Here is a 72,089-nt window from a genome sequence, read left to right on the forward strand (position 1 = left end):
CATCAGACGAAGATAGAAGGTTCGACCATCTCTCTTGGCCAACCAGAAGCTGAAAATAATCCCCTAGCTATGGTAGCGAGAAACGGTTTTGATAAGTGCCTAAGAGTTAATTGTAGTAACTCTCTATGGTTGAAAATATGGTGCACGCACTTTTTCGATTATGGTTATGCAAGTAGATGTAGGAAACTAATGTTCCGCTTGATTTCTGTATTGCTCAAATGGAGTCTGACCGCTTCGACGCCTGGTGTACGGATTACGTCAATCGTTCAGCTGGTTGCGCACGGTTTTTTATATTTTCTATATCTTCCACCGTGATTTTGCCTGACCACGATCAAAACATCAGTGCACCCCAGTCACCGAGAGTTACTCGGACAAGCTCATTAATTTGTTTCTCACAACCACTGCCAGGATATTATACGCGGCTGCTAGTTGGCCACATACGAATTTGTGAAAATGATCTGGAACACGCCCAGCCCACCTTAAGCGAAAGGCGCCTCCTCATTTGCCTTCTATACAACCAAATGAATGGTTAAACTATCTCTATATACGTCTCTGAAGCAGAGGACACATGAGCGGCAAAAACGGGCGCCGCGCGGCAGTTTCCATATCAATTTGCAAGGATGCTGTGATGTGGCGGCATGGCTTTATATGGCAGTGTTCACGCAAGTTGCTATAAAAACTGCACCACAATGCCCGTTTCCATTACTCGTGGGTCCCTGCTTAACAGTCCCTAATAGACAACTTTTTGTCTGGTTGAACAAACTTAATTTGTTTTGAGGTGTCATGTGCTGTCTAAACAGTCCCTGATAAACAACATTTTTGAGGGTCGAATAAACTTGTCATAAATGTTACCAATGTTTCATGAATGGCATACCAGCTTATGATTAATGGGCCTGTGCAGAGGAAATCACGAAATATCTGTTTTGTATGTGTAGCCATCCATATAGAAAATCATAATTTATCTTGCAACATATTTAGATGAACTTTGGATAATTTGAGCTTTTGATAATTCATGCAAAATTCGTGGCTTCCTGGAGTTTCAATTAATTAGTCTATTGTATGTCACATTCAAATTAATGGTCTAGCTTCTTGGGCTTAATTGTATCTGAACCTTTTCCTTTGGCAGTGCATTAAATGTAAAATAGTACAGCAATGTATAGGCTCTAGTTTGTGCACTGGCACAGGCTTGTGCAACTAAGTCAAACTAGCATTAAAGGTAGCTTGAAGCACTTTATAAAAAATCTGAGTTAGAAGCAGACTTACATAGCATTTTGGCTCGTTAATTCAGTAATTGCACTAAACTTGGGCAAAAGTCGACGTAAACTGCATTTATTTTGAATATGTGCAGCAATTATAGCAAGGCATGCACTGAGCCTTTCTTCCACATGTAACCTGTCCAAAGCTTCGTGACATCATCGTTGGCATCCCCAAGTCAGCCTATTGGCAAGCAAGGGTTGTCGGACCCTGCTAATGACGTCACTTTTGGTAGTCTTTATCTCCGTTCTTTCGCTCTGCTTTGCTCGGTTTGTCGCAATGAGCGGGGCAACCCCGACAATTTAATTAACGACTATGACGCTGCTACTAGCAAGATTAACAGAAAACTTACACGCGGATCCATATTTCATGAGCCCACACGCGCCACCTTTATCGACGAACGATGTCCGCCCGGGGTATTAATCGTGACCTGACAGATCGAGTGCTCCCGGTTCGCTATCATCGCTTTGATTTCTTTTTGGATATGCCTGGGGTTTCCGGGCGGCACACTGTAAGGCCGCAACGAATCGATTTAGTTATTCGGACTTGACTCGGGATCTCTTTGGCAGGGTCTTTGGTGGCTCATGGACTGGGAAGCGCAGTTTATCAATAAGCGTCCCAGCGTGTCCTTACTTGGCAACATGTGCCGCTTAGCATATCCAGTTCAATTCTAGCAGCCAAACACTGTATCCTGGTAACAGCAGTTAGACCAAGGCGTAATTCAAAGGTAGTCTAGATTGTGTTTACCGTTTATAAATGTCCAGGCACGCCTGTCAATTAGCCCATCCAGAGGCTTTCGGAGATGGTCACGAGAGCCAGCAGGTTGTCTTGGGCAGCTCACTGTCAGCCACTCTGTCCCTCTATGCACAGTGCCACCTTCATGAGCTCCCACTGAAGAAAAGAAACAATCTGAAAATTGTAATGACTGCAATGAGAACCAATCAGAACATCCCAGCAGCAGATGCCTCTGCGTTCTAGCATTCTATACCACTCATTAAAGGTGGTCTCTAAGCGACAGCATTAAATGACGCCACAGTAGCCGGCATGTCCTGCTGTCGGATGAGACAACCCTGGCGGTTGGTTGTACAACTTCTGGCTAAAAATATGAGCTAAAGGCAAACGTCATTGCTCTCGCTGCATCCAAAATCCTGGCTGCTAAAGCTTCTGTGGACTATCAAGCTGAGGGATATTCTCTTCCCCGCAGCAGAAACTACCTCAATAGCCATGATGTTCACAGCCTGTAAAAAAATCCCATGGAAAGTCCATTCAGGAGCAAATGGGTAGCTCTAGAGACAACCTGTCGCACTGTGAAACACTTCCAAAAATCTGCCATAAGCAGCACTGCCATAAGCAGCAGCACTTCATTTACAGTACAGAAGTTTGTGTTTTTCATACATTTCGAGATGAAATTGTATCTCTGGATTCTCCCACGACTATAGTTTCCAAGCAGAGATTTACATTGGCAAGCTGGCTGAGTTCCTGAGTAGGAAGGTTCATGTGTCACACCACACGTGTCTTTTGCTGACATTCAGACAAGGGAAGGCTGAACATCCCTGATCGATGGTGATTAGGGTGGAAATCTTCAGGCTTTTGCAATCGCCAACTTCCTCAACATTACCATTTTTCCAGTTCATAGACACCCTGCACGAGGTTGAGTTGGGCACCAATGGTCATTAAAAACTGCATGAGTGATCTGCACATATATGTGGTAACTACTGGGTGTATCAAGGAGTGGCCAGGCTCTTTAAATTGACCAGAAAATTCGGTTTCTTAACCTATCGCGCTATGACTTATGCAGCGTTGCCCACAGATGGTGCACTTTTTTTGTAAAATTTGCAAAGAGCAAACTTACCTGAGGAAAAAGTAAAGAAAGAAAAAGGCTTAGCTCCTATGGAAATGCGGCGAAGGCAAAGGTTTTCAAACAATACGGCACCATTTCGCACGGGAGACAAGAGATGGCACAAGCGGCCACAATGCCAACTGCGCCAACGAACGAGCATACAGCACCGAAAGCTGGCGTCTTTAGCAGACAATCTTTTCAACTCAAGAGTAGAGTGCATTCCGCAGGCGGCGACAGTCGCAGAAACAAAAACAGGCCCGGTAACAACAAGGAACTGCAAAGCAGATGACATCGGTACTCCGAAAAAAAAACAGTCAAAATATCCCAACAAACCACGTTTGTAATCGATTATGTGCCCCTTCAAAATGTTTTATCAGTAAGGATAATAAAATAATGCATTGGCAACTGATATCAGAAAAGCTCGTGCCACTTTTTAGTCGAAAAGATTGTCTGCTAAAGACGCCAGCTTTCGGTGCACCGTATGCTCGTACGTTGGCGTCGTGACCCCTTGCGCCATCTTTTGTCTCTCTAGTGAAACGGCGCCATATTGTTTGAAGACCTTTGGCTTCGCATCATTTCCATAGGAGCTAAGCCTTTTTCTTTCTTTACTTTTTCCTCAGGTAAGATCGCTCTTTGCAAATTTTACAAAAAAATGCACCATCTGTAGGCAACGCTGCACAAAGTCGTAGTGCGAAAGGTTAAGAAACCGAATTTTGCAGTCGATTTAAAGATCCTGGCCGCTCCTTGATACACCCAATATACAACAGCCCAATTCATCCTACTGGTCAAAGTGTTGGCTTACGTCCAAAAACATGGAACGTTGGCAGGTACCAATAGTCGGTGACAGGTCAAGAATGAAGTGAAAGCTCCTCCCACCTCTTTCCCCTTTAGCAGAGCAAACGCTGGAAAGGAGGGCACCTCCTCTCCAGGGTTCAGTCTGCTATAGTGGAAAAAGGTGGGAGCAGCTTCCACTTCCTTATTGACCTGTCACCGACTATAGAATGTGAGCAAGCAATGTGGCTTTTACCTTATTCTGGGCTCGCTTTTGTTGATTATTGATTATTAGGTGTTTAATGGCGCAAAAAGCAACATAGGCCATGCTGCGCCAAAGAGATAATTAAAAGACTCTATAGTAGAAGGAAGGAATTACTATGCAGAGGATCTATAACTGGTACAGGTAGCCAGTTTTTTTAAGAAAATCTAAAATGTGACCAAAAGGAACTAAGGGTTCATCTCCCAGTAAGAAGGCTGGATGAAATGGAAGATATCCAGAAAGTGAAGGAAAACTCGTCCGACGTTCCTGATCAAAGAATTTGCAGTGCCATAGAATATGCAGTATAGTTAGCGATTCACCGCAATGCTCACAGACTGGGGTGTCCTCACCACAAAGAAGATGCCGATGGGTGATACGTGAATGTCCAATTCTCAAGCGACACATTAAGACTTCATGGCGACGGTCTCTATGGTGCGAACTCTCCCATAACTCCAAACGTGGTTTGATAACATGTAGCTTATTATTTATTTCTTTGTCCCAGTCTTGCTGCCAGGCATAATAAACTGCTTTTTTGAAAACCGGTTTAAAATCTTCTTGAGGCAGCTGAACAGGTGTTTCCAGAGCATCCTTAACAGAGGCTGCTAGCCTATCCGCCTTTTCATTACCTGAAATTCCCACATGGCTTGGTACCCAGCATAGCTTGATATTGTATCCCATTTGGGAAGCCAGGTTTAACTCTACCTGTACTTGTTGCACGAGCCGATTCTTAGCATCATGGAGGGAACAGAGAGAGAGGATAGCACTCTGGGAGTCCACAAACAAAATAGCTTTCCTGATGTTGTTGCCTAATATATATTCAATAACCATGAGCACACCATAAAGTTCTGCAGTTAAAATGCTGGCAACAGAGTGAAGCCGTCGAGCTTTTACAAAGTGTTCTGAATATACAGCCGAACCGACAAAGTGTGGAGTTTTTGCACCATCAGTGAAGAATTGTGCATAGTCCTTATACTTAGCTTGCAAGGTCATAAACTCTTCCTGAAGGACTAGTGGTGCAACAGTTCGCTTATTGTATTTCGCTAGTGACCAGTCACAGGTATAGTGAACCGCCTTCCAAGGAGCAATGCTTCGAACTTTTGTCATCAAGCTACGCTCAGGAAGTGCAAGCTGCAGGGATGCAGACATGCATTGAATGCGGAGGCTTAAAGGCCGTACTATACTTGGATTATTCTCAAAAAGACGAAAAAAAGGAGATACCTGCAAACAATGGAAGGATGGGTGTTTATGGTCAGATTTGACTTTATAACTATAGCATAGGCTGAGGAACTGTCTTCGCTTTTCTAGCGGCATTTGGTACGGCTTTGCATACAAACTCGGGACAGGCGACGTTCGGAAGGCCCCCGTGGCAAGTCGAAGTCCAAGGTGATGCACAGGATCTAGCATTTTTAAAGATGACGGTCGTGCCGAGCCATATACAACCGCACCATAGTCGAGGCGGGAACGAACCAGCGAGTTGTAGAGTCGCAGGAGGCATCTCCTGTCAGAACCCCAGGACATGTGTGCAAGCACCTTGAGAACATTGGCAGATTTAAGACACTTTCGCTTCAGTTCTTTTAGATGGGTCTGAAAAGTGAGCTTCTTATCAAAAATAACACCCAAGAATTTGTGCTCATGTCTAACGGTTACGTCAATGCCATTCATCTGCAAGCTGGATCTGGCGACAACCCTCGACGTAATGAAAAAGGCACGCACACTGTTTTTTCTGGTGCAAATCGGAAGCCATTTTCATCGGCCCACTTACTCATCCTATTTATTGCTATCTGCAATTGGCGCTCACAAATTGACAAGTTGCATGAGGAAAAAGCGATCTGGACATCGTCTACGTACAATGAATAAAATACTGATGGTGGTATAACTGCAGCGAGGCTGTTGATCTTAATTGCAAACAAGGTAACACTCAAGACACCTCCTTGTGGGACGCCGTTTTCCTGTGTAAAAAACATCTGAGAGCGTGGATCCCAGGCGGACTTGAAAGAAACGGTCTGTCAAGAAGTCCTTTAAGCAACGCAGCATGCGACCACGAACGCCACACCTATACAGGTCCTGAAGTATTCCGTACCGCCATGCCGTATCGTAAGCTCTCTGTAAATCAAAAAAGACAGAAACGCAATGCTGCCGGTTCACAAAAGCCTCACGCACGAAAGTCTCCAACCGGACAAGGTGATCTAAGGTTGAGCGACCTCTTCTAAAACCACACTGGTTTTTATCAAAAATTTTCTTTTGTTCTAGAATGTATACTAGCCTTCTGTTAATAAGCCGTTCATAAGTTTTTCCTAGACAACTAGTCAGTGCTATAGGCCGATAACTTGCTGGTAGGGAAGGGTCTTTGCCAGGCTTCAAGATGGGAATGATGTGTGCTCGCTTCCAGCACTGTGGAAAACCAGAAGCTTCCCATAAATAGTTAAAGAAAGACAACAAATTCACCAAGGATTCAGCCGACAAGTGCCTCAGCAGTTCATAATGAATCATATCTGGACCAGGTGCTGACTGCTTCCTTACTGCAAGGGCAAATTCAAGCTCAGACATTGTGAACGGCCGGTTGTAACCAGTATCACTTCCAGAGAAATCAATATGCTGTTTTTCTGCCAAGGACCTGAACTTTTTAAATTTGGAAGAGTAATTTGAAGAACTGGAGACTGCTCGAAAATGTTCAGCAAGACAGTCAGCCTGATCTTTTAGTGATGGGGATGAAGGAAAAAGGGGAATGCTGAATGAGTGGTAAGTACCTCGAATTTTCTTAACACGATCCCATACCTCTTTTGCAGGAACAAAACTGTTTAGGGAGGATACATATTTCACCCATGAGGTCTTCTTGGCTTGTTTTCGTGTCCAACGAGCTTTTGCTTTACACTGTTTGAATTTGATCTTGTTCTGAACAGTCGGGTACCGCCGAAACCTTCCCCAAGCCTTATCCTGAGCTTTTATGGTGGTTGTACAATCCTTGTTCCACCAAGGCTTGCATTTCTTGGGAATATTTCCAGAAGTTCGGGGAACTGACAGAGAAGCAGCATTTATAATTTTTTCGGTAAGATAAAGAGTCGCTTCCTCAGGAGACATAGCTAAAAAAACAGCGGGATCAACCACTGCCTCCAGAGAACATAAAGCCCAGTCGGCTTTATCTAACTTCCACTTGGGAGCACAAGCTCGAAGAGAAGGAAGGGATACTGAACTTTCTAAAATTACAGGAAAATGGTCACTACCGAAAGGATTTTCTAAAACTTTCCAAAAAAAACAAGGAAGTAAAGTAGGTGATGATATGGAAAGATCGATGGAAGTAAAAGTATTATGAGGTGCACTAAAAAAAGTTGGTTGTCTCTTGTTTAAAAGGCAAAGGCCAGATGACAGTAAAAAAACGTTCTATGACACCGCCACGAGAGTCTTGACGAGCACTGCCCCACATGGGGTGGTGTGCATTAAAATCTCCTAAGATTAAAAAAGTCTGTGGCAGTTGGCCCACAAGCCCTTGCAGGTCATGTAAATGCACTGGAAAGTTTGGTGGAAGGTAAAGCGAAACAATAGTAATTAGGCGGTCAAGCAGAACACGAACTGCTACTGCCTCTAAGGGGGTTGCGAGAGGGACAGGTGCACAGGCAATACCACTCTGCACAACCACAGCTACTCCACCAGAAGAGGTGTTACAAGAAACACGGTCTTTTCTAAAAACCTGATGTCGCCGTAGTACCTGTGTATGTGTTTCATTAAGATGAGTCTCCTGTAAACAGATGGCAACAGGCTGGAGCTCATCGAGAAAAAAGTTGACATCATCAATATTACGAAAAAGACCGCGGCAGTTCCACTGCATTATACCTGTATTTTTAACCATTTCAAACAAAACAAGTATACCATACAAATTATATTAAAAAGCGATATTCCTTACGGTTTAAAATCTATTTTTACACGCGGTGCACTTTGTTTTTTAGGGGGTTATTCTGCCTCCGATTAGAGTCACCGGAGGCAGAGGGGGTGGACTCTGATCTTGAGAGGAGAGCCTCCTCATCAGATCTCGACCCACCCTCGTCCATGGGCTCGTCTGGAGTTGCTGGCAGCTGGCCCTTGGAGGTCGACTGCTTTGGCACCTCCCCAGGCTTCCTCTGAGGAGCAGAGGTGTGGGGAGGTAGGCCCCGACCCCGAGAGGTCGAAGCAGCCGGTTGAGCAGGAGACGACATCTCCCGTTCTGGGGCGGATGCTGGCAAAGCAGCATTCACCTTGCGGTTCGGAGGCGGTGCCACTGGCGCCGCTCTCGGGGGTTTAGAGGGGGACCGTGACGGGAGATGCAGGTCGTCCGGAGACGTCTGCGTTCCCATCGAAACTACTGGCCGCGCTGGTCCCCTGCGCACGGCCTCGGCATAAGACCCTTTCGATACAAAAGCAAAACGCTTCTTTGCCTCAGTGTAGGTAATGTTTTCGGTAACTTTTAATGTAAGAACTTCTTTCTCGTCTTTCCACACAGGGCAAGATCGAGAGTATGCCGGGTGGTTGCCACTACAGTTCGCACAATGAGGCTCATTATCGCACACATCTGCAACGTGTTCCTTGCTGGAGCACTTTGCACAGGTGTCCCTTCCCCGACAGTTCCGTGACCCATGGCCGAACCTCTGGCACTTAAAGCACCGTTGAGGGTTCGGCACATAAGGTCGGACCCGGCATTGAAGGTAACCTGCCCTTACAGTCTGCGGCAGAGTGGTTGAATCGAAAGTCAAAATTATATGTTTTGTCTTCCGTTCCGCACCATCACGGCGGATAGTGATTCGTCGTGCATCTATAACTCCTTGACTAGAGAGGCCCTCAACTATCTCTGGCTCAGGTGAGTCAAGCAAGTCATCCTCAGAAATGACCCCTTGAACACTGTTCAGTTTGCGGTGAGGACTGACGCTTACTTTGTAGTCAGAGACAAGGTTCAGTTTAAGGAGGGCATCACTTTGCTGCTTTGTGTTGACCTCGACAAGGACATCATCAGATCCCATCTTCTTTGCATTGTAATTGGCGCAAATAACACCCTCAAGAACTTTGGAGACTAGAAAGGGAGAAAGTTTGTCAAGTGGCTTGTCACCTTCCGAGTGCATAACAAGGAATTTCGGGAATTTTTCCAGTACAAAAGATTGTTTCGTGTTCAGTGCTTCGGTGCGGCCCCTTTTGGGGGGCCGATCAAAAGGTTAAGCTTGGAACCCATATGAAGGGGGAGGTTTTTCGGAAACTGTGGTGCACCGCCCACCACCGAGCCCAACAAGGGAATAGGTAACGCTCCATAACAAGAATGGCTTGGCTGAAGACGTTACGCTATTAGTGCTGCCCAGTCTCTATAACCAAGAGTGGTTTTGGACAAGGTGTCTGTCGCCACCCAAGGTTAGCCCTTGCCGCCAAAGGAGTTGAAAAGGAAAGAAGAGAAATGAGAAGAGTGAAAAGAAGGAGAAGACAAGGGTGAAAGTAGAGAGGGGATAGTAGAAGTGGCGACTAGACTGAATCATCCTGGCCGGGCCTTACCAGGACTCCCGTCTACGAGAAGCAGGGGCCGAAGTGGTGTATTGCCTCACCCGGGGGGCCCCGAAGGGTCCAAACCTACCCCGGGCTCGGCTCAACCACCAGGATGCCCTTTTCCCCGGACACGGGAAAGCCACGCACAGCCATACGTGGGCGGGCGAACCCGCATGGCTCGGGGTCCGTGGAGACGCCACTCTCCAAACACCTGCTTTCACAGGTGCCCCCTGCGGGGGGCTCGCTTTTGTTTTTGAATGTGTTTACCTGTGTGCCTGCATTTCTTGTTTTTTTTGGTACATATGCACGAGCGTATTTCTACCTTCATGAATGACTACATACCTCCCCTCTCCTCACCCCCCCTGCAATAATGCCTTCGGGCAGTGCAGGGTAACCCGAAAGTAAAGATATGTGAATGTGCCTGCCATGCTCGGCAATCCCAATTCAACTCCCTGAACTCCAATCCTCGTACAAAAGAGATGCACTCTAGCAACTGCGTGGTTGACCTGCCAAAACCCAAACTCAAACCGAGACCAAAAGAAGTTTCGAACTACGTGGTGCGCTAACACAAAGCCATTTGCACCTGCCTGCCCCCCCCCCCCCCTTAGCTTTCTTTTTATTGCCACAGAAAGTGGTGTACAAGAAAAGATGGGTTGCTCTTTTGTTCTAACTCAGAAGAGTAAATTGAAGGCTTTAGTAACAGTCAATGCTAATCAAACACTTTTCAGAATGCTTCTTTGCAAAAAAAAAAAAAAAAAAGAAGTCACGGTTTGTTTTTTTGTGTTTGCATAATTAACAAGCTCCGCAATGCAGCTATTCGTAATTCCGTGCACAGACCAAGCAAGGGACCATGAACACTTACCCACTATCGTACCTACCAAGTGCTCAACCCCCAGCTCTCTATGATTATCTCCAATTTAGAGTGGGCCTTTGTTCGGTATTTTACAGTTTGTAATGTTGTTTGTTTCGAAAATCAAAATGTGAGATAAATCCAGCAGGGCGCTGTGGAAACAGTGCAAGGGCCCTGTTTCACCTTTTTACAAAGCATCCTGTCTCCAATGGCAGTAGAGGAACGGGAGGAGAGCTGATGCGCCTGCAGGCCCTTGCCGTGTTGACAGCTGCCATCCGGACTGGCAGCTCATCGGCAGCTTCTCGTCACCTGCAGTTTTTTCGTCATCATACAGACTTCCTGCAACATCATGAATAAGACTCAGACTGACATTCTGGAACAAAAAAGAAATGAGAACTTGCTTCACGGATCAACAAAAGAACAAGTGCAACATGACGCTTCTCTTGTCGTCGACAGTGCAAAGACCATGACAGCACCACCATTAAACTCAACCAAATAAGAAAAATTAACTTCTGCATGAAGTAATTGTATTAAGAACAGTGTGCATGTGGAGCTTAGACACCTACCGGCGCCTTAAAAGATCCCGGGAACTTCAGAACAAATTAAACACCACCTAGAAATAGCACAGCTCGCTTGATAGGCGCATGCACAGCAATCAACAAGCCTTTTGACGTGTTCTGCAGTGCTGGGATAGAAATCAAGAATCAACACCGGAGATGTGGTCAAAATACTTTGGGGTAGTACAATGCGCAAGTTTATCCTGAAGCTACTGTTGATTATATTCACCTAAGGTGTTAAAGCTGGTTCACACTGTTGCAACCGACTATGACCAAGTTGAACAAAACAGGGTGTTAAGTTGCTTACGAATAACATTGCTGCTGCGCAGCACGATCATAAGCTGTCACAAGAGGCTTGAAGACTGGTTTTATCAGATTCAGTCCTAGCAGGTAGCAACAGTGTGGACCAGCCTTTTAGACTAAAATTGTGGCCAGCAATGGGTTTTGGACATGGTTCCAAAAATGCTTTAAGAGACTCCCTTCAACTTTAACAGAACCTCGAGTATTTAAAAGTTGAAGTAGGAAGCCTTCACATTCAAAGCTGGATCTACTTGATTTGAATGTGTCTCCACTGTACAAGCGAGAGCGCCTGGCAGGTATGGGAGTTTGCTTGTGGTTGTCCCTATTCGCACACCGAGTGTGGATAGTGGTGGATTCTAATCCGCACTCCGAGTGTGAATAATTTTTGATTCTTATCCGCACTCCGAGTGCGGATTGTGTTAGATTCTTATCCGCACTCAAAGTGTGTGAGTAGACTCTAGTGTGAGTGCGGATTGCGTGCGGAGGCACGGACGCTGTACGGGGGTACTAGGAGATTAGGGTACGAAGGCGTTGGCACGAAGCCGTGGAGTGTGTTGGATTTTATTTATCTGCACTTCGCGTGTGGTGCGATTTTGTCACGCTGTGAACAGAGTGGTTTAGAAGTTCTCAACTTTGTGTTGTGAATGACACTGGCCTTGAGCCTCGACGAGTTTATAAAAATATTGGTGGTTCTGGTTTCAGAATTATAATAATTTCAAGCAAATGTTTTTGCTTCTATTAAAACAAAATTAATTAGCATTGGGTGGTGCACTTCAGATTAAACGGTACTCACGCCACGGGGATCGGACACAGGCGATCAATGTATGTGTATGTGTTTGTTGCAGGGGGAGGGAGGGGTTAGGGGAAAGGGGTGGTTATCTTGTACCCACTCCAAAACTTAGAAAATCCCAAACACATCACCCCCCCCCCAAAAAAAAAAATAAGGAAAGAAAAGAAAAAAGTTCTGGCGATAATTTTTTTTGTAGGGTTCAATATTTTTATCGACGAAAGAAAAAAAAGAAACTAGAGCAGCGTGCAATTTCTTACGTGTATTGTCTTGTGCTTAGGTGATGGGGGCAGTGGCATACGAAAAGAGGGGGGGGGGGGGGGGGCTGCAGGAAAATCAGTCATTTCCAGTAAACAGTATTATTAAAAAAAAGAACCCCCCTTTCCTATGCCACTGCCCCCATGACCTCAGCACAAGACTATACACGTTTTCTGAACATTTTCAATACTACTAGATGAGGGAATGCTTGAAAAGTCCCTGGCATGGGCGTACCAACCGGGGGGGGGGGGGGGGGGCAAGGAATATGTTTTGCAGCCCCCCCCCCCCCCTTAAACAGCCGCCACTGGGCAGGGCAAACACTGGACGGCGGCGCCGAAGGGATACCAAGGGCACCGCCCCCCAGGCTCGGGGGGGGGGGGGGGGGGTGTCGTTTGCCCCCTCACTCAGAAACAAGTTGGTACGCCACTGGTCCCCGGCCATTTGTTACTGTCATTTTTTTTTAATAGAATGATGTGCACATTTGTAAGTAGACGATAGATGTCATGACTGTTTGGGTGCGGCAGCAGCGGCAGTTTTGAACATCTGTGTGTGTGTGCGTGGGGGGGGGGGCGGAAGGAATTGCATCTTTACAATTGTTTGCTTGCCGCCCTCCTCCCCCTTCCTACATTACTGCCCCCACCAGCTAAGCACCACAGAATGTTAATGTGCTGACCATGGCAAAGCTTCCGTTTTCGGAGTGTGAAAAGGGACAGCCGTGCGAGTTTTCATTGCGAGCTTTCCACTATACAAGCGAGAGCACCTGCCAGGTGTGCGATTTTTACACTGCAACTTTCTTGAGCATTTTAATCAAATCGTATAACCTATATCTTGTAAACACTGATATCGGGAACGCTAAAAAAACGAACAAACATCTCAGGGTTTACAAGATGTCGATTAATTACCAGCTCGCCTGCACTCTATCACTGCTTACATATAACCTCTTTCCTCAGCCATGTAAAGTATGTGTGCACCCCCGGGTTCTAGAAGTCACGAATATGACCGGGGTAAACTAAAACGCCGTTAAGGCAAACAATAATAATCTTTATTAGCTACAGTAGTAGTACTCTGGGTGGCTCGCAAGGCTAGACATATATGCAGGGCCCGTAAGGGGGAAAGCAACGGAAGTGAGGAGCTTAACAGGGTCCTGTCAACACTTTTAAGCAACCCTAGGCCCGCGCGCCTAAACACCGACGACACGCAGAGCAGGCCGGCGCGGGGCACACGCCGTACGCGAGCGCTACGACGACGCCCAGCTTAAAGCGTGTTCTAGCAACCCGCTGAAACCCGCTAAACGCCAGCACCCCAACCGCGCCATCCCGCTCGACGCAGCTCAAAAAGCCAGCGCGCGCTGACCGAGATACGTTGTCGCAAGCGTGAGAAAGGACGAGACGACACGTCAAAGTAAAAACCATCCAATTCTTCACGCGTGTCGCCGTCGTGAACACATTCAAGGCGTTCGTTCTAAGATCCGTATCCAAGCGTTTGACAGCACAGCTCAGTTTAGCGCGCCTGGCATTTGCAGCGTGTCCGAAGGGCTCGCCGATAGCAACGCGAACTTTCGAAACAATCTGATCAGCGTCTCTGCAGTGCTCCGGTATCGCAGAACATTCACGGGATTCTCAAGATACCGGCTAGCATTTACGCAAGGCTTGAATGAACGGCCTCCATAAGCGATAGCGATCGTTTCCCGAAGGCAGCCAGCATCCCGATAGAAAGAAGTGCGACTCGACACAAAATCGCGCAGACCGCTCAAGTGTCGAAAAAGATAAATATCATCCGAATTACGGTGGCAACGTAAGCTACGGTGCTCGGAAGATCATCCAGCACATGTAGATGATACTCTTCCGGCATGCATTATGAATATGAAATCGAGAAAACTTACCTAAACAATCATTTGACCCACGCACGTTGAAGGTTCAAACAGGCCTTTGTCTGCACGGACGGGACGGAATAGAATCCCGACTTCAGAAAATGCTTGTGACTTTGGATTAGACTTTGGATTGGCTGTGACTTTGGATCGGACAAGTATACGACTGCGGCATATAGTTTCGGTTTCGACCCAACTCTACTGCCAGTGTCGCTACCGTGGCCAGCCATTACTGGAGTTATCTTGTTCTCTACGCAGTTTGATGTCAATTTTTTTGGGCGAGCAGACATAATGTCCCAGCTTCTTCTCCTGTTATACGTTCCATGATAACCATTGTTTGCTGACTGAAATCTACGACAACTTATATGCAAAAAGAAAAAAAAGGAACAGGGTGTTCGACATCTTAATTTAACTTGATTTTTTTAATATGAGGATATGCAATATCTTAATTAATTATTGGATATTTGTTTTGAGTTTTTATGTTTTGCTTAAAAATTATTTGTATTTCTATTTTTTATTTTTTTTTGTCTGAAGCTTTGGTCGAGTTGCGGGGCTCAGTAACAGCGGGTTATTTTGCGATTTTCATACACCAGTGACGTAGGTAGAGGAGAGGCGGGGGAGCTGTCAGGGGAGAGCCCTCTTCCTCCTGCCTCTTTTTCATCCTTGTCCCTCCTCCTCCTCCCTCCTCCCTCTTGTCCTCCTCCTCCCTCTCGCTTGGTGCATTGTGGGAGACGTCCCATAATGCAACACGCGCGGCACCGCGGTGCATTATGGCACGGTTCCCATAATGCACCGCGCGGTTACGCCGACGGCGACGCGTCACGCCGACGCGTTACGGCTACCTTTACGGTCGCCGTCGGCGTAACGCTTTTTCGTTACGCGACGCAAAGGCGTGACGAAAAAGCGTTACGCGACGCTGACGTGTCACGAAAAGCGCTACGCCGACGCATCACGAAAAAGCGTTATGCCGACGCGTTACACGACGCCGAGGTGTCACAAACAAGCGTTACGCCGACGCGTCACGAAAAAGCGTTATGCGGACGCCTTACGCGACGCCAAGGTGTTACGAAAAAGCGTTACGCGCTTTTTCGGGACGCCTCGGCGTCCCAAAAAAACGTTATGACGATGCGTTCCACGACGCCTCGGCGTCAGCGCAACGCTTTTTTGTGACGCCTCGGCGTCGCGTAACGCGTAGGCGTAACGCTTTTTCGTGACGCCTCGGCGTCGCGTAACGCGGATGCGTAACGCTTTTTCGTGACACCTCGGCGTCGCGTAACGTTTCCACGTAACGCTTTTTCGTGACGCGTTGGCGTCGCGTAACACTTTTTCGTGACGCGTCGCGTAACGCGTCGGCGTCGCCTAACACTTTTTCGTGACGCGTCGCGTAACGCGTCGGCGTCGCGTAACACTTTTTCGTGACGCGTCGCGTAACACGTCGGCGTAACGCTTTTTTGTGGCGCGTCACGAAAATGTGTTACGCCGACGCTTTACTGTTACGCCGACGGCAACGCCGCTCAAGCCAGAAACGGACGCCTAAGAGCAGCGCTCGAAGATGAAAGAAACATCAATCAATTCAGGTTTTAAATTCCGATGGTTAAGGTTTTATAGGCAAAAATGTTTATGTGTCTAAATATTCCTAGTACATATGGAAGAATCCCGGCGATGTTGCCGCGACTTGGCCGGTGCAGTGCCGTCATTCGGTGGTTGCCCGATATAGAACTTCATATATTTTCAGCAATATATTTTGAAAGCTGGCAGAAACGGCAAATGTTGCCGTCATGTGGCCGTCATGTAGCCGGAATGCAGCAATATATTTTGGAAGCTGGCAGAAACGGCCAATGTTGCCGTCATGTAGCCAGGATGCAGCAATATCTTTTGGAAGCTGGCAGAAACAGCCAAAGTTCCCGTCATGTGGCCGACATGTAGCCGGGATGCAGCAATATCTTTTGTAAGGTGGCAGAAACGGCCAATGTTGCCGTCATGTAGCCGGGATGCCGCAATATTGGTTGGACGCTGGCAGAAACGGCCAATGTTGCCGTCATGTAGCCAGTTTAGTGCCGGCATCATGAATGCTGGCTCTAGACTGGTCAAGCTGGGCCCATATGGGGCCACCTTAACCATGCTGAGACCAATGTCGGCACAATATCTTGTGCTGCCTGGGAGAGCGCACGTCGTGGCAAAGGCAAACGGGAACTTCGGGGTGGAATCGGCGCCGGGGACAGGAGTTGTCGTCGGTATTTCTCCATGTCACGATGGCGTTCGCCGTACCTTGGGCGAGGTCCGTTCGGCGCAAACCTTTGAAGGCTCATTTGAAGGTATGGGCACCTCCGGTAAACTTGGCCGGCCTCACCGCAGTGGTAGCAGAGAGCTAACCTGTCGGCAGTCCGCCACACGTCGGTATCTTTGGCGAGGGTTGTTCCGGACGTACGTACTGGACCTGACCTTCCTGACGCCGAGGATACTGCGGCATCGGAGGGTTTCATTGGGGTGGTGCTGTGGCCTGGCGGTTAGCTTGCGGAGGTCGTTGGGCCATGGCAGCGTAGTTCAACGCTGGTTCCTCTCGCTTCGACGTATTGATGGAAACTTCAGGCAGGACGGCTCGGTGAACCTCCTCTCGGACAACCTCCGCGAGCGATAGTGAGGAAGGGCTATTTGCAGCGGGGAGCATCTTGCGGAGCTCTTCCTGGACCACTTCCCGGTTGATGTTGCGAATGCCGTGGATGCTATGGTTGATGTCGCAGCCCAGTGCAGAAGAAGCAGCGATGCTCGAGTTCCGATGGTAGCGTTTGGCTCTTACAAAGAGAGCTTGTTTCATGCTTGTGAGTTTCTTGATGACATCTTCGACGGTGGTGGGGGGGTTGCGGACAAGACTACCGAAGATGCCATCCTTTATGACTTGAATGGGGATCCGCAGCCTGTTTTCGTCAATGGCTTGAGGGTCGGCGTTCGCGAGCAGGCCTAGGACATCCTCGACAAAACTGGTAAACACCTCGTTTGCGCACTGGGTCCTCAATCAGAGAAGATGCTCGGCCCTCTCCCGTCAATATTGGTTGGTGAAAGTCTGTCTCAGCGTATCCTTGCAGGCGGTCCACGAGTTCAGGGAAGTTTCGCGATTCTCGAACCAATGCTCAGCCTTTCCTTCGAGCACGAAGTCAATAATCTTAAGGCGCTGTTCTTCCGTTCATCAGTTGTGCTGGGACACTCGCTCGTACTGCTGTAGCCAGAGCCCGACGTCTTTATAGGGTTCATTATGGAAGGACACGGGGGTACGGGCAGCGACGGGTAGGACAACGACGGGTGGAGTGGATATCATCGCTGTCTTCTTCGGTTTCTGCGACAGGGGTTCGAATTCCGGGGATCGACATTTGGTACGGCGGCTAGCTCTGGCGTCGCCGTCTTTTGCGAATGGTAGCCTACCGGGGCTGAGCGTTTCACTTGGCCGGGATGTCTTCCATGGGGTACGATACACGGGCATAGAAAGCTCTACTCCGCTCCTCCATCAAAATGTTACAAATGACCATTGACGTGGCGATGATAACTGAAATAACTAGACGCTTAAGGGGGCGAACGTGTGCCCAGAACAAAAAGAAAACATAATATAACTGTAGGGCAGCGCGGGCGTCGATGGCCGCGTAACAGCACGACAGTACGCTGGGGCGAGACTGACTGCGGCTTGCAACGTGTAGCCCCTTATGTACCCTCATGGGTTTCTGCAACATTTGGAGTGGAACTTTCGGCACGTAGAGCATTTGTAACTTCATCAGACGAGAATGTTCATGAACTTAGAAAACGCCAAGTAGAAAAAAAAATAAAAGGACATTCCGATGGCTGAAATCGATTCTAGACCTTCCACGTGACAGTCAAGCGCGCTAACCATTCTTTCAAACACTCGTTCGCTCGGCGACGCGCGTGGCAATACCGAGAAATCTATGCACATTTTTTTAACAGGCAACCGCATGGCTTTCAGTTCGAAGTCTTCATTCAAAGGTAGCTCACGGCGCAACAAAAACGGCAGAGAAAGCGTTTTCTCTAGGAAAAACCTAAAACCTTTTCCGTCTGCCAAGCTACCAAGTTTCTTTAGAGTTAACTGAAGCTGGCGTTCAAAGGTAAAACTGTTGCAAGAGGATCACGAGATTTTAAAGGTAAACTTCGCTTTATTCTCGGTTGTTAGCAAGCACTGCGACTCTCTTTAGTATCATCTAGAGAGACCGAATGTCAAATATTATAACGTAAAACCACCTAAAAGATAACTAAACCGGCCGACAAAAACTGAGACGCGCGAAGTCACCAAAATCCGCTAATTTAGTGGGCGAGGAGGAGGAGGACAAAACATATTTATTAATCGTTTTACGCTGTGGGGTGGATCCTCAATTCAGGTACCCATGTGCCGTCCTGGCTCGATCGGCCCTCTCCACCAGCAAGAGCTGATCTTGAGGGAGGGAGCTGGACAGCAGTGTCTCCCACTGCTCGGGGGTAGGGGAAGGAAAAGGGGGTGACATGTCTGGGTTATTGTCACACTCCCATATGATGTGTCTCAGGGTGCCGGGTTGGTTGCAGAATTGACATTGGGCATCGAATTGTGTGGGGAATAGCAGGTGCATCCTAATTGGATGGGGAAATGTGTTAGTCTGTAGTAATCTGAGTGTGGTTTCCTGACTTCTCGTGAGGGAAGGGTGTGGTGCGGGTAATGTTCTTCTGTTGAGCCTGTAATGTTGTGTAATTTCTTGATAGGTCGTGAGGGGTGTGGGTTCCAGTGTCTTCTCCGTGGCTTGGTGAGCGAGGTCTCGGGCCGTGAGATGGGCGTGTTCGTTTCCTCTCATGGAGGAGTGGGCTGGGGTCCACACAATGTCGACCTGCCTGTCCGGTGCCTTGTTTTCTAGGATACGTAGCGTGACAGGTGCCACCCAGCCCGACTGGAAGCTACGGCATGCCTCTTGCGAATCCGTGATTATTGTGAAGGTTTTCGTTTGTGTGAGGGCGAGGGCGATAGCAAGCTCTTCTGTTTCTTTAGCCGTTCCCCGTGGGACGGAGGCACTGGTCAGGTACTTCTGCCCGTCTGTCACCACGGCCACCATGGCTCGTTTGCCGTTGTAGTTGGCTGCGTCGGTATACGTCGTCGTGGGTATTCTGGAGTATGTCTCATTTAGTGCTCTTGCTCTTGCTGCTCTGCGGCCCTGATGGTGGTTCGGGTGCATATTTCGAGGGATTGGGTAAACAAAGATGTGTTGGCGCCACGATTCCGGGAGTGCCAGCGGCAGGGTATGGTCCCGTGGAACCTGCTTGAGTTTAATCAGCAAGGTGCGGCCGGTTTGAGTGTGAGCGAGTCGTGTCCTTTGACTTGACAAGTGGCCCTCAATGAGTTCCCCCACGGTGTTATGAAGCCCCATACGAAGTAGCTTGTCCGTAGATGCGTTCACGGGTAATCCGATTGCCTGTTTCAGCGTCTTGCGTATGAGCACGTCGAGCTTGTCTTGTTCCGCTTTACTTAGGGTGACGTAGGGAGCAGCGTAAGTTATGCGCGAGAGGACGAAGGCTTGAACTAACCTGACCGTATCGCTCTCTCTCATGCCTCTGTGTCGGTTCGTGACTCTACGTATCATATGCATGACTTGCTCAGAGGTTTTACTGAGCTGTTGCACCATTGCGTCGTTGTTTCCGTCCGCTTGAATTAGCAAGCCCAAGATCCTGAGGGACTTGCTTGGCTTGATGTCGTGCCCTTCGAGAGTGACGTGGATGTTGTCGTCGTCCTTCCTGGTTCGCCGTCTCCTCACCACGAGAAGCTCGGATTTCTGCGTGCGGCGCAGCCAACGCTGTATTTCAGTTGTGGCTGACGTCTGTTGCATACGCAGTTTTTTTTCTTGGTATTTTCTTTTCCAGGAGAGCTTACAGGGCGGCGCTACGGACGCGCTCCCCGTTTGAGCAAGCAAAAAGGCAAAACAGAGAAATAAAAAAAAAAGAACGAGAACAAGAGAAACAGAAAGAGGAAGAGAGAGTTGTAGGCGATGAGTTTCCAACCGGTGCCAACAGACTAGCCGTCTGGGTTGCCGCCTACGTAGCCTGCTTCGTCGCTGCTTGCGTTGTCTGTTCGCCGCCGCGTCTAGGCCCGCTCTCCCTCCTCCCACCTCGCCCTTCCCCTCGCATCCGCGTCTTTCTTGGGTTACCGCTGGTAGATCACGTGACCCCTTGTATTCCACGTGGGTGCGTATGCAACTGACGTCGAGGGTACAATGTTGCCTGGCTGTTCCGAAGTTTCAGTTTCGGTTTGCAATTATGGTAAATAACAAGATCGCACGAAAAATATTTTTGCTTTTAATGAGACAAACGGTCTAGGGTAGTTTTGAAGTACTTTTCACGTTTAAATCACCCACTATCTCAAAATCTCTGAAATCGAGCGGAGTTGCCCTTTAAGATCGTCCACGCAACGGGAGTATGAGATTGAAAACGGGATATTTCTGGCAACGGAATTTATCTTGACTGGAAACAAGGTGACACGAAGGATGCCCCTGAGGAACTCCTTCTCCTTGAACAAAGGGATCTGACAAAGTAGAGCCCAGTTAAACCTGGAATGTCCAATTCGTTAAAAAGTTTTCTATACACTTCGGCATTGGTCCCCGAACTCCATAGCTGTAATAGTGTTTAAGTATTCCGAACCTTAATGTGGTATCGTTTGTTTTTATAGGTTGAAGAAAACACAGACGCAGTGTTGTTTATGCACGAAGGCTTCACGGATCATTCTTTCCAGGCGGACTAAGTGATCCACTGTGGATCGTCCGTGACGAAAGCCACAGTGCTTATTTGCAAAGCGTTTCTCTTTGCCTAAACAGTACATTAAATGTCTGTTAATCAGTCTCTTATATGTTTTTCCCAGGCAGTTAGCGAGTGCAAGGGGTCGGTAATTGGAAGAGAGCGTAGCGTCTTTGCCATGTTTCAGAAGCGATGTGACGTGAGCCCGTTTTCATGCCTCGAGAAAGCATGCCTTCTATCACAGATTTGAAAAAAAGGAGTGTTCTGACAGGGTCACGTGACAAGTTTCGAAGCCCAGCGTAGTGCACTGTGTTTGGCTTCGGTGCAGACATCTGGTAGTCACCTTTGAATTCACGCACATAATCTAAAACCTTTTTTGCTGTTACGAAACTACTGACACAGGAGAGATATTTTGGCCGCTTTCTTTTCCAGCGGGCATGTGCTTTTCATCTCTTAAATTCGATCTTGTTCCCCGCCGTGGGGTACCTGTGGAAGACATCCGAGGCTCTATTTTGCATTGTAAGTGTGGTTGAACAATCTTTGTTTCACCATGGCTTGCACGCTTTTGCTAAATTACAGCAGGTTCGTTGAATCAAGTGCTCAGCAGCTTTAATTATATGCTCAGTAACGTATCTTGTACCCTCGTCAGGATACCAAGCAGCGAATAGTGAAGCATCAAGTGTAGCAGCTAGGCTGAAACGTTCCCAGTCCAACTTGTCAAGTTTTCATTTAAACATACGCTTTTGAAGCGTGGGGAAATCGACCACGCTTCCTAAAAGAACTAGAAAGTGCTTGCTGCCTAATACAGTCTCTAAAAACTTCCGAGAAAAGCTAGGAAGCAATGATGGCGATAAAAATGAAAATCAATCCAGGCAAAAACTTTGTGCTCCTCACTATAAAAGGTTCAAACGTTGTTGTTTAGAATACATAGATTTGAACACAGTAAAAACCGTTCAAAAACTCCTACGCGGGAATCATTTCGCACACTGCTTCATATGGTGGGGAGAGCATTAAAATAACCTAAGATTATAAAAGGTTGTGGAAGTTGAGTTAAAAGCTTCTGAAGGCCATCAATCTATATAGAAGTGTGTGGTAGAAGGTACAGGGGAAGAACAGTAATGAGAACCTGACCATAAATCCCCAATCTACTACTACTACTACTATAGAACTCGTCGTCTCTTCAAGGGAACGTGGATAATTTCTTAAGATTAATACCCTTTTCCTACAGTCTGCACCAATCTAGAATTGCATTCATATCCGCCTGTACAATTTCGACATTCATCACACGCTTATATTTTCCGATAAACAACACAATCGTCTGCATAGAGACGCGCTGGGGATGACACAACACCCACGATATCATTCAAATACAAATAAACAACAGCGGCCCATGGACAGATCCTTGCGGCACTCCCGATGTCACGTCAGCAATTTCGGACTGGCAACCATTTAGCACAACGTATTGTTAACGGGGAGACAAATATTTACGTATTCAATATAGCACTTTTTTATCAATTTTGTAACCTTCAAGTTTCGCGATTAACAAGCTGTGAGAGACAACATCAAACGCCTTACTTAAATCAAGAAAAATGTAGTCAACGTTTTCACGGCCATACAGAGAATCAGCCAATTCATGTAGGAACTCTGTTAACAGTGTTACACACCAGTAGCCCTGGCGAAAGACGTGTTGCGATGAATGCAGTATTCCCGAGGCATTTACATGATGGCTATGCCTGTATATAACACGTGCTCAATTACCTTACAAGCAATAATAGTAAGAGAAATCGGACGGTAATTCGTGACCACGTTCCTTGGGCCACCCGTCTCTATCGGGACCACCCGACCAAGTTTTCAGTCTAACGGAAATGATATATTTAATGATTTCTCAAAAATAGCATAAAAATACCGGCAGAATACTCTGGAGCATGACCTAAAATACAGGGAGAAATGTTGTCAGGGCCTATTGCCTTACTTACATGAAGTTCATTTAAAAACTTTCTAATCCCTTCTACTTCGAGTGTGATCGAAGACATCTCATCAGTCGCAAAGGGCGCATCGAAAGAAACATCCTGCTGTGCCTAGGGTTAAACACGGAATAAAAATATGAATTGAAAATAAAGTCCCATAACATGTCCCATAATAACGTCACATGTGACGCCATTACGGGAAACGTTCCATAACGCAACGCGCGGTTACGCCGACGTCGATAAAGACGCCGACGCCGCTCAAACCGGACACGTGTACCTAAGAGCTGCGCTCTGAAAAGTGAACATCGTCTATATTGTGAAGAGAGCCCGACAGTTCCACTGCATGAAACTAAAATGACTCATCGCAGCTTAATTAAAATAATATTAAAATGTGTGGTTCAGAACTGTAAGTGGACAAACTATGTTACACTTTTAAGGCAGTGACACGAGGAAGTATTTTCTTCTGGTCCCCCTTTTCGGGTGTAGGCTTTCGAGGTCAGCGGCGTACACTTTCCATTTTCCCGGGGGGGGGGGGGGGGGGGGGGCAGGCTGAGTTCTCCCGGGGGGGACGGAAAGGGGGGGGGGGGGGGGGTGCTGCGCGTTATTTTTTCGCCAGAACTGGAGATTGAAGCTAACGAAAACACGCTGGAATTCCATTTCCCATGTATTTTTCAATAAAGGCAACGTACGCGTTATTTTGTTTACATGCCGCTACTAAAAGCTCGTTACATGGCACGTAAACAGCGTCTCGGTAAGGATCATAGCCCGGGCCCGGGGGGGGAGGGGTGGGGGCTCTGCCCCCCCCCCCCCTTCCCCTTTCCGAATTTTACCAGGGGGGGCACGAGCCCCGTTGCCCCTCCCCCCCCCCCCCCCCCCCCCCAAACTCTACGCCTATGTTCTAGGTACCTCAGACGGCGAAGGTGGTTCTGCCGGATTGGGAGGTACCTCCATGACCTCCTCCTCCCGCTGTGAAGTGGAAGGAGCGGACCCCTCGCTGCCCTGAGTGGAAATGGCATCAAGCACTACTCTAGAATTAGGGCAGGGCGATCGGGAATCGCTCTGGCACGTCGGACTTTGGGCGGGTCCGCTGGGGTCAGAAAACCCATAGAGGACTGGCTGGCGGTTGGGGGGAGGGGGGGGGGGGGTGCTGGGTGAGCACTCCGATTCTCAAAGACTGTACTGAACACTTTCCGTTGCTTTTAGTTATTACGCTGCCCCTTGACAGCTGCCTCGGCACAGGTGCCTTTTTGAAGGAAGGAAAACCGCTTCCTGCACTCAAGGTAGGCGAGGTTTTCTTTGATCTTTAGCGTTATAATTTTTGTTTCTTCCTGACACTTTGGACAGGCTTGAGAGCAGGAGGGGAGGTTACCAGAGCGGTTGACGCACTTGAGAAATGTATTCTCCTACGTGTCAGCTGGATGGTCTCCAGCTCCACACTTTGCACATGTCAGTTTTCTACGACCGGTGAGAGAGCTTTGACCATATCGTTGGCATTTAAAGCATCGTCTCGGGTTTGGTATGTAGGGGCGCACCTCGCAGGAGGAGATACCCTCCCTTGATGCTCTCGGGCAGCACGGTGGAAGCGAAATTGAGAACTACGTGCTACGATGGCATCTCCTGTTCGTCTCTGCGTATGTTGATGCTTCGCACAGCGACCACCCTCTTCCCAGAAAGGCCCTCCAAGATCTCCTTTTCGCTAGACTCCGCAGATCGTCCTCTGAAATAAGGCCGTGGCAGCTGTTCAAGGTGCGACCTGGAGTGAATTGCTTTGCAGTCTGAGATTTTTTTTAAGTCTGAAGCAACAACACTTTGCTCTCCGTTTTCCATCTAAACGAGCAAATTGCCAGGCACTGGTTTTATTGCTTTTAAGATTTAACGATTATATTTTCTCAAGACTTTCAAATGCGAAAAGGTATAAGCTTGGCAAGTGGTTTTCCGTTTTGTTCTTAGTGCATTACCAGAAAGGGGTTGAAGCTATTCTCGGCTGCAGCTGATATCTCTTTGGTGAAAACTTCTGTCCGGTCCCTTTTCTAGTTCCGATTGGGGAATGTTTTATGTTGAGAAGTCTTATCAAAAGTAGAAAGTTCGGAAACCATAGTGCACCAACCATTACGGAGTCCATCCAACAAGGGGATAGGTAACATCTAATAAGAGGTCTGGCTTTTCTGAGTATGTTACTCTACCAGTGACACCAGCAAGCTATAACTGCATGTGGTTCAAGAGAGAGTTCTGGCTCCATCCATGGTTAGCCTTTACCGGAAAAGAAGGGGAAAATATTGACGGAAGAGTAGAGAAAAGAGAAAGATAATAAGGGATAGTAGAAGGTACGGGGACTGACTGATTCATCCTGGTCGTTCCAAGCAAGGACACCCGTCTACGAGAAGCGGGAGTCGAAGTGGTGTATTCCCTCACCCCGGGGAGCTCCGGTCGGGTCCAAACCTACTCCGGGCTCGACTCAACCGCCAGGATGCCCTTTTCTCCTGACACGGAAAGCCACGCAGAGCCAGACGTGGGCGGGCGAACCCGCATGGCCCGGGGTCTGTGCTGATGGCACTCACCAAACGCCTACTTTGACAGGTGCCCCGGGCGTGGCGTTGTGTCAGAAGAACAGAATGCGACTTTAATTTTTTTTGCACGAGTTAGTAAATGTAATCATAGATCCCCTGAATAACCGCAAAAAATACAAGGACGAGGAAAAAAACAAACAAGAGCGCACTCGCAACTGTATTTTTATTTCTGAAAACAATCATATATATAACTTCAAACTAGCACCATACCCTCTCCTAACTTCTGTTTAACCCACGTAACAAAAAAGAATACTCATCCATTGATAAGAAAATGGACGTGTCACTTATTAATTTTTTGCCCTTTGCCTGGATTTGGAAGTCCTCATGCAGTTCTCTAGAAACCCTATCCGGGTATCTAGCCAGAAACCTGGTGTCGCTAAATGACGGGACACGTGAGCAACGACTAGAGTGAGTGGCAACATGTCCCGATGGAGTGACTTTCGTCGCCGCGGCGTGTTCCCGTGCACAATCATTGAAACACCTTCCAATCTGGCCGATATAAGACGAGCCGTATGACTTAGGCATTTCGTAGACCACACCCGGAGCACACACTGGTGTTTTGTGCGGTGCCTGCTGTCACAGGAATCTTTCGATACAATGGGATTGTTGATCCTACGGCACAGCCGCCCCTGCTTATTGGTTGCAGTGAAGACCACAGGACATCGTAGCGCGAGGCAACTTTCTTAAGATTATGCGTGACTGTATGCATATATGGAATTAACACCGGTCTTGTTGCTGTCCTGTCACCGCCTCGAGAAACATAGAGGCAATAATTGTCTTCAGGACTTTCCGGTGGGTAGAGCTATACAGGAGAATGGTCTTTTTTGACCTTGGCTGGTACGTCCACCATATGTGGTCCTTTCGGTGACTTAAGCGAAGACCCAGGAACTGCAACTGTCCCTCGTTTGGCTTCTCATGCGTAAAATTTAAGCCATTGCCACAGGAAAAAATCTTGCAGGCATAGTGCACAAGGAAGTCTTGGTAAACAGAACGCGAGGCTTAGAAGAACGGGTTTACCTTAGGGCATTGGGATCAAGGTGACAGAGAGCCTGGTAAACAAGATTAAAGGATTACAGAGGCAGCCTCGTTACAGGAATACGACGAGGCCGTTGTTAATCCCCTATATGCATACAGTCACGCATAATGTTAAGAAAGTTGCCTCGCGTTCCGATGTGCCTGTGGTCTTCACTGCAACCAATAAGCTTGGGCGACTGCGTCGTAGGATCAACAGTCCCATTGTATCGAAAGATTCCTGTGACAGCAGGCACCGCACAAAACACCAGTGTGTGCTCCCGGTGTGGTCTACGAAAAGCCTAAGTCATACGGTTCGTCTTATATCGGCCAGACGGGAAGGTGTTTCAATGATCGTGCACGGGAACACGCCGCGGCGACGAAAGTCACTCCATCGGGACATCTTGCCACTCACTGTAGTCGTTGCCCATGTGCCCCGTCACTTGGTGACACCAGGTTTCTGGCTAGATACCTGTATAGGGTTTCTAGAGAACTGCATGAAGCCTTCGAAATGCAAGCAAAGGGCAAAAAAGCATAAGTGACACGTACCTTTCCTTATCGGGGAATGAGTATTCTTTCTCGTTATGGGGGTTAAACATAGCTTAGGAGAGAGTATGTGTTAGTTCCAAGCTGTATATATGATTGTTTTTACAAACAAAACCAGCTGCGAGTGCGCTGTAGTCTGTTTACTTCCTCGTCCTTCTTTTTTTTAGCTCCTTTAAGTGCTCATGAACCAACTGGCCAAAATTGCTACCTTTATGAAATTATAGATAATTATTCGCTTTTACCCAATGTGAATATCCATGTCCCCACCTGTATCACTAGGAATCACCTTCCTTTTTTGCCAATACCACATGCAGATATTCACCCTTGTCACGCATGCAATCACAGTTTCATTGCCTTGTTAATACAGGTATTGAAATATTCAATGACTTTTCTGTTTACAGCAAGCAGTTACAAGCGACCGCAACCTATGCGCGATGTGTGTTATATTTGGTTTCTTTTATTTTGCCGTTTACTGGTTTTTCGTGCACCAAAATGAAGACTTTAGGGTCTTTTTGGGTGCGCGAAAATACAGATTATTAACATTATTACGATTATATTTTCCAGAATGAACACTAGGTGACAGTTTATTTCGCGAACAAAAAATTTTCTATTTGTTTGGCAGGCAAACTGAAATCTTTTGACTCTCGCACAGTATTTTGCAGCACCGTGCAGTTCTTGGTCATATTGAGTCATGTATGCCTGAATGTTTATCATATCTCAAAATTTTCTTAGTTTTTTTTTTTTTTTTGAGCCTTTGATATTGGGTTTGCGGTATTCCGAAGCGAACAATGCTTGCTGAAAACCTTTCATCTTTCAAAAGAACAACTCGTGTTGACATTACGTCCTGTTCAGTGAGAAAAGGTTCACCGAGCTAAATTGTGACATCGTTCACTACCGAAAGCAAGTGCTTGATTTGGCTTTATGGTATACAATTAACTTCAAAGTTTTGGTACTAGTTCTCCATTCAAGTTTTTTCAGCTTTTTTTTCAAGGAAACGTTGATATTCGTTAGTGTTGTCCTTACGTCTTGCAGCAAGGGCTTGTAAATCATTTATATCTGCGTTTATTGTTATTAGTTGAACATAATTTTGTCGTACTGTTCGGACATCATCAGCACAAATTATTCAAGGCCATCAAAGCTTTCCCTAAGGCTTCTGAGAAGTTCAAATGTTTGGCTGAAAGCAGCGAACAACCCGAAAATATCCTCCCCGACGGTCTGGATTGTTTAAAGGACTGATTTTGTTTTTGCCGTTTTTACACGCCGGACAATTGTCTTCTTGTCTAACACACCTTCCTCACTTTTTTGAACGACGCCTAGATTTTCGATTGCCCGAACCGAAGTGATAAATATAGGGACATCCAGAGCAGGTTGCTAAAGGTTCATGAGCAAATGATTACGCACATGACAAACATACGTCATTCATATTACTAGACACACTCTCGAACTGTGTGGCAGCAGCAGTGTCGTCCGAATGCCAAAGCAGCGCTCGAATCCTCTCTTTTTGAGCACGCGCGAAGGTGGAACGCTCACGCAGGGCTTGTTTCGTCAGGTATTAAACACGAGTTCCTGCGGCATGCTGAAGCAGCTCTAGGCTTTGTTTGAACAACGAGTGCCAGCCATAAGCAGAAGCAGCTCTCGTCTCCTCGGTAATTGTACACGAGTGCCAGTCTAAGGCTGACGGAGCGCTTGTCTTCTCCCGGATAGCACAAGTGAGTCAGCAGAGCGCTTACGCAACGCTCATTCACTCACTGATTGAACTCGAGTGCCAGCCGAAATCTGACATAGCGCTCGTCAGTTCAAAGGTTGAACAAGAGTGCCATCCGTACGCTCACGCTACGCTCGCCTCCTCACTGATTAATCACAATTGCCAGGTGAAGGCAGACGCAGCTCTCGGATCCCAAATGATTGAATACGAGTTGCAGTCGAAAGCTCACCCTGCGCTTTTCTCTCCCCAAAGATTGAAGATGTGTGACCGCGAAACGCTTACAAAGCGTTCGTCTACTTACTGACTGAGTACGAGTGAGAGCCGATCACTTATGCAGAGCTCGTCCGCTCACTCAGTTTAGGTCATAATTCATAATTCATAACTTATTTGTGATGAAGGAGCATATCCACGGAACAACGCAGGTTCGTCAAAGCATCTCTTGTGACTAAACCAAGGTTGCAAAGATATCAAAATAATTATCTTAAAAAAAAAACTAAAAAAAAACATAAAAACAATTCTGCACTTAACCAGAATTAGCAATAGTTCCAGTTAAAGCTTGGGCTTCCAAATCACAAACAAATATAAAATAAAACAAAATCAGGTTATGTTACTTATAAACATCACAGAATCGTTCCTTGAAGGGTTGCACGATGCAGGGTGCGGCCAGGTGAAGTTTGAGTTTCTCAGTGCATGAAAACAGTCACAAAAACACTCATGAACATAAAACAGAAGTACGAATATGACGCAGAATTCGGCACAAGCAAAATTGAATTATATCACAAATAAACCGAATTGAGAACGGCACCCTATTTGTGTCATTCATAATAACCACAAATAAAAAAGCATTACTTGAATCAATCAACTTTGGATTATACACAAAATACACCAGTCAGAAAACAGACACCTAGTGACATTACTAGTGGCAACAAAAGGTAAACAATTAAATAAAATCAAATAAGGGCATTTGAGAACAAAGAACACAAAACGCAAAAACATACACACACACACACACAGATGTTTATACATTTTTGAGATAGACTCATCGGTAGACAGGAGGAGGCGAAGCGATTTTCTAAGCTTTTTTCTGGAAGTGAAATCAGGAAAGTTAGAAGGTAGGGAATTAGAAATCCGAAAAACGTAGAATGACCGCAAGTTCTTGCCATAACGAGTGTAACATTTGTGGAAAAGAAACCGTGGAACCGTTCGCAGTTGCCCGATATTCGGACAAAGTGTGTTAAAGTCAGTATTACAGTAGTGACCAAGCACTACCGTTTCCACAGAGATTGAAAGTTTTGCAAAGATAATATTTGAAACATATCCTGAGAGGAAGTGGTAGGCCTGTAGTGAACATTATGCAGCATTTTTTTAGAATATTATTGAGTCTTGCTAGCCATAATCCAGAGCAATTTCCGAAAATGGTGGTTCTGTAGCGGAGGAAACCATATGCTAAAGAGTGAGCAATGAGTTTCCTGAGATTAAATGGTAGAAAATCTTTGATGTTGTACATTAAGCAAGAAACGCTGGTTAACTTAGAACACAGTCCTGTGAGGTGTGAATTCCAAGAAAGATCAGAATGAAAAATAATTCCTAAATACTTCACGGTGCCTGAGCAAGCGATTGGAGTACAATGGCAGTTGGCACAGCGCGAAGTGTGGAGGAAAAGATGAGTATTTTGGCCAATTACTTTAAGGGGATTGTGAAAACATACTAAATTAGTTTCGGAGACATTGATATCAATAAGATTTTGGCCGAACTAGCTCATTAATCGTGAGTCGAAAAGGCTGCATTCGGCAGCCTTTCGTTGGCGCTGCTGTAATCTGCAACATTCTACGGCAGGTCGCAGTCTCTGCATAAATCGCCCGCGACCGTTACACCGGGATCCACGTGCTGAGTCAGCCGAGGCTTGTTTCGCAACAGAAGACGGCCTTCACCTCCTGCTGCGAATGGACTGATCCAGCGTTCAACGATTGGTTCATCGCTGTCAACTTCAACTACTCTCGGTGCCTCGCCGGGTGTTCAAGCCGCAGCATCTCCTTACATCGACGCAGTCGGCAGCCTTTCCCTTGGTGCTGCAATTATCTGCAACATTCTACGGCAGGTGAGCGTAGTTCTCTGCACGCTGTATCTATGATGCACTGGCGCTGACTGCAAAACTGTCCCACACTGCTAATCTTGTTTTAGAACGCAGCTCTTAGGGGCCCGTTCCCAGCCTGAGCGGCGTCGGCGTCGCCGTCGGCCTAACCGGGGGGGTCACGTGACCCCCCCCCCCCGCGGTCACGTGACCCCTCCCCCCGAGGTCACGTGACTCCCCTGAGGTCACGTGACCCCCCGAAGTCACGTGACCCCCCGGGGTCACGTGACTACCCGCAGGTGACGTGACCCCCCTCAGTACCCTTCCCTACTCCTCCTCAAAAGCTGCGCTCCAATTCGGCGTTACAGGGATTTGTAAACGGCTTTCATTTTTCAGTCCTACGTTCTGATCACCATGGCCGCAGTTGAGTGTATTGTGTGCTTTAACTCAGTGCCTGGCGACGGACAATGTCTTACGTGCTCGGAATGCTCCTTCCCTTACCATATAAGCAACTCATGCTCAGGGGTGGCGGAGAGCACGATTTCGGCGATGGGTCAAAATAAGCGAAAAAAATGGCGCTGACGGACATGCAGGGCAAAGGAGAGAGAGACAGGCTCAGTTTCAATTTCGGACGGGGACTGTTCTCAGCAGGATCTAGCGGATGTGTTGGCGCAGTTGTCTAAAGTACACGCGAAACTAGATCACCTACTCCTTTTGGAAGAGAAAGTCGACTCCCTCCTACGGCCACAGGTTAAGGTTGATAATCTGTGTTACATCGAGTCGATTCACAGGAGACCACTGGTCTAATCAGTTTAATCAATTCGTAGCCCGTCGTTCATCCGTCGGCGCACCCCGAGCCTGGAACGCTCAGTGCCCACGCTCCTCGAGTGGCCACAAGCTGATAAGCGCCAGTCTGTCAGTCAGTAGATAGCACCTACTCCAACTAGTTGTGGCAGCCGTAGCGTTGCGAAGGTCGTCGGGTTCTGGCGGCCCGGGGAGTACCCGAACGGGATTAGTGCCGGCCGTCGAAGACGCTGACACTGGTTCCTGAGAAGTCGTTGACTTGTCGCCAGCTCCCGGATGTAATCTGGTTGGTTGGGCCTGACTGTCAGAGCTGTGTGATGGTGGCTGCGTTGAAGCCGAGCTGTCCATCTCGATGTCCGAAACAGGAGGCCACATGGCCTATTTTCTCGCACCTCGGTGTTTGTCCATCGCTTTCGTATATGGTTGCGATGACGGCGCACCAATCTATGATCAATCCGGACCATCCATGACCGTGCACTCTAAAAAAAGGAAGTAATACTTCCTCCCTTAAGGGAGGAACACGTGTGTCTCTTACATTGCTCTACAAAGGGAGGAAATTTTCTCCCCTAAGAAGGGAGGAAAATCGGCACCTTTTTTTCGCCCAATGGAGGAAACTTTCTCCCGTCGTGTAATTAATATAGCTTTCACAGATGGCGCATAAATGAGAAAAAAAATGTTGGTGAAGTGCCAATTTGTTTTCAAATGTCTCCACCCTTGAGCGCTCATGGTAAATACACACACAACACTGAATACTAAACGCTAGATACACAGACACACAGTATACACGAAACACAAGCAGAACACCCCACAACAGCAACAACGCAGCGACACCGAACCCCCACCCATCTCCACGTACGCTAAGTTCGCAATCTCTCTATATGGCAGTCTTATTTTTGAATCCCATTTGGCCGGTGACTGCCATCATTTGTCGCACAAAGACACAGAGACGGAGGAAATATTACTCGTACTTCATACATTATTTCACTTGTCTCTTGGAATAGCCCCCATATCTTAATTCAACACCCTGATCAAAGCAAATGTAGATGATTAGGCTAATTAACTAAGTTTCAATGATCATTTTTTTAATAAATTTGAAGAATCATGTTGGCAATGCAGAGTTGAAATACGGTACACTGGTGCTGAAATTAGCCACCGAGCTATTGCTTCATGAGTGTTCAGTGCCACTCTAATCTATTTTAAGTCTTGGCGGGGGAAAAATTAATTTTAATTGTTGCACAAGAATTTCAATCGATTTTTCAAACAAAAAATATGAGTAGCTTTAACAAGAGTCGTTGCAAGAGCAGAAGACATATCTTGGGTCATGTGTTGTCACCCGTATTAGAGAAATTTAATATTGTTTTAATTTTTTAACCTGGAGCGTTTTTCCCATAAAAAGTAAGTGCCGGGAGCGATAAGGACCCACGAACCATGACTTTGGCGTCGCAACCGCTTGAATACATCACGTTGCCCAAGTCAGAAAGTTAAAAAAAACCGTGTTGAGAGTTTTAAATCGTTCAGTCACTTCCTCAACTCTATGAGCAATCCGTTATGAGTATAGCCTCTGCTACATATATGTAGAGGAGCCGTATTTTCATGTTTTAGAAAACGTTTGCAACCCGTTGCAGAATAGAGCGTTACGAGAGCTAACGCAGTGCAACTATTTCGGACACTAAAGCTAAAATAAAAGGTTGTACAGCAATTGTTAGTAATATTCTATTCATGTCGCTATCTAAATATGACGTTAATTTATTATCGAGTAGCTTATGTTCATCCTTGCTTCTTTTAAAAGTACGTCCAGTACATTTGCGACGAGTAGACTTGAGATCCACGTTGTTGACGCCGGGTCGGCTTGGTCGTGTACTACAGCCGCCACGCGCTCGTTTCGCGACACGAGAGAACCACGCGGTAAGGGTCTAAGTCGGCCGCTTAAAAGAAAACAAAAGTGCGACGGAATTATTTCTTCACGTTACTTTTCTTTTTGCGAGTGCGTTGTTTGATATGTAGCACACAGTAGCAGGGGATGCCGCATAAACTAAAAAAGCGGCGGTGAACCGTCCGCTGTGGTGAATCATCCGTTCCTTCAAGACCGCAGATCCGGCCTCCCTCCCCCCCCCCCCCCCCCTCTTTGCACCGCAACGAGAGTGAAATGTTTGTTCTACCCTTTCTTCTAAGTGGACTCTTCCCGGAACAATAGTTGACGTTGTCTCCGGATCTGCTGCTTCGTTCCTTCGCCGAATCGTCATTTCAGTGTCACTTCTTGTGCGGGGATCAGGTTTTTGAAAAAAAAAAATCGCCTGTTCTTGCAAGCCGGTTGTGATCCCGATGTTGACGGACTACAGCGTGTGTCGGACGAAGTCACTCGCCACAACGCAGTGCTCGTTCCTATCGACTGGATATGCTGTTCTGTTTTACACAGAACTGAAATGAACGCCTCACGGATTACCTATTGCTGTATAGTACGTACGGTTTATTTCAAGAGTATACACGAACTCAGCACTCTTACGTCACGCCGCGGTGGTGGCGCTCCGGACGCACTTCCGGTCTGGGGCGGTGGGCAGAAGTCGCCGTGCCAGACATGCATTCCTGTGTTCCTTTGGAAGAAACGAGACAAAAAACCTGCCTTCTGGTCACAATGCTGCGATGGGGGCTGTACCAAAAGAGTCTGGAAAGTTTTGAAGATCCGTTTTCATATGTTTCTGCCCCCTCCGTTCGTCCGAGAATGTGGATAGTAGCCGTGACAAGGGCAAACCAGACGTTGTCGAACTACGATTTTGTGTGCGGGCAACACTTTGTGGTTGCCATATGTATTTGCTTTGTTCCAACATGAACGAGAGAAAACCCCCGCGTTGTCCGGATCACCCACGGGTTCAGTGCGCCTTCAAATTCACACGGCCGGCTGATCGTTCAAACTTTCGTCTGCTCTTTCAAACTTGTCAGCTTTTTGTCGTCTGCTCGTTCAAACAAAAGCGGCCCATAGACCAAACTTTGACCCGGTGATTGCAATAAGAGGTAATTGCAGGCCTCAAAAAACTTAAGTAGGCTCGGTGTAAACAGTAGATACAAGATGTTGATCATTGGTACCGGTGGCCTTCACCGACTTGTTACGCTTGGTCTGTTCCCGCTTCCGATTTTCAGTATCGACGTCGATCATCGCCGCTACCTTCTACACTTTTGCAGCACGAGCGACTTCGCGACCGAAAATAGCTAGAAGAATTTTATCGTGGTTTTGGCGTCCATTCTGCGGCGTTCATGCGAATGAATCGCCGCACGTCAAATTATTTACGGAAAGTTCAGTGGCGTAACGAGCCTTGATAATTTCGCTCAGGCGATTAAAGTGGTAAGACATTGCGATGAGGACGTAGAATCGACAATTCCAACGCGAAAAAGAGTATGCAGACTCACATAGACGCCGACAACGTGACATTCGAATGGTTTATTGACGCGGGACGCAGTGCTCCTTCGAACCCATGCGCAACTCCATTGCGCATGGGTTCGAATTGTCGTCTACTCTTTCAAACTTGGCTGCTTTTTATCTTCAGCTCGTTCAAACGACAGCGGCCCGTAAATCAAACGTTGACCAGGTAATTGCGATAAGAACTAAGTGCAGGCCTCAAAACACTTTTGAAGGTTGGTTGGGGTAAGTAGGCTAAGTGTAAAGAAATACAAGAAGATGTTGATCATTGTTACCAGTGGCCATCACCGACTTGTAATGCCCGATTCTACTTCCGGTTTTCAGTATCGACGTCCACCATCTCAGCTACGGTCCACGCTTTTGCAGTCCGAGCGACGTCGCGACGGAAAATAGCGAGCAGAATCTCATCGTGGGAGTCAGGCTTTAGCGCCCATTCTGCGGCGTCCACGTGAAATGAATCGCCGCAGGTCACATTATTCACGCAAAGTTTTGCCTCGTTAGGTTTGCTGAAGCCGCTCAAGTAGTCAGACATTGTTAGGAGGACGTAGAATCAACAATTCCAACGCGAAAAGGAGCACGGGGACTCCCACCGACGCCGACAACAACGCAATTCAATGGTTTGTTTATGGGCGACAGCGGGCTTCTTGCCCACCATCCACCGCGCATGCGCGGCGCCGGTGGCGTCCGCTAGGGGTGCTCCGGTTTGTTTGTAAACATGAGTTGGTGTATATGTTTCTCGTGGTGGTGACGGGGCTATGAACGTATAGACATTTCGACTCGATAGAGCAGTGATCTTAGCAACTACGTGATCAAGCAAAAAAAAATTCCACGCTTATGACGATTATTTCTTGTGCGCTCTACTTGTTACTAAAATTAAAGCAAATAGGCAGGCGAGCTGGCTATGAATAGATAGTTTCGTGTCTGTCCGTTCATTTTTTGTTCCCTCGCTTTAGGATCACTATGTCTACTTCTCATGTAGCAAGTAACGCGACTACAGCGGTCGTACTTGCCATGCCAGTGATCAGTCGCCACCAGTACTTATCGCAGCTGCAAGGTTTCATCCACAATGAATTACCGCGACCTCGAAGCGGGCACATACGGCGTGATTCTTGCGAGACGCACGTCGCGGTACGCGCTTTTCTTTTTTTGTTAAACTAGTGTACCTCCGCTAGCCCCCGCAGCTCCGCTTTTTCTCTCCCAGCACCGCGCATGGGCAGTAGTGGGATTGCTCTAGGTGACGGTAAACAATCCCTCAAGTTGCCGTCACCGCCATTGAACATGTTCGCGGCGGCAGCGGTGGTTGGACCGCCGCTGCCGCCGCGGACATGGGGAGGAATTTTCGTCCCTTTTCCAAGCGCCACCAGGTTGCGCTGGATCTAAATCGGTGAAATGGAGGAACGTGTGCGATTTCCTCCCTTCCGTAGGCGACGGGAAGGAACATCGCTTTTTCCTCCATTTCTCCTCCCCCTTCTTAAAGAGTGTAGGCCCATTCGACGTTCGACAACTGCAGTAATCCAATTTTGACTGTTTGGAACCTTCTTCGTCCATACTGCCTGTCCCACGCTCAGCTCATGTGGGTCCGTGGAAACGGTCGTTATTTCAGGTTGTTCAGAAAGGGTAGAGGAATCCGCCGCCCTTACAGGTTTCTTAAACACAACAGGCTTTAGTCGTTCCAAAGCTGATGGAAGCTCCCTTCTATACATCAGCCAAGCTGGCGTTTTGCCCGTGGCGACGGGAATGGTGCTATGCTGTTTAAACAAAAACCTTCCAAGCGCACACCTTAGTTCTTCCTTTCCTCTCTTGGCGAGAGCGAATTTTAGATCCTGTACCATGCGTTCCGCCTGTCCATTAGTAGCAGGATGGTAAGGTGCACTTGTAACCGCCAGGATGCCATTGTTCGGGTAAAACCTAATTTCCTCGGACACCAGCGCTGCGCCATTTTCCGACACAACTCTCCTTTGCAGGCCAAATGTTGCAAACATGGCCCGTAGTTCTCTAATTACTTCGGTGGAGGTCATAATGCGGACTACGCGCACTTCGAGCCATTTGGTGAACACGTCCACCACAGCCAGGAAAACCTGACTATTGACCGGACCTGGAAAGTCCAGGTGAAGGGTTTCCAATGGTTCTGATGGCCCAGTCCAGAAAGGAATAGGTTCTTTGGGCGAACACTTTCGGCGCATCTGAAAGGTGCTGCATTCTGCAACTGCTGCCTTGATATCAGTGACTATTCCGGGCCACCAAACGTAGATCCGACCGCATGCTTTCATTGCCAGAATCCCGCGATGCCCAGAGTGCATCAGAGCCATCGTGTCTTTCCTTAGCAGTGCAGGAATCACGATTCGTGCTCCCGAACTTACACATCCCCTGTGTTTCGACAGCTCTGCCTCTTTGGTTCTGTACCCCGAGCACTCCGGTGTTTGTAAGCGGTCAAGTGTACCCTCTAGGATGGCTCCGGAGTACTGCATTCGCAAGGACGCTGTCAGCTGCGGTTTCCGGCTGACAGTGTCCGGCTGTCAGCCGGACGCTGTCAGCCGGCTGAGGGCGTCTGCATTCTGATGGGGTTTTCCTGGTCGGTAGCTTAGCTCGTATTTAGAAGTTGCCAGTCTGACACACCACCGGGTCATCCTCGGTGTTAGGACAAGTGGAACAGGCTTCTAAGCTCCGAGGATGCCTAGCAGAGGCTGGTAGTCTGTGTAAATGATCACACTCCGTCCTGCGACGTACTGAGGGAAATGGTTGACCCCAAACACAATCGCCAGGTCTTCTAAGTCAAGCTAAAGGTAGTTTCGCTCGGAGGATTCTAGCGTCCTGGACGCGAAGGCAATCGGAGCCTCTCGGCCGTCTGAGTCCAACTGTGCCAGCACAACACCCCCACCATATGGTGAAGCATCACATGACAACACTATTGGTTTCTTTTCGCCATACACTCTAAGAATAAATGGAGGGAAAAAGTAGAAACGGCGCGTCTTCCTCCCTTCTACTGACGTGCCTAAAGGCGGACACGAGAAGAAGGGAGGAACGACACGTTTTCCTCCTTCTCCAGGCAGACGGGAGAAGGCTTTCGCCCTCCCGACTCATCTTCTTTCGGTTTCGTTTTTCGAGCACGTCGCGCACGTTGTTAAGTAAATGTTGTTGAGTTGATTGAGCTTCAGCGGCAGCGAAGGCCGCCTATAATTCCGTCTTTTAGTCTAAACGTGCAGAACATTTCGGTTGCATTGACGTTTTTACCACTAATTCTATCAAACGAGCGAACGAAGCCGCGAGCAACAGCAAGGATCCGGAGCAGTGCCAGCAGCGCTACGTACACTGGGTAAGATGGCCGTCTTTGGATTGCGGCGGGATCCACGCGGAACTACGGTAGCGGAACCACGCGGAACTGTGCCGACGTTTTCGACGCTATGGAAATCGCAGGAACTGCGTCCAAGGCAGGCAGGTTTTCCTGCCAACTGACTGGGTGCCTTCCGTGCTGAGTTTGGTTCTGTTTTCCCGTGCCAAGTGCCAACCGGTGTTCAGCGTGGTTCTGCATTTCTGCGTGTCAGCAACATAGCAGCAACACCGTGATGGCAGTGGTGTGCGTAGTGAACAGAAGAATGGAACTATCGCCGATGTGACCGTGTGTTCGCGTATCAGTGGTGTAACAAGATGAGATTACGTAAACTGTCGGGTTTTAATTCCGCTGGTCGGGCTGTGATCGGTGGGGGCGGGGTGTCGCAGGTTGACATCCCGCGTTACATTAAAGAGTTTAAGAGCACTTGAGGAATTAGGTGCAGTTGATCGAGGAGCGGATAGTCTCTGTTGGAACGCTAGTTTGAACGGTAAGCTCCTATCGTACAGTCGGCAGTGGGACTGTCGGTCCCCGTGAGCGATTGCGCACTGGGGAAAAGACTGAACAGTACGAAATTATCACGGAAAGTATGTATATTTAGAGTGGAATTTTAGCATTAAATAAAGCAGGTAAAATTAAAAAAAAGAAGCTATCCTTCATTTTTTTGTTTAAATATACTACGGTTCCTGGAGAAACTGCCCTCCAAGTGGCGCGCTGGGATGAGCGCAAGAAGTTTTCGAGCTCGCCACGGCGCAGCTCCGTGCACTTAACACCTGCCGCAAGTCGCGACTTTGACTGCATTCAAGTTGGACGAAAAACGATTTCTCAGCCAGTGAAGCCTCACTTCCAGCTGTGTGAATATCGGATCTACAGAAACTAATTCAAGACGGCGATTGCAGCCGTGTGCAAACGGCACAAATAGAAAAACAAACACTACAATAGAAGTGCTGGCCACGAAGTGCCATACGGGGAAACAAACCAATGGCTTGGAACTGCATTGGAGCGGCTTGATTTATTGGCTTTCAAATAATTACGGCATGATCGAGCGTTTTCTTTTTTATAAGAGATCCATCCCCTGAGCCGTTATAAGTACTCTCAGGTGTATGACATTGCGGGGAAAAAATCAACCTGCTTGGAATAGTTTTTGTTGCTTAGGGGGTCACCGAGAAATTCCGTACGTTCAAAACGACCAGTATAAAAGAAGGAAACGCAGAGCTCGGGAGTATTGATCGGGTTAGTGTGCTGTTGTATTGATGTTTCTATGTGCGGTGCATGTGTATGTATATTCAGCTGATGCTTGTACTATGCGTAATGTGTGTGAATGAAAGAGGATCCCGAAGCGCAATGTGCTGTAAGAAAGTAAGAAAATTTTTTGTAGAGCATAAATTGGGCGGTACATAGCGCCACCTAGCCTACCTACTTGCGACTACTCTGCTTGACCCTGCCATCTGGTGGCAAGCGATTTAACCTTTTCTTACTCCACGCGGCTAGGCTATAACTTCGTGTTACCGTGCTTAAATGAGCCAAGAGTCTGCTTCAGATTTGCTTTTTTGAGAGCGGCTCTTGGTTTTGCGGGCGAATGGTTTACCACTCATTCGTGATGTGCGGCTGACGCAACGGTTGACGAAGGAACTATGGCTCGAGGAATAGAAAAGGTAAGACATAAAGTGCGCGAACTGGGTGTCGGTTGTCTCCGTTTAACATCGCAATGACGACGATGAGAAGACTGCATGGTTTCGAAACGTAATTTTTTTTGGTTTTATTTTACCTGCAGGGGGAAGCCAGCTTCGAAAATAAATACAGTTCGCGGAAAGCTTGTGTTACGTTCTTACTTGCTGCTCCTCTCGCCCCGTGACTTAGTGCTCTCACTAAGCCTTATTGAGCACGGTTCGCTCGATTCGTGGCCGCCATGATGAGATGCAGGCGACGGAGGAATTTTGCTCCCCTGCTTTAGGGACGAAAGTTTCTCCCTTTCTGAAGGAGCATATGTGTCAAGAGCGTTACTCCATTTAGGGAGTACTATACAGACCTTTTTTTTTAAGAGTGTAGTGTGCCAGCACTGTGTACTGCGCTACTATTTGCTTCAATTTCTAAAAAGTATACGGTGTCTGTCATCCCATCGCCATTCTGCCTTCCGCTACAGCAGGCTATGAAGTTTTTTCGCTATCGTCGCTCTATCTTGCAAAAATCGAACATAGAACGCTAAGAATCCAAAAAAAGACTGCAATTCTGCCTTGTTCGTAGGCTCTGGAGCGTCCACCACCGCGCGAGTCTTGTCTTGTGTGGAATAAATTCCCTCCGGATTGATCAGGTGGCCCATAAATTTGACTTCTCTGACCCCGAAGTGGCATTTGGTTTCTTTCAATCTCAGTCCTGCACTCTCTAGTCTTGTCAGCACTTGGTCTAGTGGATAGGCATGTTCCTCGGCGTTTGCACCACAGATGATAACGTCGTCGATGTATACAGCGACTCCAGGGATGCCTGCTAATGTCATGTCCATGACGTTTCGGAAGATTGCCGGCACTGCCGACACTCCAAAGGGAAGACTTTTTACTCAGAACAAGCCCTTGATGGTGTTCATTGTTAGCATTTCTGCCGCGGTGTCCGTCACTCGCAGTTGTTGGTACGCTTGAGCGAGGTCCAACGTTGAAAAGGTTGTTCGCCCCGACAGCGCTTCCGTGGGGGTGGCAATGGGGTAAATGGCCGGTTTAGCTGCGATGTTCACCGTACTCCAATTGTCCTCACAGTGTATCACTGAGCCATCAGTCTTTCTGACCACAACCACTGGTGTCGCCCATGTTGAATGTTTGACCGGTTCAAGAATTCCTTGCTTCTGCAGAGCCATTGGCTCACACACTACGACAGGTCACAAAGAAAAAGGTACGGTGCGTGCCTTGAGGAATCCAGGTGTGGTTGGTCCTTTGAGCTCCAGCTAAACTGGTGGACGAGTGTACCCTGTGGTGTCGGACTTGAATACCGCCTATACCGTCTCGTGTGCTTGAAGCACCTTCCGGACCTCTTGGCTTGGCGAAAGATGGTGCAACCTGCTGATCTGTATCTTCAGCGCTGGGGACCAATTTCTACTCATCAATTTGCACCCAGTTCCACTTGCCAACATCAACGGAAGAAGGTAGTCTTTGGACTTACGTCTTACTTCGACTTCCTCAGAACCGAGAACACACAATTCTTCGCCCGTCCACGTTCGAATGTGACATCTTTCTGCAAACGAGGAGGCTTAGATGGCCAGGTCTTGTATCTTCACTAACAACTGTGAATGCTACTCTTGAGTCGACTTCGAACTCCAATGACCTTTCCTGGAAGCGTTATGAGGTACTTGGTTACGATACCTCTTGCGTGTTGTACATTCAATTCCTGTAAGTCAAACCAGTAGTTTCGGTCACAACCACTGACATGTGCATCGTCGTAGCTCAATTGATGGGTTGAGCGTCGTGCGCCCGCCCTCGCTTTGTTCCGACATGCTTTCTCAATATGTCCTATCTTACTGCAGAACCGGCAGGACACCTTACTGAATGGGCAAGCGTCTTGCCTGTGCTTTCCATGGCAACGGTAGTATTGCGGCTCCGCTTGCACTTTCTCCGCCTCCGAGGGGCGTTTTTTTGCAGGTTGCGCTGATGTAATCTTATGCTGGTCGGCCGTGGGAGCTTCAAGCTCCTGCTGCTGTTGAGCTGCACTTTCAAGTCGTGTTGCTTGCCGTAAGCTTGCTTGAACGTCAGCCTTTTTTTCTGCGAAAAGCCTTTGCTGTAGACGCTCATCTTGCACGCCCAGACTGAGCGGTCTCTGAGCATCACGTCCAGTGGTAACATGGTTGGATTCAATACCAGCGGGTCGACGGCTACTGATGCTAAAGCGCTTGTTGTCGCCACCGCTGGCCTTGTCAACACGCCGAAATTGCAGTTGGCAGCTAATTTCTTCAAAGCAGCCACATAGGTAGCGATTGACGGCCGGGCTGTTGATAGCGGCCAGGGATGGCAGTAATTCAAATACAAGTATTTGAAATACGTATTTCAAATGCTTTGTGTATTTTGCATTTGTATTTAATTACAAATTGGGTAATGTATTTGACGTGTGTATTTAAATACTAAAACGTAGGTATTTCAAATACACTTGTAATTAAATACAATTATGCGGGCGAAAATGCATCTTGTTTTTATGCATGTGGTTGTAAGATATAGTCTCCATCCTTTATTCGGTCATGGGGCTTTTTTCTTTTTCTCCTCCGGCTTTATATTAAAGGCACTGTCCAGAGCAGGAAGAAAACTACGTTCCGCATCGAATGCAGTGTCTCTCAATTAAGCACCAGCGTTTAGTGACTTTGTGATTACGGTGCTAGTCCAGGGCAAGAATAGTGACGAAATCGACGTTCACAGGCAGACTGACTAAATAAGTGCTTGTGACAACATGTGACGCTTTCCAGCCTCATTTCCATCCATATTTTTGCCTGGAACATTCTAAATGCGCGGGTCGTCCAGATTTTCGTAACTGGTGCGAGTTGCAACAATAAAAAATTTTCTACTGCTGCGCGTCTTGGTCGTTTCGGTTCTTTGTTGGTCTATACCAAAATGTAATCGACAAAAAAGCTGCTTCAAGCTTTGTACTTTTTTCACCTATTGCGTCCAAGCTGATTACATTTTTATTGTGATTACATTTCTAATACGTTACAGAGCCTAGCACACTAACTCCCGAGTGTGCGATGCAAAATTAAATTGAGATACCCAGAAACCCGTTGCAGGTGCCCTGAAGTCGCTAACGCAAATTTTGAGGAATGTATTTGGAGAAGTATTTGGAAGAGACCAGATACATTTGGTTGTATTTGTATCTTGTATTTAAATGCTTTTTTGGTAATGTAATTAGATTTGTAATTAAATACACTTTTGGCGAAGTATTTTGTATTTGTATTTCGATACATATTTGTATGTATTTTACCCATCCTTGATAGTGGCGTTGCAATTTGCTTCGACTGAACAGTTCCGAAGGCCGTGGGTCGTAATGCTGCTGGAGCAAGGACATGATGTTTTCAAAGCTCACCTCTGCTGGCTTATTCGAGGCTGTTAGGGCTTGTACGGTCTCATAGGTTTCCGCGCCGCACAGGGTCAGCAGCAAAGCTCTCTTTTTTTCCAGGGTTCGTGATCTCGTTCGATTGGAAGAAGAAATCCAAGCGCTCCGACCAGGCTGTCCATCCTGTTCCTTGAACTGCTCGAGCTTGCCCTGTGTCGTGGTCACTCTTGAACAACCGAGAACGTTTCCGGTTGAAGTTGTCGTCTGCCTCGTCGCTAATGTTACATCAAGTCGGTTCACAGGAGACCAGTGGTCAAATCGGTTTAATCAATTCATAGCCGGCCTTCGTCTGCCCGCGCACCCCAAGCCTCGAGTGTTCAGTGCCCACGCTCCTCGAGTGGCCATGAGCTGATAAGCGCCAGTCTGTCAGTCAGTATATAACAATCTGTTAACTTTGAAAACGACGTTTCAAGAACTGAAGGTTCTTGGTAATAAGTTGAAATAATCCGTTGAATTCAACTCAGCACAGTACGACGAATCACTCACTGATTTCATAACATTTAAAAAGGAAACCAAGCAACTGAAGACCGAGGTGATACAACTTAGAAGCACGGTATCTGAGAATAGCGCTCACATTACCTAGATGCAGGCTGCCTTAAATTGGGCTGAGCAGCATACCCGTTTGCCTAAGCTTGAAATTCACGGGTTGGCGGTGACACCAAACGAAGATCTGAAAGGGATCGCAGAAGATCTTGCTGATAAGCCGGCTATTATCCCTTTTCAACTTACCGAGAACCTTTCCATTCACAGACTCCATGGAAAGCCGGGCAAAGTTCCCCCTGTCTTAATCAGGTTCACATTCGCTTCACTTCGTGAGACATGAATGATCGTCCGTGGCACGCTTCGCGCACTCGCAGAAAGAAACGTATTGACTAAGCTGTACTTCACCGAAACCCTAACGCAACGCACAAAAAAAAATCCCTTTTGGAAAGCTCGAGCTCTTTGAAAGGACAGAAACTTCAAGTTTGTTTGGGTCAGAAACGAAAAGATATTCGCTAAGCGGATAGAAGGGCCACCTCCCTAAAAATAAGTTGTGAATCCGATCTTGGAAAGATTAATTAACTACGATGGTTCTACAGTTGATCGAGAGTCCCGACTTTGATTTCCTCAAAACTGAACTAGGTTTAACCATGGGCAGTGTTTTCACATCTGTTTATGTAAACATACGAAGCCTCAGGAAATACTGGGAACCATTCCTGGTTACTGTTGGAGATCTAGGCTATCGCGTGGATGCCTTTGTTTTAACAGAAACGAATATACCTAAAATAAATTTGGGTCCGTAGACAATTAGCGGTTACAATGAGTTTTTTTTTTTTTTTTACTCGCCCCTTGGGGAAGGGAGGTGAAATTGAAATCTTTATAAGGGAGGATTGGATGATCTCCAAGGTACCGATTCACTTCATGCTGAAGCTTTGCTTTTTGAGCTTGGCAGGGCTGGGTGTGTAGTGCCTATATATCGCCTTGTTGGCAATATATAGGCCACCCTTGGAAAATGTCATTGCATTTTTAGATGAATTGAGAAACAACCTCAGTTCAAAATTTTCTATAAAATGTGTATGCACGATTCGTTATATTAATATTGACACCATAAAGGATAATGTCCCTTAGGTAAGCGAATACCTGATTCTACCCGCAGACTCTGGAATTAAAAATACAATATTTGCGCCCGCAATAGTAGAATTTTTTTTGGAGGGGGGGTGGGGGGATAAATTAGTCACAACGTGCATCGAGCATATGAATGTGAGAGTTCTTGATACTCTATGGGTGAATTCGTTTGTAATTTCGCGTAAGTTACCTGATTACTACTTTATTTGCACTCAGTTTTCGTCACTTACACAAGGGCTAATGATTAAGCCAGAGTCTAGATGCACTGGTATTATTAATAGTACTACTTTTAGCAGCCTTGTTTAGTCCTACGATTGGGTATCATTTCAGCGGGAGGTTAAGCCATCCGAAGTATATATGAAATTTTTATAAATTATACAATCTCCTCATAAACTTAGCGTTGCATTTCTACAGGTTAAAAAATGATGATCGGAGCTATTATGGCTAAATGATGATATAATTCACGCTATCAAAACCAAAGAGCTTCTATCGAAGCGCTGTCGGCGTGCGCCTAGCAACGAACGGCTGAGAGTTGAATATAAAGCCTCGCGTAACAGGTAAAATACTCTCATAAGGTCTACGAAGCGAAAATATTTTTCCGAGAAAATATTCAAAGCTTGTTTCAGTCCTAAGGAAACATAGTTTATAATTACCGAGTTGCGTGGTAGCTTGCGAAAGCGCGTTCAAGAATTCATGCAAAAAAGTTTTTCTCCCCACCTCACTACAACATTGGACTTTTACAATATATATTTTACCACTCGCATCTATGATAGCAGCTGTGATGGTGAAATGTACAGTGCTATTCACACCTGTCCATAACGCGCGAGCGTGCGGCTTTCTCCGGCGAGCGCTAGGCTGGTGGCATTCGCGGAAACTAAGCTAGTCACGTGGTGTAACATGAAACGGCCCGCTCGAGGGCTGTCCTGCCCACTCTATCAGCTGGCGGCGAACGCGGAAGGCTACTCGCACGCTTTTTACAAACATCATTGCTGGAACGATAACCAAAAAAATGCATGAAAGCTTATCAACGATGTCGTCATAAAAAAAACAAGATATATCATAAAGCACTTTACTTTTATCGCTTATCAAGCTGGTATAAGCCTCGCTATTATGCAAAAAACAAAAGTATATCAATGGACCGGATTCAACAGGATTGCGCATAGCATCGAGAGAGTCCTACAGGAAAAAAACACTTATCGCTGACAATGGCACCACGAGTGCCAAAAGACGTCCGAAGAAGGATAGTCGGAATGAGTGAAGCGGGGTTGTTCCAGCAACACATCTCATCGAAGACAAACGTGTCTCTTGTGACGGTCAACCGAATCATAAAGGCGTACCGGGACGAAGGCCGCATCGACGATGTTCCCCGGGGTCGTCCTCCTTCGTGTACGGCTTTGAATGAAGACCTGCTCATCGTCGTCGCCGCCGTGGATGATCCGTTTATGTCGGCTTCCGAGATTAGGAAGCTTTTAAACCTCAACATTTCTGCAAGCACCATTCGAGGACGGTTCAGGCCTCCACTGCCGCATAGCCGGCGAGAAACCACGTCTTTTCGAGAGCCATCGACGCCAGCGACTTCTGTTTGCGCAAGAGCACGTGTCTTGGGGTTCTGAGGAGTGAAATGAGGTGCTATTTTATGACGAGCTCAGCTTCACCACATGCTGGGACCAACAACAGAGTGTGTGGAGGCCAGCCTGTGCCAGGTAATACCTTCATAAAATCTATTTACTTCGAAAACGTATTCATATTTGGCGATGCTTCGAACAGGCTAAGCGCAAGGTGCTTCTAAAAAAGGGGCAAAAATTATAATGCGATACTGCACATCGCATTGACAAACTGGTGATGACGAATTTGCCACTGACAAGATGAGCTTTTGGAGTGCAAGGTGCATGCCATTCAGTACTAATAATTGTTTGATGATTTTCGAGTAAATAACGCTTGGGTTAGTAAAAAAAAATGTAGCAAACCGAGGCCCCAGGAGTGCATCGCAGTAGGTGTCCTTCTCACCAAAACCCAATAAGGCGTCATCGTAACGTTTAATATTGCAATATTTAAGTTGTGAAAATGCTCACAGGCATCTTCATAACATTTGGAATCGAGAGAAGGTGGTTCAGATTTCCAACTGTCGTTTTGAATATATATAAACCATATCATGTAGTGGAGTCGAAAACCCTCGGTGAAAACCGCAACAAGGAACGAGTTTATTTTTTCCACGTTTCGGCCGGAGTCCAGCCTTTGTCCGGAAGGCCGGACATCCTGATGGAGGCTGGACTCCGGAAATCCAGCGAAGGCCGGACTCCGGCCGAAACGTCGAAGAAATAGACCCGGCCGTTTTGCTGTTTTCACCGAGGTTTTTTTTTTTTGTTTTTTTTTTATACCTACGTCTTCTGCCTCCACGCCCGTTGTATTTATATAGTGCTCCTAACGTCCTTCAAACAACAAAGTCGTCTCAGCAACCATCACGGAGGAATGACATTTCTAATTATTTTTTTTTTTCAGAAACGATCCACCATACGTAAGACCAATCGCGGCTAGTGGCAGAGACTCAGTCAGTGTGTGGGGCGCTATTTCTCCACAAGGACTTGGTCCGTTGTATAGAATTGATGGCAGCCTGACAGCACTACAATATGTCGACATTCTCGACCATGTCATGCTGCCATATGCGCTTGACGGCCCCTTTCCGGACGGCGCTTTCAAATTTCAACATGACCGAAGCCCCGTGCACAAGGCAAAGGTTGTCAGAGACTACCTTGAGGAGCGTTGCATCACAGAACTTTCGAGGCCACCGTGCGGCGCGGACATCAATATCTTTGAAAATGTCTGGGGCATAATGAAAAAAAAGGTTGGCTAAGGAGACACTGAGGGACTCATCCCATGGCACCCTTTTGGGCGGTTGTTTCGGAGGAATGGCAACGACTGCGGGAAGACGGAGAACTTTGCCCTGCACTTTACGGATCCAACCCTCACCGCATCAATAGTGTCATCTCGCAGAATGGCGCATACACCCACTATTGAACTCTAAACTATTATTTATCCACAAGATCGTGGTAGCAGTAACAAGTATTTCTTATTATGTTACACAAACAGACCCCACAATACACCTCTATAAACGAATATTTTAGTGTGCTTGTATTTTTTTATGTTTTCGCAGTCCATTCAAGCCATTAAAACGTTTTGAGCACATTTTCTAGGAAATCTGTTTGGCAGAATGAAGACAACAAAATATCTAATATGCCTCAAAATAAAAATATATGTGCAGATGCGAAACACGTCTAGGGGAATTGGAAAAAGAAAAGGCCACACGCGGAAAAAAGAACACTGTTGATATGCTCAAAACAGCGCGCAAGCGATAAACGGTCAGATAAGCGGTCAGAAGCGAGCGTGAAGTGTGCTGCGAGCAGCCTTCCGCGTTCGCCGCAGCTGATAGAGTGGACAGGACACCCCATCGAGCGGGCCGTTCCACGTGGCGCCACGTGACTAGCTAAGTTTTGGCGAATGCCACCAGTCTAGCGCTCCCCGGATAAAGCCGCATGCTAGCGCGTTATAGACAAGTGTGATTAGCACTGTACGTCAACGACGGGAATGTAACTGAAACTTCTGCTTTCCTGCCTATGATATCGCTGACCAACCTACGATACATTTTATCTGGACTTAAACGAAATACGTCTGCTGGGCTTGACTGCATATCTGTGAGGGATCTCTTTGATAATGTCGAGTCACTTGAGAACGTGCTTTTATTATTGATATACGAAGTCATGTTATCGAGATTGATGCAAGACGACCTTAAAACTGCAATTGTAATCAGTTTCCCTCATATCGACTAATTTCGGTCCTGCCGTCTGTTTCTAAAATCATCGAAAAAGATGTCCCCTTTTGTATGACAAGTTTTCTAGATAAGCCAAATATCAAATCACCCTTACAGTACCTGTTTGCTTCTAATCGAGGCACAATATCCCTGCTGGACGTGTTTTCAGATGCTTTGCATTCGTCGTTTGACAACCACTCTTGCGTCTGTGCGCTTTTTCCTGATGTTGCAAAATAATTTGATTCAGCGAACCATGATATTTTATTAGATAGGCTGTTTCACTTTTGTTCAGGGATCCTTTTGCTTGTTTGCTTAGACATTCTTTGTGCGCACGTTTTCAACTCGTGTCTGTTGGAGAAGTTCAGAGCACAAAGGCCAAACTTAGCTTTAGAGTCCGACAAGGTTCCGTGTTATCCCCTTTCATTTAATGTAGATGTTAAAGACCTTTCTCAAGTGGTTATGTGTAACGTATTGCAATACGCAGATAACACTCTGCTTTTTGCTTGTCAGATATCGAACATGCTATCTTGGACCTGCAGACAAATGCCATTACTGTCATGAATTGGTTTAGAAATAATAGAATAATTGTAAACGCCACTACAACAAAGCTGGTATGCTTCCGCAGGCCGTGGAAAAAAGTCAAATTGTTTCCGCCTTTGTATTTGCATAACTCCAATTGCGTATCATGTTGCTGCAACCCTGTTCAATATGTCTCTCTTCTCAAGTAGCTAGGAATATACTTTGATTCTGACCTCTCTTGGACTACGCCCCTCTCTTTTGTGTCGAAGCGACTAATAAGTGTATCTTGCCAGCTCTATAACCTGAAAGTGCTCCTTCCGTTTGCAAGTAAAAAAATGCTCCTGCACTTGTTTGGTGTATAGTGCCCTTAGGTGCGGTGTTACTCTATTTCTAACTGCTCTCGACAATGGCATGCCAGATTTGATAGCATTTTGAGGGGGTTGTTAAAAAGCGTTGCTTGCGGTTCCATACCTTCTTCAACTGATACCTTGTTTGGTTTACTCAAATTGCCTCGTTTCTTCTCGTCGTTTATTCATACGGTCGTTTTTCGTCGCTTTTGGTGCAGTTAATTTAAAACTGAGAGGGTGGCCCCACGCACTTTTAGAAACACTCCTCGTTATGAAATTCCTCGTATCCATGCTCATTATGGTGAAAGTGTTCGGTCATTTTAGGTACCAAAGATTTTAATGAACTTCGAGACTACTTATTTTAACTAATTCTAACCATGGGTTCAAAATTATCTGGAAAAGCTGTTTCACGATACCACCAAGTGATAGATTTACAATTGATATTTCGTGAGCATTTCCTGCTGTTTTATCCTGTTGTGCCTTGCTGTTTTTGTAAGGGTTGAGCTGTACTGCCAGGTCATGCCAAACAAGCCTCCCTTGGCTTAGGCAGACCTGGCCCTTGAATAAATAAGATGACTTGTTAACAAAAGAGTGTCGTTCGCGTATTGATAGTGAGCAATTCAAAACACGGGTAGACATATCATTTACTTAGATATTGAATAGTAAAGGTGAAAGTACCAAACCCTGTATTACACCAGATTTTAAAAAGACTTTGACGCTGTATATGCCTTTCATGGAAACCACCTCGGAACGATCTTGCAGGAAATTAGTCAGTAAGGACAAAAAAGGACCAAGGAAACCGACTTTGAATGTTATCATTAATATTGTTAAGAAAATCAAGACGGTTTAAAATCCCAGCGTTCGGCGTTCAACGTTCATCGCCATCCGTCCTCTTTCTCGCGCCTTCTTCCTGTCTTCCTTTTCGTCGTCTCTTATTCGCAGCACCGCCACAACACTGCCCCCCGACAACACATGAACCTCGTCCCGAGGTGGTGCAAAAAAATATTCAGTCAGGTTGATGGGGAACCAGCCGATCAAAATGAACTACGTGAACTTTCCGGCTTAGCTGGTGCCGAACCCGGTACACGACGTCGTTTAGTCGCTTGAGAACTTCGTAGGGGCCTTCCATATTGGGCTGAAGTTTCGGACAGCGACTTTTGATGCGGCGTGACTGGTGCAGCCACACTTTGTCTCCAGGCTGGAGTATGCGACCCGAGCAGCTTCGGTTGTAGCGGGTTCTTGATTTCACTGCTCAGGTGCAAATGTCTTCGTGCAAAATCGTGCACACAGTTCAGTTTCGTTCGCAGGTGGCGGGAGTAGTCAGAGTAAAGAACTCTGCGTGTTGTCTCACGCGATGGAAGCACTGGCGTGCCAAAAGTGATGTCCGCAGGCAGCCTTAGCTCTGATGAGGTGGCATTCCTGTTGCCTCGTGAGAAGTTTGCCGATCCGTGTTGAGAAGCGGCACTGGATGTAAAGCAGACGACGTGCCTGGCTGATAACCACCTGGCACTGTGACCCGCCGGGTGGCTCTTACTGCCCTCGTCGTTGCCTCCACCTCCATAGCTCGTGCAACAGCGTCACGCATGCAGGCAGGTGACGACAGGCGGACAAACTGTTGTACTTCAGTGTCTCCGATTGCGTCTAAAAAGCGTCCCACAGCCACAGAGTCCAGTGTCGCAGTTGTGCAACCTTGATACGAGAGTCGCGTAAGCCTCTCGATGTCAATGGCCAGTTCAGACAACGATTCGTTTCGTCCTTGTATCCGCGTTGGGAGAGTGGCGTGGTAGAGCCGCCCGACGTGCTTCTCACCGAAGCGCCCTTCGAGTGCTGCCTCAAGCGCCTTGTAGTCCCGCTGGTTGCCAGGAGGAAGGTTCTGAAGCAGCTCCAAAGCTGGTCCTCGGAGTGTAGATGCCAGAAACGCTCCTCGCGAAGCGGTAGTCCAATCGTTGAAGTCCGCGACGAGATCACAATGCACTTGAAAGGCATTCCAGGGGCTGCGTCCATCATAGGTGTCGAGCTTGACAATCATCTTCTGCGAAGCCAAAGCCAGCTGTTCGTTAGCATCCCCCGAAGGTAGTATCTGCTGTCTGTTATCATTTTCGGTTTCTGCTGGGGCTTCCAAGGAGAGATCTGCCGCGCTAGCAGTGCCGCCTTCGCTCGTACCTTCAGTAGTCTCGCCGGACTGCGATGGTGGGTGCAGCGCTCCTCGAGGTCCCGTGGATTGGCGTGATGACCCGGTCCCAGGATGATGCTGGAGTTGCGCGGAAACCTCCCGACGTAGCTCTGCTAAAGCTCGCCGGTCTTCGTCTCGGTGACGATTCTGCTCCTCTCGCAAGCTGGCCAACGAAGCTTGTAGCGCGCCGATCGCTCTCATCACCAGGTCAGGCTGAGAGGTGTTGGGATCTTCTATAACCCCACTTCTGACACCAATTGTTAAGAAAATCAAGATGGTTTAAAATCCCAGCGTTCGGCGTTCAACGTTCATCGCCATCCGTCCTTTTTCCCGCGCCTTCTTCCTGTCTTCCTTTTCGTCGTCTTCTCATTCGCAGCGCCGCCACAACAATATTAACAATTATAATGATAATAGATTTATTGCAGGTGATTAAACATCCTCAGAGTAACATTTTTTGACCGTCATAGTTCTAAAGATTTGTAGGACTGATCCGAACAAAATATCTACAAAAGCACACATAGCAATAAAAAAAAAACACACGCACACACGCAAAACACATAACAAAGAAGTTACAAAGATTCAGAGACGCGGCAAGGTAAATATCGTTAAATAATAAATTGTAAAGTAGAAACTCATTACGAAAAGCCTTAATGGTTGACGCTTTTATCCTATGGACGAGCACGTCTTCGGTTTTCTTTTTAACTTTCCACATGAAGTGATGTCACTGAGCACAGGTGGAAGTTTGATAAGGGTGTATCATAATGGAACATAATAACTCCGAATGCATGTCCCAATTAAGAACTGATTCGCGGCGTGGCGTATGGTGCCACTTTTCGAACGTCACGACAAACCTCGTTGAGAACCTTGAAGGTATAATCCCAGCAAATGTCGGAGTATAACGGTAGGCTTAAACATGGTTCGAAAAGATGGTGAAGAGAGATCGTCAAATATGCTGACGGATGTTTGAATATTGGAGCCATATGCTACGCTATGCAAAATGGTCTTTAGGAGAAAATTCTCTTTAGTTTCTAATAGGTCTGTGCATTGCCCAAACGAGGTTATTCCATATCGAAGCACACTATAAACGAGTGCGTGCACAATGAGTCTGCGGGTTGACATTGAGGTAAATTTTCTTATAATGTTGAGGGTGCAGGATGCTGATCGCAGCCTATTCTTGAAGTAGAAAAGATGGGAGTTCAACGACATATCACAGTCAAAATAAATTCCTAAATATTTTGTAGGACTCACGTAGTTTACTGGCACACATTCACAAAAAGTACAGTGTGAAGCGTGCTAAAGTATTGGCTTGTAAAAAATTACTCTCTTAAGCGGACTAGAAAATCACATTAGTTGCGTTTTTTTCCTGCGGACGCTAACGATATTTCTCAAAAACCAATCAATGATCTTAATTGAATCAAACTGTAGTAATTCTACTGCCTTAGTACAATACAAATGGCTTGATACTAGAACGGTATCGTTTGTGTGTTGAAATATCTTGCTGTATTTCACTACCTGGGAAAGGTCATTGACATAAATATTAAATGGATAAGGCGAGAGCACACACCCCTGAGGTTCGCCAGATTTCAAAAATAGTTTCGCACTGTATTGTCCAGCTATCGAAACTAGCTGTGTTCGGTTTGAGAGAAGGTTTTTAAGCGGGGAATAAGATTGACCTCTGAACCCTAAGCTAAGGAGTTTTTTTCTTTTTTTTTTCACTAGAAATTTGAGTGACAAAGAGTAGAAAGCTCTCAAAACATATAAGAAAAGTGCACACGTAACAAGATTATTTTCAAAGGCAGAGTTCAGCGGATCGGAGAAGTCCTCAAGAATAGGTTGTGTGCCTCGTCCAATAAGAAAACCAAACCACAGTGGAGGAAAAAGAAGATTAAATTTATCCATAAAATCAGTCATTGTTATAAAAATATGTGTCTCCAAAATCTTCGCTATTGAACGCAAGATCGACATAGGGCGATAGCATTCGACGTTACCCTGATCTCCACTTTTAAATAAAGGTTTTACAATATTTTTAAGGTCGCCTGGAATTATGATTGAAGCTATGAAACCGGTCAACACCCGCAGAAGTATATTTGTAGTGAGTTGTAATTTCTACACAAATCGGACATTCGTACACCATCAATTCCAGGAGACAGACGAGGTTTAAAGGTGAACACCATAGTTTGTAGCGCTTGTTCCGTAATTTCAGGAAGAAAAGCGAACTCTACGTTTGGAATGATTGAGAGCGAAAGGTCAACTCCAGTATCGCGGGATATGCTTGAGGTCTTTCCGAAATAGGTGTTGAAAGCATTGACTCCAGAGAGAGCACTACACGGGAAATACTTGTCCACGGTTTCGTCAACTGAACGTCTAGGACTGGGATCATGACGAATTTCGTCAACAAGAGGCCAAGTTACCCGGGTTTCAAAGCGTGATTGAACTAACTTTGCTTTAACATAATTACGCCTAGCCGGTGTGATCATTGTGGTTACTCTATTGCGTTCAATTTTAAATTTAATCCGCAATTCCTAGTTCTTCGGGACTGACGACTGCGCGTCCACAAAAATATATATTAGATTGCAGAAATAATGTCATCATTCAGCCACGCCAGTTAAGGTCGACGCTTTTTAACCACAATTACTTTTGTACGGTAGTCACTAAAACTCCTCCACAGCTGAATGAACTTTGAATAAATCTCCTGTTGACTAAAACATCGCAAGATATTATCCCAGTCATATGAGGGATTAATTTGTCAAACGCTTTGCGATCAAAAATGTTTACTTGTCTTTTTTTAGAACAGGTGGTTTTGACAGAATCCTTTGAGAGCAGTTGCGAAGCCGTGGAATAGTGGTCCGCGAATGTTTGTTAGACAACCGCAGATTTAACTGAAACGCCGTGGGTACGAATATTAATGTGATCTAGACAGGAAGTGACAAAGCTACGACTGAAATGTTCCTACCTGGAGGGGGCTTGGATAGAATTTTACAAGGCCAAACTCAGCAAGTATATTTAGATAGTCGCTCACGACTGCATTTGTAGGATTGTGAGGGTCAATATTAGTCTCCAAACAGATATATATCTTCCGTGGCCTGCAAGCCACTCAGATATGCTCGTAATTCTTCCAGAAAAAAGAAGACGCGTTCAGATGGGGGACGGTAGCAGGCGACCATTGTACAGTAATATTTTGAGTTAAAAATATTCAGGGCTAAAGATTCCGCATGATTAAATGCAAAATTCAGTTTCAAAGCTTTTCACGAATCTTTGACAAATATTGCAACACCACCTCCTGTCCTGCAAGGACGGATGAAACACAATGTTCTGTAACCAGGCAGTGAAAATTTATTAATAAAATATTTGGGTAACTTTGTCTCTGTTAAAACCCAAACATCCACTAGAGATTTTTAAAAAAATCACAGTAACGCAAAACTGGTCCCAGTATTTCCAAGCACTTCGAATATTAATGTAAATTAGTCTAAGTGCATTAACTGAAGACAGGTCAAAATCCGCAAGAAGCGAGTTAAAGTCTTGGAAGTTCAAGAACAATGGGGTCATATTTGTTAGACAAGCAGTTCCAAATCACCCACAGTACTAATCCGAATGACTGTGAAACCTTGTGTCTTTTAGCATAAGTCTTCGCATTTTCACCGATATGTATTTATATTTCTTTTCGTTTCCGCTCGACCTTGCCCTTCAGAAAAGCTCCCTGTTCGCATAGGTGAGGTTTTCGTTAAAGAATAGCGTTGTCACTTCTTTCTTACGTGCCAGAGGACCCCATAATCGACGGGAGCTTAACCAGCGTCCTCTCTTCTGCACTGGCCGAAACCTCACCAGAATAACCGGGGTGGCTCCTTGAGTAGAGGGCAGGCGATGAACGGCATCAATTTCCGAGGTCTGAAAATATTGTATGCCGATGTTATGGGCTATGTCACCTAATATGGATGGGAGGTTTTCTTTAAGGCTGCATGGATATGCATGAATCTCTAGATTAGACTGCCGACTAAATTGCTCGGAGGTGTTGAGCTCTGCACGGAGGAGTTGAATCTCCTGCGACTGGGCCGATAAAATGGATTTTAAAGACCCAACCTCATTTTTCAGCTCAGCCACAGTGGCCTCATTTTCAGACATTTTTTTAAAAGAGAGTCATACTGAGCTGAGTAAAAACCAATGGATTCCAACACCTCAGTTATGAACCTTTCCATGGTGTCTACAGCGGATTCCACGGCCAGGAGCTCCAGGACTTTTGCAGGAAGCTGTAGTAGTGTGTCGACACGGCTCTTGAGAGAAAGAAGCAGGTCTAATTTGTTAACCTCTGCTAACTGCGAGGAAAATTATTTAGATTCGCTATGAGAATTCGCTCCCGCACGTCCTGCCTTGGACTTGTTTGCAGACGGGCGGCATAGGTGACAGCACCGTTGCTTGCGCTTCACGGAGCTGATTCCATTAAATGTACTGGCAGAAACACCAGCACAATACTTTCCAAGATGATAATTGTTTGAACAACTCGTGCATGTCATATATCTGCCATCCAACGGTACCGGCTCGCGACACTTAAAGGGGCAGTGCAACGATTTTCAGACTTTGGCCAGTTAAGTGCGGAAGTTAATCTGCGTCACCTATGGAACGAAAAACCGAAAGCCGCATTTCTTTGCGAGCGCTAGTTCTTATTTAAAAAAATGAAACAAATCGAAGGTCGAAGTGCCTCTCAACTCTCCACGCCGATTTTCGAGTGACGTCTCTGGGGGTTCACGTGGTTTCCCCTTGGGCCCTCTCTTCAGAGACCCCAGCAGCTTCCTCCGCGATTGTGGACTTTCAAAGGATTAGCCTCGTCTAAGGTCGCGGCGAGCGATGGACACAAAGGACGGTTCTCTATGGGGCTGACAGCGAGTGTAGCAGCGGAGGGGGACAGGGTTTGTTGACTTCCGCGTATCCCCCAGAGACGCCGTCATTTTAGTTCCCGTAGCCGCCACCGGCGGCTGCAGATCGGCAAATAATTCGTTTTTTGCCTTGCGATTACGCAGCAGAATAGCCGTTTTTTTGGGAAAGGTAACGCGTTTTTGGTCACTTGGGCTTGTATGAACAATATAAAAAATGCAAACTGGCAATTCTTTCAACATTAAAACCGTTGCACTGCCCCTTTAAAGCATTCTGTTAAAGACATGGTCGGATGACGTAGGTAAACGTGAATGAAATAAGCTTCAAATAAACGCGCTGTGATCACCGTCAATCACCGCTGGGGCGCCGACACCCACACATTACGCATGCGTGTCAGGAGCCTCATCCAAGCCAAGATGCTTTACGGGGCACAGCACGTCGGCATCACCAGGAAACAGCGTGAGGACCTAGAGGTCCTTAATCGGCGTGCCATGCGTATCGTCACGGGCCTGCCGAACTTCACGCCGGTTGACACGCTGCAGGCCCATGCTAGACTCAACACCATTGGAGACCTGTTACACGAGGCATGCCTCGGGCAGCACATCCGCCTTTCACGGTCCAGACCGGGACGATCCATTCTCGGGTAGCTGGGCTTGCGACCCGTTGAGGGAGTTCCACCACCAGCCACACCCCCTCCACCTTGGAGTCTGCCATGCCTGACCTCCGGCAAGCCGACGCCATCCCATGCTGGAGGCGGCCATCCGGGCCGCCGACGATCCCGAGCTGCGGCGCATGAACGTGGCGTCAACGCCGACGGCCCCGAAGTACGCAGATACTACTGTGACGCGGCCGCGGATCCCGAATCCGGATCTACTGCCGCAGCTGCCTGTTGCCTGTCCTTGGGATCGACCACTGTTGTCCCGCTTCCACCGGGGTTTGACTCGCTGGAGGCTGAGCTGCGGGCGATCCTGCTGGGAGCGGAACTGGCGCTCCGCGACACCGCCTCCGGAGGGTTATCTCCCACCGAGATCCTCCTGCACAGAGACTCTGCGGAAGCGGTCAAGGCATGCCTTTCTTCGGCCCCCCCTCGCTCTCCAACAGTCTGCTCCATTCGGGCGGCTGTAGCGGGACTCGAGTTGGTCCTGTAATCGGCCGCACACATCAGGGTCGTATGGGTTCCGGGCCACGCGGGAATAGAGGGCAATGAAGCGGCGCACCGGCTGGCAAGGGCGTTCTTGTCTCTCCCCTCGGCCGGTCAGCCGCTTCTGCGACCCTTGGATGCACCGTCTGGCTTCGACGCTAGCACAGGCCCATCACCACCACAGCACCCGCGCACCGAAACCAAGCGGCGCCTGTCCACCCGGCTGCCTGAGTGCCCGACCTCCATCCCTAGGTGATACCCGCAGGCGGCCGCGGTCCGGCTACGCCGAATCACAACCGGCTGTGCATGGACACCGTATCACCTGACCCGCTTCGGGCTACGTTCGCCAGATCATGCAATATACGACCGGTATAGTTCGACCCCTACATCGCCACCTCAAGCCAATCAAACCGCCGGGCTAATCCCCGATACTTCCATTAACACCCAGTCCTCAGCGCATCTCGCCACCGTGCGCCACCTGGGGGGCTAAGCTCGCCTCTGGCGGGAATCTCTCCGATGCCACGTCACGAGGGAGGGGAGGAGCTTCTTTTGACTCCGCCCTGGCGATTTTCCCACTCCCCCTCTTACTTTTCCGACCCCCCCGGCGGCGGCGAGTTCCCCAGCGTAGCTCCGATTTTTGCCTACGCTCCGCAGTGAAGGGTTTTTATTTTATTTAAATCGGGGGATCGGGTGGCCGGCTGGGCTAGCGCACACCAGCTTGGAGCACGTCGAGCGAAAGGTCCGTTGCAGAACCCAGGATGCTGGGTTCAATCCCCACCCCTGCCCGTTTTGATGTTGATGAGCATTGTACCGGCGTGCAGTCGTGTAACACTGCTGCGGGATGAACGTTAAAGACCCCAGGCTAGCGGGTGTACGGCACTGCACGGCTAAATTTCTCATCTACAGCTGGGAGAACCTTCCCCGTTGAGGCAGACCAAGTTTTAGGCAGTATCAACATACATACAGCCCAATTTTTTTTATTTAAATCGTAAATGACAAGAATAGGTAACAGCAGGGATGCTAATTATACAAACATTGCTTGGATGTGGGCTAGTTGACTAGACATTGTGATGGTTTGCTGCGCCAACGTAGATGCAAGAAAAACGCTCTTGATAAAGATATAAACTAAAGCAGAGTATAGACAAAAAACAACATACAGGAACGGCGCAGACTAAACACTGTGTGATTTCTTTCTCATCTTTCTCCCCCCACACCGCCACACAGCCACAGTATTTTTTTTTCAGAATACGGTGCACGTGGAGCGAAAGCTCGCGCTGCAGAACCCAGGATCGAGAATTCACCCCCACCCCTGCCCTTTTCGATGTTGATGAGCATCGTACCGGCATGCGGTCGTGTATCACTACTGCGTGGTGCACGTTAAAGACCCTAGGCTTGCAGTCATACTGCACTGGCTAAATTGCTTATCTACAGTAGGTGACAATGTCGCAATGTTCTGGCATGTTCTCCTACTGTATAAACAACTAACGGCCAATTTGTTTGTCAGAATACGGTGTGGAAGAAGAAAGATGAGAAAGAAATTACACAGGTGTTAGTCTGCGCCATTCATGTGTATTGTTTTTCTTCTATCATCTGTTTTAGTTTGAATTTTATCAAGTGCGTTTATCTCAAATCTAGGCAGCACAGCAACCCATCAAAATAATTGTAAAAGCCTGTAGGTAATGGTAAATTGCGTTCCTGGTTGAAGATTGCCGTAAAAACACATTTGTTTCTAGGATTCACTTTGTAGAATTTGGATGCAGGATTCACGACGGGGGCGACGGTTCATTCACGGCTCCATCGCCTCAAGCCCGGTTCACCACGCAGTTCATCGCACAGCCACCTTACCACGTCTTTCGTGAGGCGATAGTGTTGTTGAAAATGAACGTCGTCCATGTCCAACACATTGGCGTGGTTTAAATACTTATGCCGACGGCAAAACACGAACGAAAACGCTGCCATTTTGGACGCTTCACCCTGATCTCGCGCCCAACTCGCCCAAACTCGCCTAGGTCGCAGCCGGCAAGCTTTTCCCATCCGCGGCAGCTTCTGCCACGTCACAATGACGTCACCGCATCTCGCCGCGAGTTCCGAATATGCAACTCTCCGACTGCCTCAAACGCTCTGTTTAACGTCACGATCTTGGGAGTGTCTGCGCGTGTCGTCATGTACGGCGCCGACCAATCGCGGCGGTCGGCGAGTTTGGCGGAGAACTCGCCTCGATCTCGCAGCGCCGAGCTTAGCCCCCCTGCTCTGGGAGTGCCCGGCAAGGCGAAAGGAGAGGGACATAGCACTCGCGCAGCTCGGTCCACCACCAGAAATGACGTTCGAGACGTGGACAACACCGACAGGCCCCACAGACGTCAAGAGGCGGGCCTTCAACTCACTCTTGGCTTACGTGAGGACGGCCGGTCTGGCCGGCCTTCTGTAAGCCCTCACGACAAGGCATGAGACCGGTCGCGTCGTACCCCTTCAAAATACGAATAGAACGTATCCAACAACAACCTAACACGCGCGCTCACTTTGCTTAGTAGAGACAGCGTCTGGTTTCTAGATTGCCGTTATTGAGACTTAAGATGCGAGGGTGAAACACTCGGCACCAAGACAGTACACCGTGAGATCTGTGCGCGTAAGGAGCGCTTGATTCCTACGTTGAAAGCAGTGTATCCGGTGATCATAAGGTCTGAGACGTAGGCGAATGAAAAGGGCCCTCACTTGGCGCAACAGCGGAGTCGGCGTGGAGCGTTGGCTTGGAATGATGTTCAACACTCCGATGCCAGGCACGCAAGGGGCCTCAGTGGTACTGGGACAAGAAGGACGTCGGGGACACGGCGGCGATCGCGCAGGCGGTTCAGCAATCGCGTCCGACCATTTGCCCGCTGCACGTAGATGGTAGGATATCGATCGAAGGTCCCATAGAGGCTCCTTTTCTTGTCCAGATGGTACGACTTCAGTGGTCTTAATTCGGCGAAATAATTAAAATGAATGTTAATATTTGGCAGCTATCAAAAGGAACGCCGGAGTCCGAGTTATTATTATTATTATTAATTGTAATAATAAACTTGTATTCAGGACACATTAATGAAAGCATACAAGAGTACGGGGCAATCAAAGTCAACGATGGCTTGTGTGATGCCGCCCAACAAAAGAAAATAGAAAAGAAATTGGCATGTCCATGAACAAAGCAGCGTTAAGTTTGGCGCACACACATCAGTAGAACAAACGGGAAAAGTTTGGAATGTTCAAAGCTGGATAACTAATTATGCACATACTACACACATACTAACAAATAGGTACATCTATACTAACAAATACGTTCACGTTAGGTGACATTTCAACCAAGCAGGTGAAGTATCTATATTCCCTTGATTTGACGCAGTGAATTCGCTTGTAGAATTTTAAAAGGCAATTTATCAAAAAGTTCAGGCACGTAAAATTCGCGTGCATACCGTCCATATCTTGTTCGGGCGAAAGGTATCCCGAAAGTTTTTTGAAAGCGAAGTGAACGAACAGCGACTTTTTCAGTTTTGAATGGATCTGTCCAAATTTGAACAATAATAATGATAGTAATAATAATGTTTATTTACGAGTGTACTTCACTTGATAGCGAGGTGGGTCAGTCAAAGCCAGGCAAAAGGCTTGTTGGACAAGACCCTACAGTTTGTAATAAAAAAGCGTCCCCACACGCGTAAACTTCCAAGCTAAACATACATCACAATATAAACAATGAGTGTCACACAAACCCAGGCACATACACAGCAAAGTCAAAAAGCTGCACTTTTACATCGGAGCACTTGCTTCAGTTTTTTTAGCGAGTCCACAGTGCAAAAATCGTCCGGTAGGCTTATATATATATAGGGAACATAAAAAATTTTTTTCCGTATTTTGCCACAAGCAGAGATATTTTATAGCACTCGGTGTGTCGAAGCGATCTAGAGACCACATGGGGTACTTCGAAGATATCACACTAGAAGTGTTTAAATAGAACGGTATGAACCAATAAAGAGTGGAACAACCGCAAGCCCAAGACTGCTATGGTTTATTTTTCAATTAGCGATATGAGACCATAAACAATATTTTAAATATTCCTTTAAAACTGAGTCAATTGTTTGACCCCATCGTCCAAGGCTGTGACCAAAAATAGTTATTCCGTAACGCAAAGCACTATATGCCAAAGCGTGAGCTATTGTCTTTTTCGTTGAATTAGGTATTAAAGATGTGGTATTATACAGTAACAATATACATTTCTCAGTCGTTTACAAAGTCTGGACAGATGAGAATTCCACGACAAATCACTTTCAAATTGAATTTCTAAATATTTACTCTTGATCTACATAAAACATGGTAAAACAGTTACAAGATTTACAAAGAGAGGTATGCATATATATGGGATGATTGGGGGTAACATCTTCAGAGGATTAAAACAGCAGACAAGCTCAGTTTTAGATGCATTTATCGCAAGACAATTTGTCTGAAACCAGTCATTAAGTTGACAAGTGTCCTCTTGGAGTAAAGCAATTTCTACAGGATAATCAAGATGTTTTGAAAGAAACACCGTGTCATCCGCATATTGAAACAATTTACATGTTGAAACTGAGTTGGACATATCGTTTACAAAAATGTTAAAAAGAAGAGGTGACGAAACAGAACTTTGGGAAAACCCAGCTTTTAAGGTAACTCGGGAGCTTGAACTATTACCTATAAAACTAGCTGTGTCCTCTCAGTTAAAAAGTTCCGCAGAAGAGAATGGAATGCGCCGTGGAATATAATGTTTTGCAATTTCGTTAGTAAAATCTTGTGACTCACTGTATCAAACGCCTTTGCTTCATATATACAAAGCGTGCAAGCGACCTGATGCCTCTCGAAGGCTAAATGCAATTCATCAGCAAAATCTTCCAAAAGTGGCTGTGTCCCGCGTCCGTTGACAAACTTATATTGACTAGGCAACAAAATATTAAAGCGATCAAGAAAGACCGTCATTGTTTGAAAAATGTTTTTTCTAAGATTTGCACAATACAAGGCAAAATGAAAACTCGTTGATAAGTGCCAAACTTCTAATGCCCCCCCCCCCCCCCCCCCCTTAAATACGGGCTTCACTAGAGCACTTTTCAAATTAACCGGGATCATCCCGGAGGAAATAAGACCATTTAACATGTAAAGGAGCACAAGTTTTATAGAATCAAAATTTCAGCGCAGATCATTTGCACTGATGCCATCCATACCAGGCGCCTGGTTAGTTTTGAAACTAAGAGGAGAAGTGCGTAGATCAAGTTCATACATTTCGGGAGGGAATGCCGAGAAAACATTTGAATAAAAAAAATCTGCTGTGAACATAGTATCATTCCGAGCTACTCCGAAAAGTATAGCGAAGAACGTATTAAAATCCTCTAATAGTCTTATCGTATTGCTACCAAAAAGTTTCTCTAGGAAGGTATTGATCGATCTATTTGCACCATTGCCTCTTAATTCAATTATCAAACTCCAAGGCACTGAATTATTTGACCTTGCTTTAAAGAATTTATCTCTAAAGTGTTTTTTTTTCCTGATCGAATAAGCGTGGTTACAAAATTTTGCGTATTACGAATTTTTTTTTTTTTTTTTCAAGTTGGTATTGGTTGGAGATCGCCGACATGTAGCCAAAGGAACATCTTTATAGCGGATAGCTGACAAAATATCACTCGTTAATTAATCTTGTTTGCTTCGACGCCACCTCAGAGTAATATGTTTTAGATTTGTCCTTAAAGTAGACAAGTATATCTCTAAACATACAGTACACTCCATAAAAGTCTTGAATAGAGGATAAACTATTCCAATCATAGGTTTAAACCAACTTATCAAATCTGAATCTATTAGTTATTTCCAGTGTTTTTGTTATGGATATTGTTGATTTCATCGTGAGCTGGGATGCAAGCTGATGCGTCATAAAGTAATGGTCGGCTTGTTTTTGCACAATCACTGCCGAATTCGCTTCAACATTCGGAACGCGTACGCCTATATGATCCAGACATGAGGCCACAAGATTATCCAAAAGTTCTTCTCGAATTGGAGCTAAAATCAGTTTCTCCGGACTAAAATTCGCTAATAGATTGAGATAGTCACATACAATAGACTTGGCGGGTTGAAGCGTATCAATGTTGAAATCACCTACTAAACAGATGCGGACAGACTGAAAATCGCAAAGTATATTCTTCAGTTTCTCTAAAAATCTTAAAGGATTAACTGAAGGAGGGATGTAAACATATAATAAAATCAAGGACAACTTATCATTCCATAGCCTCATAGACAAAGACTCGCAATGTCAAAACTCCACATCAAATATTTGAGTACACAAGAAGTCCTTAAAAAATATCGCAATTACTCCTCCTCGTCCTATCGGCCGTGCACGAAAAAAGGTTTTATATCCCGGTATCCGGAACTCACCACAGAAGTCGTCTTTAACATTGATCCCTCTTAGCGCAAAACTATCAAACAGGGATGACATATATTTTACAGTTATTACAAACTGGTCCCAATACTTACGTATACTCCTAATATTTACATGAAAGAACTCAAAAGTACTATCAAGAGCTGGTTCCGAGAAACTGTGAAATTAAGAAAAATCTGAACAGTGACGAAACTGTACTTCCATTATTCGACGCGGTTGTTATCCACTGTTATTTTTAAGCCGTTTAGTAACAACAAGAGTTAGACAATGTTTCTAGGTCGGCCCACCGGTGCATGCAAAGCGGTGGCAAGGTTCCTGTGTTCTTTGCAAATAGCTTCCCATTTTTCACCCAAGTGAATTGGTACTGCTCGCTTCTTGCTTCCTCTCGTATCATCCAAAAGAGTTCCCGGTTCTTTCGCGTTAGGTTCTCGTTGAGGAGGAGTTTGGGCAACGAACCCTCCGCCGCCAGAGTCCTCAGCTTACCTCGTGTGGCGAGCCATTGTTATCTTAGCGACACTGAAGCAAACCTAACCAAGATAACTGGAGGGCCGTCGCGCCGAGATGGCAGACGATGCACCGGCAGTATGTCCCTTGGCTGAAAGTTTTCGAGTACTTGCTTGCCAGCCAACTCGCCCACAATGAAGACTAAGTTTTCACTTTCGGTATAAGGGAGTCCATGTATCTCAAGGTTTCAGAGACGACTGTACTGGTCACTATCGTTCAGCTCTTGTTTCAGGTGCTCGACGGTCTGAGACTGCTCTGTTACCACGGTTTTTAGCAATCTGGTTTCCTCGCGGAGCTCTGTTATCGCGGTTGATTTGGTAGTGGGTGTAGACAGCACCCAAGCAGCACGTTGTGAATGGGCCATCGCTGGCAAGTGTACTATGGCCAACCGGAGTTTCGATGGCCCAAGCTTGGCCAAAATGCTCGGCAATAGCAGTGTTTTCGTCCTCGTCTGGTGACTTGCCATTCACTTTATGTCAGTCACTGGCCGTTCAACTTAGGCAAGTGACTGGCCAATCATGTTTGACCAGTGACTGGCCATTCTCCTTTGACCAGTGACTGGCCACTCACCTTTCGCCAGTCATTGGCCATTCCCTTTTGGCCAGTCACTGGCCATTCACCTTTGGCCAGTCACTTTTGACCAGGAACCGGCCATTCGATTTTGGCCAGCCACTGGCCAGTCACTTTTGTCCAGCCAGTGGCCATTCACATTTGACCAGCCCCTGTCCATTCCCGTTTGGCCAGCCACTGGCCATTGATTTTCGGCCAGTCACTGGCAGAAAGTGGCTGTAGTTATACACTCCGTATACGCTCCGTGCGGGAACTATAGGGGTGCTTTCGAAAACGTGCGTAGCGCCGCTAGCGGAGGAGCTGGCGTTCGACAGTGAGGCGCGCTCGGCAGCCTACGGCGCCTTTTCGCGTGCAAAGCTGTGGCGGCGGAAGTGCGCACGGACGGAACTTTTTGCTTTTTGAGCCGATAAGTTGAGGGTGACGTTGCATGAGTGCTGGGAGAAATTTGAGAAGGGCATTTAGGCTGTTCTCCCCTCCTTATCTATTGAGTTTGAGTTGTTATTAGGGGTAATTTCTTTAGTTGTGGTCGAAAAACGGGTTTGAGAAATTTTGCGAAAAGCAAGGCGGCCGCCACCATAATTGCTCTGAGTGGGAAATTTGTTTCGCTCGTCGCTGTAAACGTAGGACTGCTGGGACGATGATATTTGGAGGTGAGTGAGATGTTCACTAAGTGGGCCAAGTTTTATTAAGACAGCAGGTGTGAAAGGTATGGTTCTAACGAATAAAGGAATAAAGCCGTCAGGAATATCCAATATTGGATATAAAATCTTGTGTTATAACCGGGCTGTGCGAAGTGCAGATTTAAACACACAGTTTCTTGGACATGACCGTAACGTGACACAATAGTTATAATAGCAAAAATAGGTGGCATAGAGAAGCCAGGTGGAAATTTGGTTTGGGCGGCGTAACTGAATGGGAAACGGTTTTGACCGTGAAAGGGCTGTGAAGAGAATACCACTTGTCGTGGGAGATGGAGAGATTACAGGTAGGAAGAGGCTAGTGCACTGTACTTCCAATCAAAGCAACTTTACGAAAGGTGGCTTCTAAGCTGAGAAAACCAAGTTTGCCGGCCAATTAACACACGGTTTGGCCGTCAAAGGCTTTTGCTGTCAGCTGTTGTGTAGTAATCTGGTTGTGCGATGGGCTGATTTTTGGCACACACATACTTGGACAACTGTAACTTGACAAAACACTTATTATACCTAAAAGAGGTGGCATAGTTTAACCAGGTGGAAATATTTTTGAGCGGCGTAACTAAATGGGAACCGGTTTTGACCGTCAAATGCAGTCAAGAGAATACCACTCATCATGGCCGGGAGGGGCACACTTTACAGGTAGGAAGGTACCAGTGGACGGTACTTCCAGTTCGAACAACTTTGCGATAGGTAGCTCTAAAGCCGAGAAAAAAAATGTTGTCTACAAGACTCGGGGTGTCAGCGTTTCCACATCCAAAAGGAGGCCGATAAAAAAAGAAAGCGCACCACATAAACTTCCCTACTCAAACATCGATTGTCCATTCATTTCAAATTTCATTGTAGTTTTCCTTAGATTCATACTGGTCGCTTTTTGTACCGTCCAAATCTTTCTTCATGAAGTACGGACTGCGTGCCATACTGGTCCGGAAATATCATCGACACGTACGAGGAGGACGAAACTTCCTTGGAGGGCATTCCTTCAACGAAATTCTCACTGCATACCCGTGAATGTGGGATGGCATTACTAGGACGAAAACAAGCGCAGAGCGCAAAGCGGCAGTGTAGAATATGTCAGCCGTGCCGACACAGTGGCAGACATGATCCGGAGACCAAATTTCTCGCGTCGTACGGCACCGGTCCATCGTTGTCGCTGTCCGACAAAACATCGGCGAGGTGAAAAACTGTGAAACTTCGTCCCCACAAGATACGACGCATAACTATTGGGGCACTTAACGACGCAGCAGTTCACGCTGTCAACCCAACGCAACCGCACCGCTCCTACTTCAAACCGTACCAGTGTACGCGGCGTAGTTTCGTTTCGCTGAGACTCTCACTGCCTACCTTCGGTAACGGCCGCGCAGCGGCGCGCCGGTCGCATCGCACGGAGTGTATATAATGCATCACAGACTGCCAGAAAAGTTTGGTGTTCCTCAAACGATTGTCAACAATTGCGGGCGCTCAAGTTTGAGAACTCAACCCCATAAACGTTTACATAATAATGACAAGCGAACCTGCTGCAAGGTTGCTCAATATTTATTGGACTTTTTGAGTACTACGTCTTACGACACTGGTTGCGACTACCATTTCAGTCGTTCGTGGTCCCACCATTAAGATCCCCCGGTAATGCAGCAGTAAAAGAAAGAAAAAAAAAGTACCTTTAGGTGAAGGGACAGTGCAACGATATTCAGTTAAATATTTTTCACTTTACACTAGTTTACGGGCACTAATACTAATGGGAAAGCGAATCCTTCAGTACAAAGTAAAAGTGTTTACACACTTAAGGGTGTAATTCAGTTTGTACCAGGGCTAACACCCTCATAATGTTCAGGCAAACACCCTTCATAATGGGCGCTTGATAACACCCTTGTGAAATAGTCCTTGGCATGGTTGGGCGCCCGCTGGGGTGGCCGAGTGGATGCTGGGCCACCCCAGCCAATCCGGCGCCGGGAGAGTATCACGCGAAGTTTTGGTTATGTGGAGTTCAAGGTCATATCACGCTCTCTCGACGCTGGATTGGTTGGTAGTGTCCGCCACGCTCGGACGAAGGGTGAAATGAAGTATAGGCGGCAGTGAAAATATTGTAGGATCGTGTCCAATACACATCAGAATGTGAAAATTGTACAAAATCATATATATAGCATATTATATTATTATGATATGATTTACAGCTTATCATTTTTGCTGAACACATTTACACTTCTTTCACTTAGAGGGATAGCCACACTACCACATACGAGGCACGTGATAAAGAAATAGTGAGTTACACCGAACGAAACTTATGAAGTAATACAAAACAGCTCCTTGTAAGCCAGATCATAGACCGGGGGCAATTGGGAAGTGCTATGGCGGCCCCCTTTCTCGAACTCTAAGCGAGCAAGCAGTGGCCCCAAGCATCGTACTGCACGGCTGAGCCATTGTAAGCCTCACGGGTTGCCACAAACGAGGCAAGGGGAGCTTTCCTGTTAGGAGAACAAGTGACATCTATTGTTTATTTCAGAGGATTGCAGGTAACACGCTTCACTTATCACTTGTCTCTTTATGCGCATCTGATTACTAATTGGAAACAGGATAGAGGGGGGTGGTCCAGCCCTTGACTGAACCACAGCAGTAATTCAATAAGGGAAGCTCATTACGACATAAATAAGAATGTGTTAAATTGAAAATTTATTGAACCCTAAGAGACAGATGAAAAATACAATGTATGCCATTACATGGCATAAAGATTGCTATCTGCAAACATGTAATGAAAAATTTCACATAATGAACTTGCACTCTACGGCAAAAAAGCAAATGTTTCGGTAGACGACGCTATCCTCTTGCTCACGTCAAAGTAAAATTATAAAGTTCTGAAAGATGACTATGGATGAGGAACTCGTACAGCTAAATTCTAAGCATGCATCGCATTCAGGGGGTCAGCATAAGTTATCACAGAAAGTGCTCAACATTAAAAAAAAAACAAAAAAACATGCCTCCATAAAACCTTCTATCATTCGTTCTGGAAGCAAACTAAAAATGAACCTGATAATACTGGCGAGAAAAGTGCATTATAAACTTTTTAAACGGCTCAAAAAACATCTCTTCGACCACATACCTGCCTGCAAACTTTGTTCAAAATTTTGATTACGACTGTCCTTCAATTTGTGTCGCTCAGCCAAGGAAAAGCCACCCCAGAGCAACCAGCATGTTGGAGGCCTTACGTTCGTACTTGTTGCTGAGCAGCCAATATGCCGCCAACAACATACACAGCCCCTCTTCTGCATTAAAAACGGGGAACAAGCGCTCACGATCCACAACAAGGTGAAGAAAGACTGCATTGTCCAGCTCCTGCTTGGTGTAGAGTACACACGGTGTCGGTGGGATGTTCTCCCCTGCGTTAGGTATATTATTCGCTGCCATTAAGGCCATGAGCATCAGCCTCCACAAACACATACTGCTTATGTTTAAACAAGCAACGGGTGTCGGCAGAAATGTAAAACGAATGAGGAAGTACAATCGGGGCAACGTCACGACATGAAAGTATTGCTATGTAATCGTAGCGACACTTTTGAGTATCTCTATTTCTGTATCAAGATGCATTTGGAAAATCTATTTGTGTTTCAGTAGTGAAATACTTTTGCGATGTATTTGTACTATGATACGCTGCTAGACTATGTATCTTGTTACATTTATTGTTCGAAATGAACTGACATGTTTGGAGGTAAAAACAAAATAGAAGCCACGCCAAAAATGCGACGGATCACTGGTTCGTTTTCGCAATGAGAGTGGTTTTTTTGCTTTGCTCTCACATTTCGCTTTTACAGCGGCCGGTTTTCTTTCTGCAGACAGAAGCGTTCCTGTGTACAATTGAGGTTACTGTTTGGGTAAGAGGATACACGGCCGAGAAACAATATGTCCAAAGAGTCAGAAGACAAAAAGCAAGGACGTTTGTGTAGACACACTTTGCCAGGCGGTGTCATCGGTCGCCAGCGTTCATTAGGTGCGACAGGCACGTAGCCAGAGGGGCAGCCCATGGGGCCCGGCCCCCCACCCTCCCCGAAATCTTTCTTTTTGCTGGGACCTCCTCTCCCCCCTCCCCCTCATACAGCATTTTGTCATGGGCGGGCCCCCCACCCCCGAAACAAAATCCTGGCTACGTGCCTGGAGTGCGATAATGAGTCCTCAACGGTATCAGCGAACATAGCCAAGGAAAGGCAAGTAAAAAAAAAGGACAAACACAGACAGAAGGTGGGGAGCTCAGGTGCTACAATCTGTCTGCCACGGACACACCCTTCTCACCACGCCACTCTGCATTATGAACCGCATAGGGCCGCCAACTGATTATAACGGCACATGCTAATAATATTTCTCCATTGGCCAATGTTAATTTTTCGCCTCCTCTTCTGCACTGAAAAACCCAAAGATGAAGGTTACAGAAAGCAGCAACATAGTGTCTCTCATGTAGCTCTAGAAATTAACTTTCACGAGCCACATTTTATGTCTAGTCACTGGCCATATGAGCTCCCCCGTCGAACACCAACCGGAGCAGCGGAAATTTAGCATGCAGCGGGTCGAGCCTGGCCAGGTTGACGGTTGTGGTTATCAACAGTGGAGCTGGGGGGAAGGGGGGGGGGGGGTGGGTTCACATAAAAAGGTGCTCGTGATAACATATTTCTACAGCTATCTATGAGACATTGTTGAGTTTGAACCTCGCTGAACCTCCATAATTCGTGATAGACAAAAAGTGTTCTGACAAAATATAAAACGAGCTGTCTAGGTCAAGAAAAGAGCAATCTCGGAGGCCCTAAAGGTAACCTCCGGCTGCTGGATGACTTGTTGTAAACAGATCCAGAATTCGCAAGCGTAGAGGGAGGTGCAGAAGCTATGTGATATTCAACTGACAAGTTAATAAGCTAAAATCATTATTCAGTTTAAGCCCATAATCTATGATTCGTACATGCCTATCATTTTAAGTATGAAGCCAAAGGCGAACAAAGTAGTAGTCTGTTGATTTATTGCCGAATCGAATATGTTTTCAGTATCAAACTGGATGGTTTGCTTATGTTTTAAAGGTTGCGATAAAAAATGGGATACTTAATTGGGTTAAAAGCAAACCATTGTGACAGTTATGTGCATGATTATATCCTACAAGTCGTTTTACATGCATACACAGCACTCTATTTGAAAGCTAATGGAGATTTTAAAAAAGGCCGTGGGAGTTACGTTGATGCCTTTTTCACTGCCTGTTCGTGGGACTCGGCGGGCATTAGTAAAGTGAATAATTGTCACAGCATGTTGACAAACTGACCAAAATCTGTTAGCTTTGTACTTAATGGCTTTATGGAACATGCTGCAACTGCAGTGTTAAAAGCCAGTGAATATGAAAGGCTATACCGATTGAAACCAATATACGAAAAGCCAAGCGGCTTCAAGGTATTCATTGTCAAACTTTTGAATTTTTAATGTTGGGTGCAAAAACCGCGCTCAGCTTGAGCTCAAGAATTCGTGCCGTTAATGTTGCACGGTAGAAGAGTAACATAGTCGTACCAGGTACGTCGTCACTATCTCGACAGTGTGTCCTTAGTGGAAGCATCGGCGTCATACTTCCAGGATAGCGAAGGTGCGTCCGAAGCAACCATGTCCGCCCAACATCCTCAGGCCTTCTGAGCGCAAGAGTTTGTTATTGGGCGACAAAAAAACAGATGTTTAGGATTGAATAACTCAAAATTGTTGCAAATTCGCAAATTGTGTCGATTGGGTTAGTCTTTAATACTCACTGCCTTCGAAACTATAATTGAAAAATATCACATAAAACCGTTATTAAAATTATTATGAAAATTTTGGTTAAATAGTTTTGAAGAATATACTGCGAAGGGTTTTCCCCTTATGTAATGTACTCAGAGCCCCACAAACATACGGTGAAGGTGGCATCTAACTAGCACTTTCGCCGTTTTTTTTTTTTGTTTTTTTTTAATTTTGTTTGAATTGAAGTAGAAA

At 46.5% G+C, this 72,089-nt stretch overlaps 1 long non-coding RNA gene across 1 annotated transcript; it reads right to left on the bottom strand.

The window, feature by feature from the left end:
* Positions 1-2,108: 2,108 nt before the first annotated feature.
* LOC120837089 lies at positions 2,109-14,321 on the bottom strand. The gene is made up of 3 exons (XR_005714806.2): positions 14,255-14,321; positions 10,654-10,809; positions 2,109-2,163 (listed from the first exon to the last, which is right to left on the bottom strand). It is a non-coding gene; the product is annotated as an uncharacterized LOC120837089 (long non-coding RNA).
* Between the last annotated feature and the right edge of the window lie 57,768 nt (positions 14,322-72,089).

The sequence above is a fragment of the Ixodes scapularis genome, unplaced genomic scaffold (genome assembly GCF_016920785.2).
Source record: "Ixodes scapularis isolate PalLabHiFi unplaced genomic scaffold, ASM1692078v2 PGA_scaffold12__126_contigs__length_90152505, whole genome shotgun sequence".
In the NCBI taxonomy this organism is placed as follows: domain Eukaryota; kingdom Metazoa; phylum Arthropoda; class Arachnida; order Ixodida; family Ixodidae; genus Ixodes; species Ixodes scapularis.